The 72,089-nt window shown below is 32.8% G+C and overlaps 4 protein-coding genes across 5 annotated transcripts in view; 2 read left to right on the top strand and 2 right to left on the bottom strand.

Annotated features, from left to right (window-relative positions):
- Positions 1-17,086: 17,086 nt before the first annotated feature.
- On the bottom strand, positions 17,087-26,762 carry A12_4 (Tegument antigen). 2 transcript variants are annotated; one of them, XM_051209651.1, is made up of 4 exons: positions 25,654-25,850; positions 22,972-23,255; positions 20,965-21,053; positions 17,087-17,662 (listed from the first exon to the last, which is right to left on the bottom strand). In XM_051209651.1, exons 2-4 carry the CDS (start codon positions 23,089-23,091, stop codon positions 17,320-17,322), a joined length of 552 nt encoding a protein of 183 aa, XP_051075111.1. In that variant the 5' UTR covers positions 23,092-23,255; positions 25,654-25,850; the 3' UTR covers positions 17,087-17,319. The 2 variants fall into 2 exon arrangements, with proteins under 2 accessions (XP_051075111.1, XP_051075110.1); XM_051209650.1 differs by lacking the exon at positions 25,654-25,850 and adding an exon at positions 26,584-26,762 and having other exon boundaries at positions 20,965-23,255.
- A 1,668-nt stretch (positions 26,763-28,430) lies between these two features.
- On the top strand, positions 28,431-35,153 carry MS3_00000919 (uncharacterized protein). The gene is made up of 2 exons (XM_051208489.1): positions 28,431-29,137; positions 34,024-35,153. Exon 2 carries the CDS (start codon positions 34,239-34,241, stop codon positions 34,785-34,787), a length of 549 nt encoding a protein of 182 aa, XP_051075109.1. The 5' UTR covers positions 28,431-29,137; positions 34,024-34,238; the 3' UTR covers positions 34,788-35,153.
- A 30,812-nt stretch (positions 35,154-65,965) lies between these two features.
- On the top strand, positions 65,966-67,612 carry MS3_00000918 (uncharacterized protein). The gene has a single exon (XM_051208488.1). The coding sequence runs from the start codon at positions 65,996-65,998 to the stop codon at positions 66,347-66,349; it is 354 nt and encodes a 117-aa protein (XP_051075108.1). The 5' UTR covers positions 65,966-65,995; the 3' UTR covers positions 66,350-67,612.
- A 2,019-nt stretch (positions 67,613-69,631) lies between these two features.
- Positions 69,632-72,089, bottom strand: part of MS3_00002084 (uncharacterized protein) — a 12,361-nt gene continuing 9,903 nt past the window's right edge. The window contains exon 4 of the mRNA XM_051209649.1: positions 69,632-72,089. This exon is cut by the window's right edge and continues 3,685 nt beyond it. The gene's annotated coding sequence lies outside the window, so the exon portion shown is untranslated.

Below are 72,089 nucleotides of genomic sequence, written 5' to 3'. Positions count from 1 at the left end.
GTAACGCTTCGTAAGGAAAATTTTATGCTGTATATATAGGTTTGATTTGTGTCTGTTCTTATTGCTCGTGCTTCTGACTTCCCCTTTTCGAATTTGGACTTCTCTCTAGTTTAGCGGGGCTGGAAAACACCAGAATAGCTAGCTTATTGGTCTTTGGTCTTTTTTACGTTTTCAGATCAGGTGAACTCGTAATCGCTTCAAACAGCACTATTATCAATAAGAAACAGTGTAGATGTGAAATATTTGTTTCGTAAGTTTTAATATCACTATACATTAATTATAATTCCGTAAATCCAAGTTGGGCATTTTACTTTAATTTCAACGTTTTACGAAATATTTTATTTTTATACTAAACAATATGTAGCATAAAGAGGAAGAATGTATTTGTAAAATCTCAGCGAAGGAAATCGAAGTAAATTCAACGTTTCGCCTGACAATCTGGTCCAAACTTTTTCAAGGAAATAAGCTTAATGGACTTAATTGACTAGGTCAATCAGGTTACTAATGGACTATTTATATATTTAGCTCCCCAAAATTTACTTCGTAGCTTCAAAGTATGGATTCAACCAGACATTTTTACCTTAATATTTTAAACTACTCAAAAGTAGTAATATATCTACATATAAAATCACTTACGGCTTAGATTTCTCACTGATGACATTTGACGATGAAGACAGTAAACCGAACTAAGCAGTTTAGCTACTGAATAAAATGACCCTGATGAGAGCGCCAGTTTACCATTAAAGCAGCGAATGTCATTTGAAATAATCAAACCGTTTATTTTTACTCTTTCATTATTGTTTAAAGATCCCCGTCATATTAAAAGACTAGTATTTGAACGAAGAATATTCTTTTCGATAAATTCTCATCAGGTTCTACAATTATAAATTCAAATTAATAATCCGACAAAATGGGCAGGTTAAGGGCAAAGTACATCGTTTAGAGCATGTGAATTTAGGATTGTGATAAACAAAATACAATAAAATTGTTAATGTTAATATGACTCATATAGAGTGTAAACTTGAACAAGCTTATATGTTAAGTAAAATTTTAAGATCCATGATCAGAATAAATATGGGTCAAATAGGGTGAGAGAGAAATAATAGTGCAATTACAATTCGATCAAATAAGTAAGACGTAATACGGAGGGATGAATGCGAAGTGAATGAATCATGTATAGGGGAGATTAATGATGTTTAACCAATAATACGAATAATAATAATAATAATAATACGAACAATAATAATAATACGAATAATAATAATAATAATAGTAAGAATAAAAATACAAAGATTTATAAATAAAGATAACAGGGACAATTACAACTGACTACGAAAGGTCATAGTCAAATTAGTTCATTCAATAGTTAAGATTACGATTGATTAATTGGCCTTAATGTTGGCCAGGGGAGGAGGAGTGGTTGAATATATTTCTTCTGTACGTAAAGCTCCGGTTTCTTCATCCGGTTGGCTGTTGCTTCAGCCGTTTGAAGGACTTTCAGTCTGACCAGTTTTGGCAAAAAATTACTTACCTTATAAATAATTGAAAAAGATTGGTTTATACTGGCACTATGACCGGTTTGTGCTAGATGGGACAATATTGAGCTGTTCACCTTCTTCATCAAACCTTTGTTTAACCACGCTGGAAGGTGTTCACGAGCACGAAAATGTAAATTCCTAGAACTTCGACCAATATAACTCGCTCCACAGGAGCAGTTGAACTGATAAATACAAAATGAGGTGGTCATTCTAGGTAATTCATCTTTTAGCTTCGGTGTAACCATTGGGCGCGTAGAGAATACTAATCGTAGTTCTTCGGCGTTAAAAGACTTTTGTATTGTCCTACGTAATCTCTGAAATAGTATTTCGCTAACCGCATCCCCTCTGAATTGTAGACGCATGAACAGGGATTTTTTCTTCACTGTTTGTATTTCGCTACTTTCGCCTTCATGACCATATATTTAATTATAAACTTTCTAGGGTAGCCGTTCTCCTTGAGAGCATTATGCAAGGTGGTAAGCTCTTGTTCGACTATATCAGCAGAACATATAGTGCGAATACGGTAAATAAGGTTTTTGATCAAATTTCGTTTGTGCTGAAGAGGTACAAAGCTCAGGAAATTCGTATACTGCCCAGTCCATGTACTTTTTCTGTTTAAGTTCCTTTTTAACGATCCATCCACTCTCTTAGTCAAGAGAACGTCCAAAAACGCTATTCGGCCATCATTCTCTTCTTCAGATGTAAACTGAATGGCTGGATGCACTTCATTAAATCGCCTAAGAACCTCTTGCGGCGACGTATTACCTTTACAGAGGATGAACGTGTCATCCACGTATCTACAGTAAAATGTGAAGTTGCGAATAATCTTTTTTAGTGGACCATTTTCTAGTATGGCTAGAAAAATATCAGCTAGTATAGGGCCCAGTGGTGAACCGATTGCAACACCATCTGTTTGTCTATATATTTCACCGTTGAACTTGAAATTTACATTTATGGTGCATTTGAGTAATAACTCTTTCACGACACTAATGGGGACAGTAGTTTCAATTTCATTTTCTATCAGCTGTTTACCTATATATTCTACAGTCTCTATGAGTGGGACGTTTGTGAATAACGATGTTACATCCAACAACATCATCTTTAGTCCCAACGTATTTGCATTTTTGATTTTATCAACAAATTGGAATACATCCTTAACACCATATTTTACAAGCTTTTCGTGTAGAGGTTTCAATACAGTTACCAACCACTTAGCTACAGTATGGTAAGGAGAGTTATACATATCTAAAATAGGTCTTAATGGGACCCCCGGTTTGTGCACCTTTGGCAATCCATACAATCTCGGCAGATGGGTTCCCACTGGTTTAATCATTTCATATAAACCCGATGAGATAGCCTGTTGGTCCCTGAGCTTCTTCAAAGATCTGGTAAGCTCATTCTCTATCTTATTATTCAAATCCCTCCGGTCAGTTGTTTTTTGAAACTTTGATTTTTCAGTTAAGATTGTACTCATTTTTTCAATATAATCACTTTTATTAAGAAGAACGACACCTGAACCTTTGTCAGGTTTTGTAATCAGTAACGTCTCATCCTTAAGGAGTAGGTTGATAGCTTCCTTGTGCTTCTTCGTAAGAATGCTTTTGTAACTAAATTTATTGTTCTTATATTGGTAACAGCAGTCTACAAGAGTTGATTTAAAATGTTCGAATTGTTGATCAGAATTCACAACTAAATCACGTGTCTGACTATAAAGATTCTCGAACTGTATATATGTTATTCTTCAAATATAAGGAATTTTTCAGCTGAAGTCGAAGGAAACCTTCCAATGATTTTCATGATCAGTAGTTCTGTTCCTTCAAACTTTTGAAATTAAAAATAAAAATGTAAACTAAAATGTGGCTTAAGGAATAACGAAAAATTCAACAAAAACTTCATGCAGTCTATGTTTACTGTTTCTTATACTGAATTCTGTCGAACAATACCCGACCATCGGGTGATCCCAATAGCATTTTCTGCTAAATAAACACTTATGATAACATTACTATTATCAAGCGCATTAAGAAATTACATTCAGTAGAATTCAGTGTGGTATATATTTAGCATCAAATCAATAAATGTCGTAGTCCGCGCTGATTCAGAAATCAAGTGAGTCTGAAGAAAGTTGTCATTCTCAAGTCGTTAAGTAAAATATAAATGATCATCTAGAAGTTCATTTCTTATTTTATTATAAATTGAGCAATATATAACAATAATAATTTTAGGCTTAGCAGGAAGGTCCCAGTGTTCCAGATAATATTCCATTGTACAATGTAGTGACAAACAACCCTGCTAAACAACTTACATCATCCTCTGCTTACTTTATAATGCAGTAGTTATGCTACCTAATAATTGTAAGTAGTAATGAACCTTGTGTACAAACTTTTTCATTGAGTCCGTATGTGATATTATAAATACTCACGACTACAGACAAAAGTTAGCATCATATTAGAACTTAGCAGGTGCTTGGTAGTCCTCGTTTTTAAATAATACCTTCATGATTAAATCGATCTAATCTCCGCAAAACAACTTAATTTCAAACAATTTTTAATGTATAGGGAGCACTTTTCTTAAATGTAATTTTATTACTTAATCTCCATGATAATTTTATATTTCAGTGTTCGACAAAGTACCAGTCTGTTTATCCATTTTCGGTGTTTATATAACTAATACAGTACAAGATGAGATATATAAATTTCACCATTTTTCAAAATCTTTCTACAATAATAACAAGCATGTATAAGCAAATATGATTGATCTGGTTCTCTGTAGTGTGATGCAATGAGACCCATGCAGCCATATGTATGCATTTGTAGGGGAATACAGCACAACCTATAACCATTTTGCAGATTTCACATAAATTTGCAAATCCGTCACGATTCTCGTTCCTTTCTCCCAGTCAGTCAGTGATCTTGAGTGCTGTTAGAAGTATGAGGGTGGTTATCACATCCCGGTTACCTACAATGTGGAAGGGTTCTTCTAGAAGTACCTAAAAAGGAACTTGGGTTAAAGGTGGTCTTAGTAACTTGACAGCGTGACCGCAGTGCCCAAGAAACAACTGTTAGAGGCCGGTCACACACCACCATTTTGTGAATAATTCTAGTGTTATTGTAGTGAACAAGAACATCAGTGGGGACAATAAAATGTATTCAGCACAAAATTGTTAATACAAATTGTTAATAAAATCTAACAATCATAAAGTAAATGCTTAATTAACTTGCAAAATGTCCATTAATTGTCTCATAATGACTCAGACTTCATTGTTCTTGCATTTTCATACAAATTGTATTCTGTTCCCATTATTTACTGTTCCATCCTCATGTCTCTCTGCTGCTAGACCTTCTGTTCCTGACTAACATCATATACTACTTATGTCAATATAAGTAGCACACAGCACACTAGCTGCGTACTTGTTGGGACCTTACCACCGGAAACGGACGCCTGTGGGATAAGAAGAGCTGTACATTTTTAGTGTTGACCTTTTCTAACCCCACCCTCCCTTGTGGGAAGGCAGAATTTTTGTTATGCTGATTTTCTGAAGGAAATATCTTACTGCTTTCACATCTCTGTACAGCCAGAAGTACAACACTGCTCTCGTACCTTGGGTTTGCTGCTTTTAGTCTTACCGCTCTTCAACCGACCTATCTGGCGTGGTAGTCAGTCAGTCAGTGACAACGTAGAACTTCATAAGTACGTACATTAGTTCGAGTTGCCATACCACATTAGCACCGAAATACAATTGTCGATTCAAATCCCGTAGTGGTATAGGTAGTAAGAGTATAAGCAGTAATCGGAAAGATTGGGGTTTGAAGATGTTATTCAAGAAGTATAATTCAGTGAAACAAATTTGGAAATAGAAAAAAGAGACATGAAGAATTCAGAAGGTTAGAATTTGGGAGAACAAAAAGAGTGGATGCACCCTCTGGCATGGTAGAACTTTGAGGAACATTTGTTCCAGCCAGTATAGCTCGATCGGTTCATTACGATAAGCAAGCCCGACCACAACATCAAGGTTGGGTTTCTCCCAGTCAGTCCATGTCGCACCATGATATCTTCATATCTGATGTCGTCCATTCCGACTTTGGCGTTTAGGTCTCCAATCAGGATGGTCAGGTCGTTTCTTAAACACTACTCTATGATTGACTTCAGCCACTCACAAAACTAATCTTTGTCGTCTTCATTGCTATGATTGGTATAGGCATAACATACAATAACATTCGTTGTGATTCTCTCCTTCATTTTTGAATGATGCTTTGGTAATCCTTGGTCCTTGGGATTCATTTCCTATGAGTGCTTTTAGTGGTTCTTTGGACAAGGTCAGTGCAACTCCCAGCACGTGCGCAGCATTTTTGTTTTCATGACCAGAGTATAGTAGCATCTCTCCTGAATCTATCCTCTTCTGTCCAGCCGGGGTCCAATATGTTTCATATATTCTGAAAACCACCAAGATGTATCTTTTGACTTCCTCAGGTAGCTGACTGGTCCTACCTTTTTCCCCCATGGTCCAAACATTCCATTCACCTGTATAAATTATTACCATTTCATTAAACAAGAACGTTCCATGCTATAATTTTAAATCAGTAATATCAGGCTTACGTTTCTTATAATAAGATATGAATAGGACGGTCTGACAAAAATCATGCGATAATTTATGAATCAACGAAATTCAGGTAACCTACCGGAATTTTATACGGACACATAACCTTGAGCCCAAGGTTTAAGTGATATAACACTTAGCTAGTGTACTCGACAGTCGGAATAATCTGCCGATTTGGTCTCGCAAATAAGTTGATATAACACAGCAGTAGATATTGAGGTTCACTGAAAAAATAAATCTCTTATAAACGTCTGATTACCTTAGTTTCGAAAAAAGTCCAATTAAAACTTCACAACCAAGTTTAGCCTTTCTTACATCATCGTAACTTGGGTCTTGGGTCATCTTATTTGCTCAGAAAGTCACTAGACTAACTTTATCGTGTGAATTCTATTGGGACTGTAAATCACATTTATTGTTGAGTTTCTTATTCAACTACTTATTTCGTCTAGTAGTATAAACCCAGAAAGGTGAAAAAACCGTGGATTAAAATATCTTCATTTTACACATAAACATTAAAACAATCATTCTTTCATTTAAACATCCTAGTAAAAACTGTAACTTAAATTTAACTGCATAACAGGCTAAAAACAAAATCATAGAAATGTGAACTATTTTGAATTCTTTGATGTATTCATAGTTTCATATTTCACTTACATATAGAACTTTAAACTGTGATAAAAAAAAAACAATTTTCATCGACAGGTTATAGTCTATTTCATGTCGTGTACATTGTTAAACATTTGTATCTAATTCAAATGTTTGTTATTAAAATCTAAGATATTTCATTGATAATCTTATTTACTATCCACATACATACATATTGGTTGTAAATTATGAAAACAAATGCATAAAAACACATATGATATGAGTAAAGAAATTGAAAATTAATACTATAATTTGAGGTTTGATTTCTACACGTAATGCTGGTGAAAAAGGAGACAAATGATTTCGTTTAAAACTCTTGTTTATAAGGACTGAATAGTAGTATTCACCATCCGTACACATATGTTAACAGTCAGACTGACAGAGACGATGACATTTGGGTAACAACCATTGTCTAATACAATTACACTTGCATTTTATGTGAAAATTATATTTGAAATAATCTCATCGATTGAAATTTAAATAATTCCAATGTTTCATCCAGCTAACTTGTCTGGACTTCTTCAGGGTAATAATCAAAATCAAAATCATCAACCTAAATATACTGTAGTTACACCAATCAACTTTTGATGTTGATGTTTTGCAAAATAGGATGCGAATGTATGAACATGTATGCTTGAGTATTGCTTACTGCCTACGCATTTATTCACGCTGCTAGGCCTTACTACTAACCGCTCAATTGATTCGATGATTCATTCATTTCACTATGTATATATATATATATATATATATATATATATATATATATATATATATATATATATATATATGTCCATGTTATTCATGTTCATTGCTCTCTCTCGCTTAATTGTACTCGCTTACTCGTACTCATATTCGCTGACTCACCCACTCGCTCGCTTGCCAGCTTGCCTTTCGGCACAACTCTTTCATGCTTGTTTAACGCACCTGTAATTTTGGATATATGTGTGTGGTCCCATAATAAACATAATGAACACTTCGTATTCGCCTTCTGATTAATATACCGTTGGGGCGTTACCTAATGACGGTTATCAAGACGACCTGTATACGAAGTTTAAGGATTATATAGAATACCGACCACTAATGTCTAATGTAAATCAAACATTTCTTTCTATCTTGATTTATCACTTATACAAGAATTTTGACACATGTAAACATGATGGATAACTGACTATTTTGTTTACTTAATAATTATTTTTAATTCACTACTTACTGTGAGATAAGTAACTAATAGTCACATTAAATACTTTGTACATAAATAATGGTTTTGCTTCTGAAAGTAACTTCATTCATTTACCCAATGAATTTATCATTTAATATCTGTTCAGCTAAAGTTTTTCATTAAGTTCCTTTGTTAAAATACCAGATCACCTTTTCCTAATATTACACCATACTTTGTTATTAAACTCAATCTAATGATTCTGTAAATAACTCAAAATAATATATTAAAACAAACCATTCATTTTTTAGAAAATGTTGAGTTTTGAATTTTTTTTATTTACTACTTTCTATACAGCAAATTCACTCATCTCTCTTTTACTATTTTTTTATTACTACAATTATTGTTACTACTCAAGTTATTACTTAGGCATTTGTTATAGAAATTTCATCTATCATTGTTGATATAATCTGATAACTTAAACCTACTGGAAAAATGTGGAAATCTTACTTACTTAATTACTTACTTACGCCTGTTACTCCTCGTGAAGGAGCATAGGCCGCTCACCAGCATTCTCCATCCAACCCTGTAATGGGCAATCCTTTCTAGCTCCGTCCAGTTGTAATTCATCCTTTTCATATCTGCTTCTATTATCCGACGCAATGTGTTCTTTGGCCTTCCTCTTTTTCGCTTCCCTTCAGGATTCCAAGTTAGGGCTTGCCTCGTGATGCAGCTTGACGATTTGCGTAATGTATGTCCTATCCATTTCCATCGTCTTTTCCTAATTTCCTCTTCAGCTGGAAGTTGGTTCGTTCTCTCCCACAGAAGGCTATTGCTGATGGTATCTGGCCAATGGATGTTGAGTATCTTGCGTAGACAACTATTTATAAATACTTGTACTTTCTTGATTGTGGTTGTTGTAGTTCTCCAAGTTTCAGCTCCATACAGTAGAACTGTCTTGACGTCCGTATTGAAGATTCTCACTTTGATATTGGTTGACAGACAGTTGTTTTGAGTTCCATATCTTTTTCAATTGTAGGAATGCGACCCTTGCTTTGCCGATCCTCGCCTTTATGTCTGTATCTGCACTTCCTTGTTCATCGATGATGCTTCCTAGGTATGTGAAGGACTCTACATCTTCCAGAGTTTCGCCATCAAGAGTGATTGGATTACTGTTCTCTGTTTTGAATTTGAGGACTTTGGTTTTCCTTTTATGTATACTGAGGCCTACTGATGCAGAGACTGCTGCTACACTGGCTGTCTTCATCTGCATCTGTTCGTGTGTACGTGATAGGAGGGCTAGGTCATCTGCGAAGTCCAACTCGTCTAATTGATTCTGAGCTGTCCATTGTATTCCGTGTTTTCCTTCAGATGTCGAGGTCTTCATAATCTTGGACAGAGGAAATTCCAAAAACACTAGAGAATTTTTAGAAGCCTGGCATTCAGGTCAATCAGCAATCAACAAGCACATTGAAATCGATCCAATTTATCAACCAATCAGGAAAATTATGCACAAATATAGGAACAAAAATCAAACTAATGGGAGACACAACCAAAACAAAGGAGTAAACAATGACAAATTTAAGGTCAGTAAGAACCAATCAACATCGAAGTGTACAGTACAAGCTGTGAAACGCATATGAAGAAATTCGAACACCTCACTTCTATCTGAAGTTTGTGCTGATGATGTCGTTCAGAAGAACGATTAAAACTCCACGACCAAACCATCCAGCTCAGAGAACAAAAATCCATCACAAACCTATACACATTTATTCTAAGTTCTATATTTCTGATGACTGCTTGACTAACTGACTGATTAATTAATTGACTGACTGATAAATTAAAAGAAAACCTGAAGTACATTGGATACTAATAATATGTAGTAAAAGTACTTATATATATTCAACATTTAATATATGTCATTTTACAGTAAAGCAACTATTTGAATTGAACTAATCTTGTTTTTTTCTTTCTTTAATCATTAAATAAGTAATGTGTGTACTATTAATTATGATTTTGAGATGGTGGAGAAAATTTGTAGCTCAGATGGATGATTTTGATGGAGTTTTGTTCTCTGAGATGGATGGTTTGGTATACTTTAATTATATTGTAAATAACTAATGCATAATTTCATTATTATTATTATTATTGTTTTAATAATAATAATAATTAATTATCATTTTGTACTCATTTAATATGTACTTTTAAATATTAATAAATCTTTATGTAAAAAGAATAAACTTTACTATACAACTGTTGCTCTTTCCAATGGTCAGCTTAGGAATATAATGAGTTAAATAAAACACAAATGTCTTGAACATTTTTTTCCTTTGAAATTCTAATGAAATGTTAACTTGATACTGATGACTACAAAACTGAATTTCTTATTTTTATGATCATAGACTATCTGATTAAAGAAAAGGATATGGAAATTAATAATCTAATCCAAAGGAACATTTACTTAAGAGATCTAACTGAAAACTTTAATAGATATTAGAAGGTGAAAAACACTAGTTCATTATATGAATACTTGTTAATATTAGAACGAATAGCTTGATGAAAATTGAGCGTCGAGTATAAAGAAATTATTATATGTGAAAATTATATTTGAAATAATCTCAGCAATCAAAATATAAAATAACCCCAACGTTTCGTCTTGCAAACTTATCTGGACTTCTTCAGGGTAATAATCAAAATGTTGACGAAACGTTGGAATTACTTCAAAATTCAATTGATAAGGTGATTTCAAATATAATTTTCACGTAAAATCACTAGTCCATTAATTGAGAATGCGATTACATATTATGGAGAAATAAACTTTATCATTTCATATACAGAATATTCAACCAAACTAGTAGAAGTAAGAGTAACTATTTAATTAATCAGGAATCGAGTAAATAATTATCCAAATTTTATCAATACATTTTATTTTTAAACAATTAGGATTTCGGTTGAGATCATGAATGGATCAATATTAGACCATCATTGATTCATTCATAATCTCAATTAAAACTCAACAATCTCCACAACCCTATTCCGATAATTATCATGCGCTCACTAATGACTATCTTCAAGATAGATTTCCTGGAGTTCTAGTGAGAAGCCTTAAATAGAAGAGTTCAATCGTGTTTGGTGTGAGGCATTTACCTACTGAAGACAATGAAGGATGGTCGCGTAATTTTGTGCATTGGTTAGAATTAGACACTAACACCGTTGAATACCGGCTCAGTAGTCTAGAGATTAAGCGTCCGTATGCGAGACCGAAGGTTCTGGGTCGAAATCCCATGTGCGGGATCGTAGATATGGATTGCTAAGGAGTCTCAAACTAGGATGAAACGAGCGTCCAGTACTTCCAGGTTTTCAATGGTTTTCTAACACTGATCTGTTCATGGTCTCAATCAAAACTCAACCATCTCCACAACCCTATAATGATAATTAACATTTCTTTGGCAAACCGGATGTGTTATTTTTATCAATAAGGTGATAAATAGTACTTCATAATTCTTATCCGTATTCACAGCTCTTAATATAATACGTGACCATGGTACTAATATATTAAGGCAATTGACTATAATGCTCACAATTCAACAATAATAACATAACCGTTAACTTAATGGTAACGAGAGTATTAGTGGTAGAATCACTTGCAAGCAGTTGGTAATCCACAATACCAAACAGGCGGTCAGCGCAATCACCTACTTTTCCATAAAATATATTTAGTGAAATAATTCACCAGATTGAATTCCATTTGCTTTAATTAGTTGGTTAATCTTCATGTTTGGAATACTTAGATTGTACTGTGTAAAAGTGTAACGTCTTATAATCCTGATACAAAAAGTTATTGATAAGTAAAAAGCATCAAATAAATCTTTTACACAAACAAGCGTGAATATCTTTTGTCAGAAAAAGTGGTAATGTTCTTGATCTCTATCATACAACGGGAGATGAACTAGGTTAATGCAAAAAGAATTTTCTGGCTTTAAAAGAATATCCAGAAACGTTTTTCTTCAAAAACTTTAAAGTTAATCTAACAGGAAACAGTTGTTTATAAACTTAAAGATCTTCAAATATTTTTCATCCGAATTCCTTGAACAGACTGGTTTAAAATATAGAACTCCGAAAATATTTCTGTACTAAGAGTAGAGATCAGTACTGCTTCAAAGATAATTTATCTAGTAAGGTTACCTTAATCATGATTAATGTGTACCAGCTGTACTCGCAATTTCTTTGACTCAACCTGTAAGCATAATTTTCGGATGTTCTACAACCAATAGTCTCTTGGCTTTTACCATACCACTGTAATTACTGACTGATGATATCCCGAAAACACCCATTTTTTTATTTGATTTGATGTATGAAAGAATTATCAAATGAGTATATTTGAATGAGATTTCTAAGCTCCAATCAATATTAAGTGAAATTAGACATTGACTGAATAATCTGTTATTTGATTAGTAGTGCTACACTGCTTGATTTTATTTTAGAAAATATGAAAAAAATTCTTTGCAGGGTAATATTTTCTTAATATAAAACTATACTATAAAAGAATTATATGACAAAAAGGGTTAAAAAGTATTCAGCATAGCAAATTTTCTATTCGATTATATCATTTACGGAATCATATTTGTATTTTCAAAAGGGGTTAGTATCAGAAGGGGTTTTGTGGATATTATAGTAATTTTAATAGTTGAGATCATGAGTCAATTGAAGCTAGACCACCATGGAAAACCTGGAGGCACTGGGTGGGCGTTTTTTTTCTATTGTGGGACTTCTTAGTAGTGTGCATCCACGATCCCGCCTCGCAGGACTCGTTTATAATTAATAGAATGATATCAAATCAGAGTGATTGTAAATACTGAATATAAGAAAGTAAGTTGTGTAATAATCTAAAGATTGATTAAAAATGATACAATGAAAAATGTTTATAAGTGGGAGATAAAACCCTAATTGAAGAATATGAAAATATTGTATTAAAGAATGATACATTGTGATAAAAATAATTGGCAATTATAAAAAAAATTAGAGTAGTACAATAATAAACAATTAATGGATTTAAAAGCAAAGATGGATAATGGCTAGCAGTCGAATCCAGGACGCGAGTTTCGTCCCATGTGGGACTCGTCAGCTGGATGTACCTGCATCTCAGAGTTGATATTCACTCTGGGACTCAAACTCAGTACCACTCGCTTCGAACGCCATCACGTTATTCACTCAGCTACTGAGTCCTGATAGCCACCTCCTTGTGCAATCGGGTGAAGTTTAAATCCACTTGGTATTGTTTTACTTGTATCTGTAACGGTATTGGGTTCGAGTCTCGGAGTGGCCATCAACTCTGAGATGCAGGCACATCCAGCTGACGAGTGCTAAATAGAACGAAACCCACGTCCTGGATTCCACTGCTAGCCATTATCCATCTTCGCTTAAAATGCTTGTGACTTAATGCAATTCACACAGGATGCACATATGCCAACATGAGACTGATCAATTGCAGTCCTAAATAACAATGGGAAGATAAAAGTAAAACGAAAACATGTGTAATTACTGGATTTGTTAGATAATTATTTATACGACTGTAAGGTTTCAGTAAATGATACTGTTAGAAAGAGAATTTTCCTTAACGAAATGGTCTTTACTTTTTCATCAATGACTTAATGAATCTTTTTAATGGTTCAAAAAAAGTGAATGCTTGTTTGTGAAAAAGCATTGGGGTAACTTATAATGCTAATAATAATAATAATTATAATAATAATAATAATAATAATAATAATGACAATACTAATAGTTTTACAAATCAGTATAAATTTTATATTGGCAATGGCTTTTTAAGGGTCAATACCCGACAGTCATCTTTAATGATAAACTTTTTCTATCAGCTTGACTGCTACAACTACTGATTTTAATCCACCAAGAATTGAATATCAATTTTGAAAAATCCTCTTGTTTTTTTTCGAATGGTAGACAAAGAGTGGAATATGTCAACAGGCACTGTGTTTCATTCCGAGATCTCCAGTATTTCGCACCACAACAGGTGTTAAGCCGATTATAATTCTGTATGAGCAATCACATTAAAGATTCATAATAATTCAGTTTAAACAAATCTAAAACATGATGTATAGTCATATATTCGCCATTGGAAATTAGGTACCTCAAACGTTTGAGCAGACCATAATGAGTTATCTAATTCCATGATAAAAACATTCCTACTTTAACCAATAAACTGAAAAGTTCAAAACCACTTTTTATCTGAACAGTATGTTAGATTTAGCAACATTCATGTAAACAATACGGTTCGAATAAACCCTTAATTACCAAGTAGTTTACAATGAATAGTGATAGTTGAATCTATACCAAAGTAACATAAAAATTCATTTTAAAAAAATTATGATGAACATCAAATTCATACAAAAAAAGCATTTAGATAAAAAGAATTAGGTGCAACTTATCATCATATCAAACGTACTGAAACCAATAAAGTACATTTCAGTAACTTAACGAATTAAGCCTTGACAGAATAATAAAAGAATATAATTACTATCATTATTTGACAGTTTTCAATCATTTTTTGTTTCATCCAAACAATAAAAAGTGACACTTTTTCATAGCCAAATATATACACTACTAATAACACAATCCTATGCACAATCAAAAGATTATTATTATTATTATTATTATTATTATTAGTAGTAGTAGTAGTATTGTTAATTGTTTTTATCGTCTTTGTTTTTAGAAAAAGACAAACAATATTTAAAAAAGAAGCATCTTAAAAAGACAAGATTGTAATGAACTTATAAGGTCTACGTTTCTTATTTTTGTATATGTCTGGTGATAATTGTGTAACAATTAAATTAATTTCATTCATTGTTTCTATTCATAATTCGATAACAAAAAAGAATATAATTAAACAATCACTCTTTGATTGAGTTCATGAATAAACCAATGTTAGACCATTATTGAAAACCTGGAAGTAATGGACGGTCATTTAGTCCTATTATGGGTCTCCTCAGTAATGCATATCAACGATCACACACTCGGGATTCGAATCCAGAACCTTCGATCTCGCGCACGAACAATTGGCCCCTAGACTAGTGAGCCGGTATCCTATATCTAATTTCAATCAATCCACGAAATTACGCGACTATCTTCCATTGTCTGAAGTAGATATCTGTCTCATCACTGGGTGATAGCTTCTCACAGTTGAAAACATATAATAATCATAAACATACTCTTTTGTTTAAACAAAATTTCAAAACGGCTTGAATAAATAAATCGTTGTTTACAGAGAATCAAATGAATTTTGTTTAGTTATAGTTTATAAAGTTTAAAACTAAATTATACTATAGAAATTGAGTAACTCTTAAAATGAAGTTAAGTTTTTTTAGGACAAATAATGTAATGAATCTGAGAGATACTTGAAGTTTGTTTTTTATAACCAGTCAGAATAAGAATAGCGAGAGATAATAGTTTATGATTAAAGGAGAAAACAATTAATATAATGTATTCTTCACGAATAATCAATTTATCCAGTTTAATTCAAGGTTCTTCTGTCTTGAAATCGGAGTAAGGTCAGTAAAGACATTTATTCATATAGGTTCAATTGATTAACGTATATGAATCTTAATAAAAATGATGATAGTTACCATGTTCTTTTTGTCTTACAATTGTATGTTTTATCAATTCCTACAACTTTCTCTCAATCACTTATAGATGAAGGTGTTTTTATTATGTTTTCAAAGCGTACATCCTTGTATTATTTTAATCACTTCACTATTGCTACTTCATTTACTCCACTCAGTACAATTGCACAGGTCACATAGGTGTCTATCATTCAGTGCATAACTAGTAACGTTACACTTTCCTCGAAGAAGATGTAGTATTATAATCAATTTTTCTGTATAAATAAACATTAAGGTAATTTGAAAATGAACATACAGTGATTAATTACTGTTATCTGATTTCGGCATCGATGATTACACTTTTTCACATAACTCAAACCAACTAGTAATAATCTCATAAACTAATACCATATGTTTCTTGTTCAACGTGATCTCATTATCGTTTACACATCGTATCAAATTAAATATTGTCTAGGTATGCATATTGTATCCATCATACAGATTACAGTTAATAAGGCTAACTTTCTCTTCAGTAGATTTATCACAACTGCATAGTACTGTTTGCTCCCTGTTGGTACTATTTTTTTAGTTGGTTCAACTATGCTCATAACTAGTTATAGAGGTCGCGTTTCATGTCTTCGTATAAGCAAGGTATGGTGTCAGATACTGACAGCTCTGTTGATGGTTATTTTCTGCTTAAATAGCTCAATGTTCAGTAATATAGGTTTGAATCATGGGAAGTACTGTTCAACTCAAGAATGTAGTTATATATTTATAATATGTTCCATAGAGTTAATGGACGACAGTTTCCTACAGACTATCTTCAATCACCTAACACGTAAAATCATAATTTTCCATTTAGTCATTATTGTGCATCCTCAAGTAATATACTTAGAACTGTGAATGTAATACAAATTCTGTATTTGAAGCATTAATTACACTATACATACCTAACGTTAGCACTAACCATTGTTCAACAACCATTAGCGGACTTAACAAAAATCTTCTCTACACCATCTATTCTCTAAAATAAACAACCTTCATAATATGTTATATACATAACTAACTGATTACAGCTACATAATCATTGAAAATCAAAAAGCATTGAATATACATTACATTCCACTTGGAATGAGTTCACAAATTGAACAACATCCACAAACTCCCTATATCTATTCATCACTTCATAATTATTAATTTCTTTCTTTCCTTTTTTTGAAGTAACATCTTTACTAAGACTCTTATCATCAGGAGAGGTTTTGTGGAGATTTTAATAATTTCAATAGTTGAAACCATGAGTCAATTGAAGCTAGACCACCATCGAAAACCTAGAAGTACTGGATGGCCGTTTCGTCCTAGTATGGGACTCCTCAGCAGTGCGCATCCACTACCCCGACCCGCGAGATTCGAATCAAGGACCTATCAGTCTCGCGCGCGAGCGCTTAACCATTAGACCACTGAACCGGCATCCAACGTTAATGCCTAACTTCAATCAACTCTTATCAACAATCTCACTTGCAAATAATGAACAGTAATTTAATAAATTCCTTATTATTGAAAAAGTATTTAAATAAAAGTTTTAATTGTAATACATGTAATAGGTATATTTCTTTGCAATACAAAATTACATAACTCATAGTAACAAACATCAGAATTATTGAACATAGTAAATAACTAATTAACATTAAATACTAAGATCAATGTTTCAATCCATCTTTATGTTTATTTGTTTGTTTGTTTTTTTATGTTTAATTGTATATTTACTGGATTATTTTAACCTTTTGGTGTACGCCATAATAAAAAGATATTTGGTCCATATTTAAAATGTAAAGCTTTAAATGGTTCATGTGAAAAATTCATACAATATGATCCATTTAATATAATTACTTGCCATACACGATCATATGTTTCATCTAAATATTGTTTTAATTTATTAGATATTTCTTTAATTTCTGATTGTTTAAATTCTTTTAAATCACCCATAAGTTCACGTACATGTTCAGTTATATCATATTCAGCTTGTGGTGACATTTTTGATAGAATAATTTCAAAATCTTTTGAAGGTTTCGGTGTTGATGCAACATTTACTTTACTACGTTGAACTTTTTCTACACACCTATTTAAAAAAAGTAAGAAAATAATATAAGTAGTATATATAAATGAAATAAATTTTAAACAAACTATATATTACAACTTTTTAAATTATATAAATTTAATTAGAAATTGATATACAGAGATCCTTTCGTATATTGAAGATATTCAAATGTTCTTAGAGACAGGAGTTTTATGGTACACTTTCTAATCTTTGATGAATGTTTTTAACTGTACTCGAAATATATTCACATTAATGGCTACAATGAACATGTTTTTTAAAATAAACAATGATTAAGCAATATTTGTGCCTTATAAGCTAGGTATGATGTATTGTTTATCTATATATTAGTAAATTGATCCACACAATAAATGTGTGTTAATATTATCAATTTCTTAAAAGTCTAATTAGAACAGTAAAAAGTAATCAAAAGTACGTCATAATCAACATATCAAATATATTTATAACTACAATGTAAATAGATTTTTAAATTTCAATGATCATACAATGGTGGTATATACCTGCTACAATGATTAAGTAGTGCATTTATAAAAGAGGAAGGCCAAAGAACACATTATGTTGGGAAATAGAAGCAGATATGAAAAGAATGAATAACAACTGTAAAGAGCTGAAAAGGATTGCCCAGAACAGGGTTGGATGGCGAGTGCTGGTGGGCGCTCTATGCTCCTCCACGAGGAGTAACAAGCGTAAATAAGTTATGGGTAATGAATTGTAAGCTCGCAATAATAAAAAAGATAATGATAATTAATGAATTATAAGGAATTTACTAGTTGAATACATGAATCGATTAAAGCTAGACTACCATGGAAAACCTAGAAGCACTGGATGGCTATTTCGTCCTAGTATGGGATTCCCGTGAGCGGGATTGTGGGATTTTTATGAAATATACTAGAGATAATAGATCAGATTATTAAAAAATGACAACTAATAGCAAATTTATAAGCCAGTAAGTAATTCTTGGACAAATTTTAAGGATGTTTGAAAAATATAAAAGCTACATTGAAAGTCTTCTAATTAAGACTATATAATTGATACCGAGATGGTGGAGAAGATTTGTAGCTCAGGCGGAGTTTTGTTCTCTCTAGCTCAGAGAACAAAACTCCATCAAAATAACTGATACTTGTAGAATCAAATTAAACTTACATAAACTAGACTAAAACCTTATTCGTTTTTGTATCATTCCAAGACATAATATTATGGATATCAGATCATACACTTGTAATAATCGCTTAGTAGTCTTTATTAACTAGTTACAAGATACATATTTTTTTGTTGTCTCCATAAAATTATAAATCTGTTACTTAAATCATTATGTAACATGTTCATTATAATTGAATTTGTTACGTTGGAACTTAATAATTTGAAAATTAACTTTAATTAGTTTTATTAAGACGTTATTAAGTTGACTGTATGAAAAATACCATTTGAATTGATCAGTTCAATAGTTTTACATAGTACACAGTACTATTGTTCCGAATATTAAATAAACGATTCTCTCTCACAATTGACCCATTTGAACTCCACTGGTTACTGCTTCTTACTAGAACTCCAGGAAATACCTCTTGAAGCCAGTCACTAGTGAATATATGTTTAGGAGGTATATTCAAGAGGTATTTCCTGGAGTTCAATTGAGAAGCAGCAACCAGTGGAGTTCAACTGGGTCAGTTGTGAGATAGTAACTCACTGATGACAATGGTGGATGTGTCGCTCAATTTCGTGGATTAGTTGAAGTTAGATATTAACACCGTTGGATGCCGATTCAGTGGTTCAGTGGTTAAGCGTTCGCGCGCGGAACTGGTAGGTCCTGGATTCGAATCCCGCGAGGCGGGATCGTGGATGCGGATGAGGAGTCGCATAATAGGATGAAACGGCCATCCAGTGCTTCCAGGTTTACCATGGTGGTCTAGCTTCAACTGACTCATGATCTCAACGATTAAAATTATTATAATCTTCACAAAACTCCTGATACTAAAAAATTCTTTGTTTGAAACGAATTTGTAAACATGAAAAACAGTTCAATCGAACATTGTGTCTATCACTATACATATATATACTAATAGTTTAGAAATTAAAGAAAATAATGTGATCATAAAGTTAACTGTCAACACTTAGTGAACTAAATTGTTTTGTGATCGATATTTTGAGCGATCAGTCAATGGATAACAGTTGTTCTATTATTTTTACTTATCTATGTCTGTTTCACAGGAAGGTTACCTACAAAATCAAAGTAAAGCATACACCCTCAAACATCCAACCAGACACTAAGCGTTAATACAACCGAATATTGTACTATTAATCTACTCAGGTTACAGGTATTCTCTTCAAGGATTGCATAATGCTCACATCTAAAATCCATTTTATGATATGAATTTACTTCCAATTTAGAACTACCCATCAATCTTAACTACTACGTTAAATAATTTTCTATCTTCTCTAAATTTCTAATTTTTTTCTGTGTTGTTTGTAACTCAATTTCATTGATTAAAATATTAGTAACGTTCTTTACAATAACGATACTAGTTGTAACTCCAAGTAGTTTATAGCTAATCATAAACCTCAAAATACAATGAATTCACTTCATTCTATAAGTCATGTTATTCTTGTTTTGTTTAAATGTATCAATTAATCAGTCTGTCTGTATAATGTTGATGAAATGACAAGCATAAGACTTATCAATTCATAAATATCAAACATTGTTCCAAATACAGTCTACATTTTTAATTGATAGATTGATAATATAATATACAAATTTGTATATGTACAACATAATTGATGGTTTTAAGAAGTACACTAGTGAACATATCAAATGTTTTTAAGGTATGAAGAAATCTTAATTCATTTTGTATTATTTGTTTGAATTTTCCCATTGATATGTAGGGCTGTAATTGATCAGTCTCTTATTGGCATATGTGCGTCCTGTTCGGATTACATCGATATTGTCTTAATTCACAAGCATTGTAAGCGAAGATGGATATTGGCTATCAGGACTCAGTAGCTAAGTGGATAACGTGAATGCCTTTGAAGCGAACGGTACTAGGTTTGATTTCTGGAGTGAACATTTACAGGATGTTGTAGTTTCACATTAAGGAGTGACCTTTAATAGGACACCCATTGAAAGCCAGGAATCAATGAATAGCTGTTTCATCATCATATGAGATTACTCAGTAGTGTGAACTCATGCTAAATTCAGGATCTCTTACCTATACATACTCATAATAATGACAGCAACCATAGTTTGTTTGGAATAGATTTTTTCGAAATAAATATCAAATAAAAATATAACCAATGTTTTGTGAACGACTTACATTTCTGATTGATTTAGGCCTAATGCCCGACAAAATTCTTCGATTGTTATTTGATCATCTTTATCAACATCAAAACGATCGATCCATTGCTGTGGACCAAGAAATAAAATAAAGTGCTAATAGATACAGGTATGATAATAAGTACTGTGACCAAGTTCACAGACATCACTGCACACTAGTGAAAAAGCTGTCTAACTTAGGTCATCTGGTACCTTCAACAACATTCAAGAATGTCCACAAACCCCATATACTGATAGTTATTATATGTTCACGAACGACTAAATTCGAATGAAAATTTAGAGAGTCGCACTGACAAGCCAAGACTAGTGATGTTTAAACATATCGAATGTTAAAAAGTTGACCATCAAAGACAAAGGAAGATTGTTGCGCAATATCGCGAACTATAAATTTACTGTAGGTGTAAGGTGTAAGTGATTAAATTCTGAATCATAAGGTTTAAAGTTTGACAGCAAGTTTTCAAATAATTATAAATTGTTCCTTCAATGTTCAAAATGCAACTGATAATCAGTCTTACCGCTTTAACCTCAAAACTTTATCATTACTTATACATTTTGTGTTTGAATCTATTTTTTTCTTTATTTTAGAGAAACTGACTTGTAATGCAAGGATTATGAACTTAAAACATTTATAATAAGTAACCATGATAATTACTAAACACATTTCATCACTAATTACTTCCACTATTATGAATCATACATTTACTGATGATTGTCTCCAAGTAGGATTTCTTAGCATTCTGTTAGGAAGTAATGAGTTATAGAATTGTCTATGATGGAAGTCGAATAAAAATAGCAACTGATGATTAGACCACATCACGAGTAACGGAACTTGAAAAAACGTGAAAATTCGAGTCATTATATTACATTTACTTAATTTTGAAATATTAGACTTCTTATAAAAAAACATAAAGATCTTTTGAATCTATCCTTTATTACGTCGTAAGTGTACAGCGCTAGGGTATCTCAAATCATTGCGAAGCAACTGTCTACTATCAGATTTTAGTTTACATTTTTTCTCTAACTAATTTTACTATACGGTAATAACTGTTTTCATAATCTTTATACAAAACACCTTGACGAATAATAAATTTCTTGAATATTTGTTTGGTGTTTCCATACTGTTTATATACTTTTCTTGATGATAACTGTTTTCTTGAAAAAAAGCGTTTCAACTATTCGTTGATCTAATTAATCTACCCACAACACTTCGTTTTGTCAACAAACTTTAAGACTATTTAGTCGAAAATTTGATTTTGTAATTGATATTTCATTACTGTTGACTTCTCTACATTTCCGTCATATCAAGGTATACAAACCGTTGTAACCATTGTACTATCTTGATAAATAAAACTGATCAGTTATGATTATTATTCTATTACGAATGCCAGTAGTAACTGCAATTTTACTAATTTAATCATAATATTATTGACGGGTTAATCGATAATACGATGTGTATCTAACATTCGCTTGAGTTCTGAATGATATTTGATAATTTGACTTGGTACTGTTTGTTTGAATCTTTCCATTGATGTTTAAGACTGCAATTTATCAATCTCTTATAGGCATATGTGCATACTGTGCGTATTGGCTCGATTCTGCCTTAGGTCACAAGCATTATAAGCAAAGATAGATGATGGCTTGCAGTGAAATCCAGGACGCGTGTTTCGTCCTATTTGGGACCCGTCAGCTTGATATGCATGCATCTGAGTTGATGTTCACTCCGGGACCTTTTTATTTTTCTGCCTATAATTTGTAAATTTATATACTATCTAAAGGGATAGAATTAGCATCAGAAATTTGGTCTCCGGCGGTTATCAATATTATTACCTATCAAACAACATTTTGTTCATTCTACTAACATCCCATTGGTATTCGTAACCTGTAGAGGACTACAGTAAGGTGAAAGATTATCTATTAAACAGAAATTAATAACTTGGAGAAACTAACTGTTATGCAAATGAGTATATATATAAATTTTATAATTTACCTGGACCAAATTTTGATCAAGATTTTTCTTCTTACAATAATCAACTAATTCATGCCGTTCAGCAACTAGATCACCATCAGAACATATATGAAGATATGCTTTGATAAATTCTTCCAACATTCTGTTTGTTTCTCGAGAAAATATCGAATTTGAAACTTATAACTTCTTATATTCGAAAATACGTTCGCCTCAATGAAGTGCTATATATATATACCATATATTAATCACAATTTGCATATTGTGTAGGTTTTTTAGCGTTGGATAAAAGCGAATACCTAATAAGTCTATTTGAGGTCATTTTAAAACAGAAAATAAAGACAAATTTAGAATTTAATGTATAGGTGTTTATGTATAAGTGTATACGACGTAGTGCGTGTATGTAAATTCAATTGTTTTAGGTTTAGAAACTATGCTTTTGATAACAGAGTAACTTGGATAAACACATTTCATAAGTACACTCATTGCTTGTGCACCAATATATATAAACGTATGTGTACATTTATATACATTTCTCTGTTAGTGCAGTGTTTGATAGTATTATTTATATTTTATATTTGATCTGAACTTATACTTTGTAGTTATGCCTATTTGGGTGCTTGTGTGTGTGTGTGTGGTTGTTTATAAAACGAGACCGGCCATACACTGAAGATTAATTGATAATCAAGTTGTTAGTATTACTGATGGGGTAGTGCATCAACCTAACTGCTTACAAAACTGTACTAATCAATAAGTGGCAAAAAACACTCAGGCCACACGAAGAAAATGACTGATAGATATCAGAAACAAAAAAGTACAATTATTAGTATGGATTTATGGAGATTGTTAAATTTTTTGATTGTGATCATGAATCGATTGATGTTAGACTACTACTGGACGGCCGTATCGTTCTGGTTTGGTACTCCTCAGCAATGCGCATCCTCGATCCCATACGTGGGATTCGAATCCATCACGCAAGAATAATATTCTTGCTTTGCTTATTTGTACTATTTAAACTTGGACTAGTTTTGATTTGGTTACTTATTCTCTGAAGAAATGGCTTACATTGAGTCACGAAACACCAGAAAATCTAATTTTTCTACCCATTGGGATATTGCAAATATATTTATTTATTTACTGTATTAGAAATTTGTTCAGTAGAACAAATACAATCCCAAGCTTTAAATTTCTACTTAAGCTTTTTCACAAAGGACTGTGTATTATATGAACATAACAAAATCTTAGTTGATAAGTAATATCAAACTCCTTTTTTCAAGGCAAATAAGAAATTCTAACCTATTAATAGAATATCACGATACTAACTAATTTTTATAATGAATTCTTTTCATTCTTTTAATAAGAATTTATACCTTGTAGAGTTATACAGACATAGAATCAGATTGTAACATAATAAGTGGATTTGATGTATTACACCATTACTTAAATGAATTAACAAAAAGTCTAAAACTGGATATCCACTTACTTCCCGCTGGATATTATGCTCTCTATGAGACTTAACAGTCATTAGTTTAATGTCTGTAATGAAATTGTAGTTGTGCACTAATAAACTAGTGTAGAACAGCTAATTAGTGATCCTAAGAAGAGCTCGTGTTATCTAATTTCTTCCATTACATGTTAGCGTTTTCTTTAAAAGATAGCCACAATAACAGTTTTTTCTTATTCATATTTTCCTAATGATATTTGCCTGTATCCAACTGACTGTTGTCATTTTTACTTTACAAATTTTATGTGTTCGAATGTCATTAGATGTTATTGTATAAACAGAGTTGTTCCATGCTGATATTTGACTTTTGTTCAAAATATAAAGCTATCGTGAAAGTCCCTTTTTCTCTACCTTAAATTAACTCGTGGATTATTGACGTAGAGTACTGAAACGTTCTCATTCATTGTGTTCGTATTGAAAGAATTCTGATAATTGTATAATTAATAATTATTATACGATTTCAGAGATAGATTGAAAATCATATTAAATACCTGGGATGGGTTTAGTTTGAATTCATTAGATGAGGGAATATATAACAAAGAGGAAAGACAATATTAAATCTCATCATCAGTTACTATGATGGTATCTTTTACTGTGCTAAACAATTTAAGTTATCCTATTACATACTGAGTTTTCATGAATCAAAATATTTCGTTTTAACTACTATCACAATTATTTCTATTTATCTGAGAGATGGATTTTGTGTTCATTACAAGAAATATATCAACAGATATATAAATTTCAATAGTTGAGATCATGAGTCAATTGAAGCTAGACCACCATGGAAAATCTGGAAGTACTGGATGGCCGTTTCGTCTTATTGAGGCGGGGTCCTAGATGTACGCTGCTGAGGAGTCCCACAATAGGACAAGACGGCTATCCAGTGCTTTCAGGTTTTTCATGATGGTCTAGCTTCAATTGATTCATGATCTCAACTATTGTAATTACTACAATCTCCACCAAACCTATTCTGATACTAATTAGAAATATATCTAAATCGTTATCATTTAAATGAACTATATTTGGATAAGTCGACTGATAACTCTCCAATCTATATCATACACTTATTTCTATTATAGACATAACATCTTAACGTATTCCTACACTCCAACTTTGATGCTCATACTTTAAATGTTTGAAGTAATAGAGATTAAGTTTAACTTTTAGTATGGACAATAACATTGTAATATAAGTATACTTACATAATAACTTGCAATTATAAATGAAACATACATTATAGATTTGATACAATCCAAAATATAATCAATTATATTATCATAATTAGCAATATTGTTATTATTATTATATTCATCATTTAGAAAATTACTTTGTTTGAGTATTTTGTTTGAATGAATTAAAATACATGAAACAAATCTTTTAAATGAACTTTGTACCTTCCTCTATATACATGAAGATATAATAAATTACATTATTAAAATAGTTTAAATATTCATATTGCATTGAAAAAAATTTTATTAGTTAAATAAGAATTAAAAATATACTAAATTGAGATGCTGGGTAAATCATCATCATTATCACTATTATTATTATGATTATTAAACTTAATCAGAACAGTCGAAACACTGAAGAAGTACATTGTAGATAGATAGATAGATAGATAGATAGATAGATAGATAGATAGATAGATAGATAGATAGATAGATAGATAGATAGATAGATAGATAGATAGATAGATAGATAGATAGATAGATAGATAGATAGATAGATAGATAGATAGATAGATAGATAGATAGATAGATAGATAGATAGATAGATAGATAGATAGATAGATAGATAGAGATATCGATATGGTTTGAGTTATTCAATTATTTGACCTGTAGTGACCTACTTTTACCAAGAGAACGCGATTGATTTAGTGGAAACAATCATTATTATAACCAATTTACCAGTAATTGTTTTACTGTGCTCGTTTGTTTAACTGTGCCAAAGACAGCCATATTATTACTGATCCTATATCCTTCCACTGATTGTGACCTTGCACGGGTTCGGTTACGCTCTGTAACCACGCTTGTATTCCTTTGGCACGATCTCGGTATCCTTTCGATACCACGAGATCGCCAACAAATACATCTCGACTACATCCATCAACTGCCTTCTGATATTTGGCTTACGGGGGATTTTATCGGTTAACTGGCACATAGTCTTCTTGTAGTGGTGTTCATAGTCAAACGCTACTCGACACCACGCTACAGACCGATGATAAGAATAGTTAACTATACAATGCCCAATGTTACATGAATATTAATTGATACATTAAATATCGATCATGTTAATAATTATTTCTATAGTGATTACTTATCTAAAATGATAGTTCAATGTCTCAAATATCATTACATATAATAAATAATTACATAATTATTTACAATAATTCAAAGTTTATTATTCCATTATTATGTGCCATTTTACACATTTGTACATAATAAATAATTTCCATAACTAGAAACAATTAACCTAATATATTTAAATCATTGATAGCATGTTCAGTATTTTTGAAAAAAAGTCATATGTTATACCCTTAATTGTTTCGATCCAGACTAGATATACAAAGTCATAATTAATTTTGTGAACTATGATAGACCAAGGTTTAAATTAATAAAATCAACAACTCACATATATGATTAACTCTTTTCAATTGATTGAAGTAACAAAAGGTACAGAATTTACAGTTAGTAAGTGAATTTTGTGTGGATTAATTATTGTTTCCAATGTAGGAGGCTTATAAAAATTATACAATTTATATCACTGACTTAATTTACTTCAACAACTAAACAAATATCATTGAACTTCTCAGATATGTTCATCAATAATCTTGACAAGGCTTGAACTTAAAATCGTTAGGTAACATGAGGAGAGGATATGACAGTGATTTAGTCACTGGAAATCCACACTTCAATCACTACAACTTTCATGATAGTGATTATTATTATATAAAATGACACCCATACACTAACGTTCCTGACTACTTGTATGAGACGTTTTTAGACAAAATATAATGCAAACTACACGAAATTCTGTACAAATTATTTATTTTCCTAAATTTATATACCTGGTTCCCTCATGGTTAATTCTGTAAGCTTTAAATGAGAATGGAAATATTTCCTTTTGTCCCCTGAAAAAATGAAATTCGACAAGCCGAAATAAGCCCTCATTATCTAATACAATAAGGTAGAATATACATTTTAACCAAAAGGATTTATGGTTAACTAGTTCTTAATACCCTGACATTATACAGGGACTATACAAGTATTAACGCTGAAGCCTATGTAAAACATGTAACAACACGTGTTAAATCAAACACTAAGTAATACAAACCTTTTTTCGACTATTAATGCTTTTCTTAACTTTCATTGTATAATGATATCATTTTTAGCTGAATAAAGTTTCTTCTTAACAGTAAGTTTATTCTCACGATTCAGTAGTTCCCATGGTTTATTAAACATTATGTTTTATGTTTACCCTTTACTTAATGTTAATGTAAAAGCTCTATTTCACTAAGTTTTAGGTTTTTATCGTTACTCGGATATAATTAAGCTGTCGCAATGATAGTTAGAACATGGCATTCAATAATTTACGAGTATCCTGATTAAAAAGAGCCATATCTAAGTCCGGTTATGAAAAATAAACATAATTATCACCAGTTAACACTTGTATTTCTATCATCTAATTTCTGACTTCTTATTTATGACGTAATAACGAAATTTGGTGAGAAAAAGTGTACTACTTAGATACTATTAAAGCACTATGTTTAAAACTAAATAATTTCATAGCTTACCAAACAAATGTTATTTATTGCACATGAATTAATCTTTTGTTCAATTATTTATTAATTCTTATTAATAAATGTTACTGTTGATAAACAGTTTCATAGATGAAGTAATTTGACGGTATTTACATCATGTTGCACATCACAAAGGATAAACAGAAATATATACTATTTGATCAAAACCATATAGAAAACAAATACTCCAGTCGTAAGCATACATACAATTACAAGGGACTGAGAAGAACCATATACCCAATCAACGAATTGAAAACTCTCTCCATTTATCTGCAAGACACTACACTAATATTCAATACTTCTTCTGTTTCAATTTACTCACATATATAAATATTTTTGCATTCTAAATTACTGTGGTGTGAATTAGAATAACACATACACGCGAATAACTGAAAAATGCATTTTCTACACCTGAAATGCTATGATATTTTTGAGGAAGTAGCATATCCCGCATCAGATTTTGTTTTATGTACCACAATGAGTTATAACGCTGGATGCAAATAAGACATACATTACCGAAATCACCAAACTGCATCACGATGAAAGTAATAATTTGTAATCCTGAAGTTAATTGGAAGAGAAAAAGACCAAGGAACACACTGAATCGTGAACTGGAAGCAAATGTTGGAAGAATGAACAGCAACTAGAAGCAACTGGAGAAGATGGTCCAGGACAGAGATCGATAGAGAACTGTGGTAGGCGACCTACGCTCCTCCATGTAGGGTAACAGGAGTAAGTAAATGAGACTATGATAAACAAAATAAGTATAACATTTTGATGTATATTGTAGGATGCTTCTAAATAGGCTGAAACGCGAATATAACTGGCATATAATACGCACGATGGATGTCACACTGTTGTAGCAATTGCTTGATTTATCTATGCATGTAAGTATTTTTGCGCAGAAGTCTTTTAAATGCCTTTAGAAAACATTCTGTTTTCTGTTTGTCGTGAATAATTAAATGCTACTGTACATCAAAAAGCTATATATTTAAACCACATAATCTACTTACTTAGCCTCAAATGCCATAGTAGATAGTGGAAGCAAGTTAACGGAAAATGAATTATCAAGAACAAAGTTACATAATAGTTTTGGAAGTAATCAGAAGTGATGGTTTACAAAATAAATGCAAATGATAAATACTTGAAATCATTTAATAATCTTCATTACATTATACAGTGTCAATTCATTTTTGCTGACTTTTATACTGGATAATGGAATATATTTCACTATTTTTTGATAATTTTGTAAAACTTTATTTTGTGATAGACTACTACATATAATAGATTACTTATAAATGCTTGTAAATTAAGGTAATATCGAGGCAATACGTACAGTATACACATATGCCAATAAGAGACTGTTCAACTGCAGTCTTAAACCATCAGTGGGAAGATTCAAGTAAAACAATACCAAGTGAATTTAAACTTCACCCCATTGCACAAGAAAGTGGCTATCAGGACTCAGTAGCTAAGTCGATAACGCGATGGCGTTTGAAGCGAACGGTATTGAGTTCGAGTCCCAGAGTGAACACCAAATTTGAGATGCAGGCACATCCAGCTGACGAGTCCTAAATAGGACGAAACGCACGTCCTGGATTCCACTGCTAGCCATTATCCATCTTTGCTTATAAGTAGGATTGTCCAACTTTAGAAAAATGATATCTTCAAGAAGAACATTTGCTTCATTCAAAAACTTTACTTCCTTCTTTTAATGAATTCATTTTATATTCACTTGGTATTGTTTACTTGAATCTTCCGATTAATGTTTAGGACTGTAATTGATCAGTCTTATTGGCATCAACTCTGAGATGCAGGCACATCTAGCTTACTTATGTACTGACGTCTGTTACTCCTCGTGTAGAAACATAGGCCACCCAGCAGCAGGCACATCTAGCTGACGAGTTCTAAATGGGAAGAAACGCGCGTCTTGGATTCCACTGCTAGCCACTATCCGTCTTTTCTTAGAATTCATTTTATTTTGTAAATCTTATTGTTTTCACCTTATTTAGATACATATTAGTTCACAATATTGATGAAAATCTAATTTGGAAGTATTTATCTTCAGTTCTCTATTTGCAAACTTCTTCAAAACCCAAATATCTCTAATAATCATATTGTAAACCTGTTATTTAGTTACTTATCTTTGAATATAGATCTTCTCTTATAATATATTCTTATAATTATTTATTCTATAAATATTATTTCTTTTAAGGGAATTAGAAAGCCGCCCCAATACTAACGATATAACTGTTTAAATATGCCAATCTTTTTTAAAAAAAAGAAACCTTATTAAAAGACAAATTATTGTTATCATCAGAATGGATATAGGTATTTATTCATGATTTGAATTTCATTGATAGATTAAGATGAGTAATGAACAATTTCATTTAATAGGATAGTTTATAGAGCAGCTTTTTAGTTTGTGTTCAGGATCTACTCAAAACCTTATACAAAATTGTCATTTATTGAGGGAGGGCGGGTAAACACAGTCAACCAAGGTAACTAATATAGTTTATAGAGAAAAAAGATTTATATCTTGTTTCATAACTTGTTATTCATTTAAAACTTTCAGTGTTTCTAACAATTACATAAAGTTTAAACAATATGCTTTCTTTAATAAAAGTTGCAGATTCACTAGAAAGAAAAGATAGAATCTTCTTTTCTATAAGAAATAATAATCATTTATTCCTAATAGTAACTAATGGATTATATATTACATCCATATAGTTTTGCAAAAAAAACAAAACCAAACATAAAAAAACCCACTATTAACAATGATAGATGATATCAGAATGTAAATTGAGTATGAGATTAATGGCAATTTTATTCTATTTACAAATATTCAAGAATACAATACTTTATGGAGATTGATATATTCTGAAAAGATGAAGATTAAACATTCTCTCTTTCTTTCTCTCTCTCTCTGTATGTATTTTAAACGAAATACTTTCTGATTCGTATAAAACAGATTATTGTATAATTGTTAACAATGTTTCTAGCTTGACAGTATCGTCAGAAAATCTAAAGTGGATAAAGTCAGTAAATACTAGTAGCATATTTTATGTTAATAAACACTTTTCAATTTTATGTATTTAAAACTTAATCTTAGAAAAATCTTTTGCCATTATACATTATCAAATCCTGATAAGCAAGGAATTTCATAACTTACCTACTTACTTACTTACTTGCTTACTTACTTCCTTGCTTACTTACTTACTTACCTACTTACTTACCTACTTACTTGCACCCGTTATCCCAAGTGAAGGAGCATAGGCCGCTCGCCAGCATTCTCCATTCAACCCGGTCCTGAGCAAGGAATTTCATAAAGTGAAAATATTCTGACCTTTTATAAATTTTCTTTTTAAATAATATTTCTGTTGGGGACGTTAGATCCCCAGAACTCACTTGGGAAAGGACCTAGTTTTGCAATTTTATTTGGAAAATTTGAATTTCTTTGTTTTCGTGCCAAAGGAGCTCTTTTTGTGGTGTGTGTGCTACTTATATTGACATAAGTAGTATATGATGTTAGTCGTGAACAGAAGTTCTGGCAGCAGAGAAACAAGAGGATCGAACAGTAAAGAATGGGAACAGGATGTAATTTGTATGAAAATGCAAGAACAATGAAGTCTGGGTCATTTTGAGACAGTTGATGGACATTTTGGACATTACGTATTTACTATTTGATTGTTAGATTTTATTAACAAGTGTTGAATACGTTCGACTGGCCCCACTAGTGTTCTTGTTCACTACATTTTCACCTTCATGTCGTATTTCCCACATGTGAGAATCTTAAATGCGATTGGTCCGTTGTTTCTTTTAGTATGCTATTTTATAACTCTCCCCAACGACGGCTTTGTGCTGTATATATACGTTTTGATTTGTGTTTGTTGTTATCGCTCGTCTCTGGCTGTTTAGATGGTGGTTGGAGGTAGTCAAAAGGAAACCCTGGACCCGGGTTTCGTGCTACTTGGCACTCGTCAGCAAGGTGTACCTGTAATCTTGAGGGAACTAGTGCTCCCTGGCGGATTCGATCTCGTGTCACCCAGCTTCACGGTCAGAGACGTTACCACTGAGCTATCCGAGCCGTGACTAACCTCCTGTAGGACTGAGATGTAATCACAATTGATTGATCACTGGGTGTCGAGTCACCTAGACTGGTGGCCACATTGCAACATGATCGATAGCATTCGATCTGCACTAATAAGGACTAGACAAGCATGACATTGATCACCACCCAGTGATCAATCAATTGTGATGATCTCTGGCTGTTTGCAGAATATACTTCTTGATTCCAAGCTTGGACTTCTTCCTTTAGTTAGCGGGGCTGGGACGCATCAAATAGCTAGCCTATTGGTTTTGATCACCAAGTCTTTGTTTCAGTTCGCAGGCTAAGTGAACTCGTAACTGCTTCGAACTTAGCAATTTCATATGTGTTAGCTCATATATTCTCTTTGATATTTGTTCACTTTTCAATAGCATTCATTATAAATTCCCTTAGTGTAGATTAATAAATAAACATCTTTAAATCAGTATTCTTTATTGTATAGAAAACATAACAAATGAAATGTTAATTTGACATAACTTATTCACTTTGAGTAAATGTTCACATACTTTTAGTACACTTATTATTCATATTTATATCTACAAAGCGTCAAGGGATAATTATTAGTGAATATCACTATTCATATGTCTTCTTTCTTTCACTTAGAACTGATCAACTTTGTGTATATTTTGTAACATATAAACTCAAAATGAACATTCAGGAAGGTTTGTAGATATTTCTAAACTTGAATAAATGATAAAGTTCATTTAAATGTAACTTTTAAAATTTCATTAAACTAAAATCAATTTGCAGATATTAATAACAGTTTAGAATATTTCATTGTTGTTATCTACTATAGAGAATAATTAATCTTTGTTGTTATATGTGTGTTCTGAGCTGTTTAAACCGGTATAGTATACCGTTTACGTCTAGTAGACGAGTTAAAAATATTAAAAAAACATTCACTGCTAGTCACATATCAAATATACTAAAGCAGTTTACAGTTAGTTAGAAATCTGTCGTAGCTAACATGTATTTGTGTGTATGTTATAACTTGTGGCCTGTGTGGCCCTGTTTATGTATAACGTTATGATACCGCCAATTAGAGAACAATGATTTATCGACCGGAACAATGACGCATAAAACCCGTACGAGTAGTCTAGAGTCCTTATCGATCTTGCTTACCGCCTAGCCCAGCCTCTGCAATATTAATTATTTATTTCAAACATACTGGGTTTATACACCAACCAGACAGACCACATCGTACCATAAAATAGGAAACAACATTTGTACAAGATTTAGCCAAATGTGGTTGTGAATAAAGGAGATAATAATTGATAGACATGGTAAATCGTATAATATCAGTTCATAGGTCAAAATAAAGCTTATGATAAGAGAAACACGAATATGAATAGTTTAGTCATTTAACAATTATACGATAAAAATATACGCATAGTATTGGTCCATAAATGGGTCCCAAAAGTTACCATTCATTATTCACATCGGGATATAACTGTGTAAACCTGTCTTTTTAAATTTTAAAGTCCTTTAAAACTGGAGTCTTCACCAAAAAAAAGAACAACACAGCTGTTTACTTGAATATTTGGGCTACTCGCTTATAACACCTAGATATTTCAACAAGTTATCTTTTATTGTTTGTTTCAACACATTATTATGTCTATTAACCGCATAACCTATGAAAAATTTTGCGACCTATCGCTTCACAAGGTACAACAAAAAGTGCAATCAAAAACATCGTGGTGTTTGGCAATATTCATTGAAAAGAATGAACATTAATCAGATGTCGATTCTTGAACTGCTAACTTCTAACTGTAGATTAATGATTGACAAAGTGTGCTATTTTCATTTTCTACTAAGTCTAAATATATATCATTATTGGAGTGTAATCACAATTCAAGAATTCCGGTCAAATAATTTACAAAATGATTGCCAAGTGTCACTACAAGATTTCAATACGTATCGTCAGGATCGATCAAACAATAAGAAAAGGTGGTGGTGGTGTAGCTACGTTTGTAAACGTGAACTGGTATCGATCTGGTATCGACTGTTTAACTTTAGGATACTGTTCAGAAAACTTGAATAAATACAGTTATATTCACATTACCAACATCTCCGTGACTCCAAACCGCACATCGGCTGCACTATCTGTTTTCACTGACGAATCCACTAAATTTGCCGTTAATTCATTCAATGGTTCACTTTCAATTGTATGTGGTGATTTTAATTCACGTGACTGTAGCTTTCTTTCATCACTAGGCCACCAAAATGTGGTAGATTTTCCTACTCGTTTGGATGTCCATTTAGACTTAGTTTTCATTAATGATATGGGAATATATGTAACTTGTAAACGTGCTCAATTGTCTAGTCCTGATCAGTTCTACCTAAAATATATGGCAAGCTTGGAAAGAGTACACTGTTACATCAGACAAAGAAAATCAAATACAGGAATTACTCAGAAGAAAATATCGTAAGTCTGAAAACATATTTGGAATTACAAACTGGGGATTATTTACAGATGACTCATTGGGAAACATCATTTGTTATCTTAAATTGTGTTCTCATATTTGTTGTCCAAATGAAACCATTTTTGTAAGCTTTCATCGACTTATATCTCCACAACTAAAATGATTTCGAAGGCTAAAAGGAAGAATGTGCAAGGAGAAAAATTCCACTGAAGTTCGAAAGCTAAATGATCTGACAAACATAGAGATTAGACGTCTGAACTCGATGTTTACTCAGAAACCCCCATTTTTCAAAAACTCTTCAAGTTTGTGGAAACTATTTAGAGAGCTTACAAGTGAAAGACACATTACAAGCGATAACCAGCTAAATGTTTATGACCTAAATAAGTTTTTTATATGTCAGCCATCTGATGTTATGCTTCCTATAAACACAGGTTTGAAGAAGAGTTGTGTCCCAATTTTCGCTCAAACTGATGCCCAAAAATGTTCCCAGTCACTTAACTCGTCCCAGTGTCTAAAACCTCATATAATCCCAAACCTTTTTAAAAAGTCTGTTGACGTTTTGTGTTATTCACTCACGAGCATCTTTAAGAGATCCTTCTCAACTAATCTCATACCGAAAATGTGGAGAAAGATAAAGATAATCCTAATACCTAAGAAAGTATCTGGCGATAAGATTCTCAAAACAATGAAAAAATTACTGAAAATCCCACTTCAACCTGCACTAAAAGAGCACATTGATCCGTATGAGTTTGCTTACAAATGAGAAAGAAGCACCTTAGATGCTGTTGCTGTTCTGGATCACAATATAGTGTTCAACTTAGAAAAGGGTAAGAAGTATGTTTGATGAGCTTTTCTGGACTATACTTCAGCTTTTGATTCCATCCCAAGACAACGTTTACTTGACAAGTTAACCAGCGTCAACACTGACAGCCGGATAACCAACTGGCTATGTCCCTACCTCTCTGGAAGAGAACAATACACTGTGTTTGAATGAAAGTGTTCAGAGTCTCTACTGTCTCATGAAGGAGCTGTTCTTTCACCTCTTCTTTTCTCTTTTTTTCTTCATGATCTGCCATCTTCCAAAGAAAACACTTCTGTGAAATATGCGGATGATCTCACTGTATCTACGCCTATCTCTTCCTCTTTATATCCCAGTGAAATGAATGAGTTTTTGTCTTGTACTGAATGGTGGTCTGTTGGTAATGGTCTCATACTTAATCCGTCTAAATGTCAAGCTGTTAAATTTAGCCTGAGACATGATCAGCACCTAAACACCAATTTGGGATCCCATAATGCTTGTGCGATTGGATACTCATTGATAAACGCAGTATCGAAGGTCAATTATCTTGGCGTTACCTTTCCCTTGTCTTCCTATGTTTTACTGTTATCGAAAAAAGTTTCCTGATTGACTTCTTACACAAAGAGATTGTATGCTTTTGGCATTATTCGACATTTGCTTTTACGATCTATTAATCCTTGCATATTACCTGTTATTCTTTACTATTCTCGATTATTCTTCCTCGGGCTATTGAGAAAAGACTTCGCTGTATTACAGAGAGTGATTAAGGTAGTTAGCAGGGTGTGTGGTGAATCTTGTAAGATCGTTATTAATATGGTTGTGGATAGACATCTAAAATCTTGCAAACTACTGGAAGTTATTATCCTATCAGATACTAACTATCCACTTCATTCATATCTTTCTCCTTGTATATCTTCTAGCAAAACAAGAATTCAACACATCAGAATCCATGTACCCAAGCAAAGATACAAGAGCTCTACAATAAAATATCTAGCAAATATACTATGTGATGAACAGGTTACTAGAGACGGCCTAGTCAATAACTTATATTCTTTAAAAAAATGTGTTCAATTAAAAATATTTACAGATCCATATCTCCATTTTAAAAATATTTCATTTAATTCCAGGTAGTTTACCTACTTAATTTATGTGTATATGCATGCGGTCATCGTATTTTGTTTTGTAAAAGACACTTTTTGAAATACTTTGTGTTGAAAATTCTATATTGTACCAAACATATAATACTGAATAAAGCCATTAGTAATAATAATAATAATTATTATTATAATCTTTATCTGTTACAAACCCCTATTTACTCTGTAAAAATTGAAGAATTCAAAGATGCATATTTCCATCAAGTAGATATTCCCAACACACATCTAATCACATATCATGTCTTTTTTTATAACAGCTTAATTACCAGATGTCACCGGAATTAATCCATAAGAGTGATATTAAGTATGACTTCTATACATTTGGTTCCCTTTATCGTCTTCAAGATAGCAAGACCAAAGAATTGAGCAGAATAACATGAATTCATTTTATTTCATATGGTTCTCATCAGCTTCATACAACCTACAATATTTAAAATAAAAATTACTGTAAAGTTTATATATTTATAACAGTAAAAATGGATCTGTATCATCATGGTGGAGTAATGGGATTGAAGACATATAAAGAGCGTTGTAAATAGATCTAATAGATTTAAATATGTGAGAGAACATTCTGGATCATCAGAAATAGTAACAAGGAATTGTAGAGATTAAATAAGTAAATTGAACCTCAATTAATAACAAATAAGAATAATAACATGAGTTGACATCAGTCAGTTAAATAATATACAATGGGGTTATGAATTCAAAATAACTGGCGCAATTAAAATAGGAGAGAGAGAAGAAAATTGCATAACATAATGTAATAAACTGACGATAAAGTCATCATGGTAAAGAAAGATTTGCAACTGTTTCCTTTCATATACATAAGTCCGGCTTTAGTCAACTACTTCATTATATAATCAATTACTTATGTAAACTCTATAATTCCTTGTTACTATTTCTGATGATCCAGAATGTTCTCTCACATATTTAAATCTATTAGATCTATTTACAACGCTCTTTATATGTCTTCAATCCCATTACTCCACCATGATGATACAGATCCATTTTTACTGTTATAAATATATAAACTTTACAGTAATTTTTATTTTAAATATTGTAGGTTGTATGAAGCTGATGAGAACCATATGAAATAAAATGAATTCATGTTATTCTGCTCAATTCTTTAGTCTTGCTCTATCTAAGTATAACTTGTTTGGTGTACTGGGTCTTCACCGTGACACACAAATTATATTCTTATATCAGACAGACAGAACTAATTTCTTTACTTCAGATATAGCGTCTTATCTAGAGAAAATTCAACACTGTATAACTCATAAACTTCCAATTCAAGTTACACAAAAATATATTTCTCTTAAATGTTTAAAACATTCCCTTATCAGTTCATTTATAATACGTCTGTATTGTTACTAGTGACAACTAACTTTAGGACAAGTTTAGAATTATAAGGCGAGAAGCCATGAATTATGGACCCATGTACGTAGGAAGATAAACAGACCTCACAATAAGCGAACAGATGTATAGTACTTTCTGGTACTCAATGGTATCTCAATTAAGATTAATCCATGATGTATAACACTTAAAATCCCTGTTATTATTTTTTTTTAAAAACACAGCAGTATCTATGTATGTAATGCACGAACTTGGAAATTATTTTAACTCATTCATTTAATTTATTTACTTCAATCAAACTTAAAAATAAAAGACTTGTTTAATCAGTATCAGAAGGGGTTATTTGAATATTATAATAATTTTAATCGTTGAGATCATGAGTCAATTGTAGTTAGACCATCATGGAAAACCTAGAAGCACTGGGTGGTCGTTTCGTCCTATTGTGAGACTCCTCAGCAGTGGGCACCCACGATCCCGCCTCACGAGATTCGAACACAAGACCTATCAGTCTCGCACGCGAACGCTTAACCACTAGACCACTGAATCGGCATCCAACGGTGTTAATATTTAACTTCAACTAGTCCACGAAATTGAGCGACACATCCACCGTTGCCATCAGTGAGTTACTATCTCACAACTGACCCGGTTGAACTTCACTGGTTACTGCTTCTCACTAGAACTCCAGGATATATCTTTTGAAGTTAGTCACGAGTGAGCATATATTAATTAGTATCAGAAGGGGTTTTGTGGAGATTGTAGTAATTTCAATAGATGAGATCATGAGCCAATTTTCATGGTGATCTAACTTCAATTGACTCATGATCTCAACTATTGAAACTTATTTAATCAAAGATAACTACACATATTGTTTCTGTTCATTTTAAGTGTCCTGTTTACGTTCAGATGTATATTTCACTTTCTATAGAGTTTATAATTATTGGAGATTGTGTTATTATTCAATTACATGTAATAAATTAAATAGATTTAATTGAAAAGAAATTGATTAATCAAATAAATAATTAATAATCTTTAATGAAGTTAGTGAAATAAATTATACAATATTTAGAATATAAATATTATTTGTATATTTAAGTTAATTGGAGCACGTCACTGACCCTTTATATCGAGAATTTTATTTAATATTATTAGAAGGTATTCATTTTCATTTACATCTTGATTGACCGCTTGAATATTTATCCAAAATAAATATCCATTTGATTTATTCATATTCAAAATATGTAGAAAGAAAACACATTTATCAAATATGTTCAGTTATTATACTTTTGTTGCCTGGAATCTGACTTGAATTAGATTATATGCTGATTGTCATCGAAACACATATGTCGCCTATCCTCCTATATTTTTTCGACATAAATCGCGCTAGTGTATAACAGAATTAAATAAGTCAAATACGAGAATGAATTTCCAGTACGTATATTTTCTACACTCATTGATCTGGACAGACATTCAGAGGGATGAAGCGAAAAGAAAAGAGAGAAGTGAAATGACTCGCGACGGAGAAGGTATGTGAGCCAATTCTATTTAACTAAGCGTTAATCAATATTTATAGTCACATAAAACTAAGTTACAGACATGTGATGATTATAATAAGATGTACACACACACACATACTCTCAAATAAAAACAGTCAGGCTTTATAGGTGAATAATTAACAAGGTCAAAACGTGACTCGAGAAGAATGGATAAAGTGGCCTGTCCAGAAGCTAGAATAAGGTATACGTGCTTAACATAGCAACCGATACTACAATGCATTTTCATCCGCAAACTCATTTTAACCAATTTTTTCTGTTACATTATCTATTTTACAGTTCAACGGTTGCCATTTTCAACTTCTGTCAATTCATGTTATTGAGCGATTAAGTGTGGAAAAGAGAATTATGGACTGCTAATTCAGTTATCTAAATGTAACACACTTAAGAAACCTAATCTTGTTCTTGAGTGTTGTTAAATTCATGTGTTCTCACTGTAATAGTTTGTCCCATACTTCGATAAAACAACTTTACAGACACCTCTGCTTTTCAGTGGTTGTCTAATGAAAGTCAATTCATTATTGAAACGACATTTAGAATATTATCTTTAATATAGAGTAAGAAAGTTATTTCGCGTTTGGAATTCTTTGTCATAGAAATATACTACCAATAAGTATCGACATTACGATAACATGCAATAATAGTACATTATAGCAACTCTCCTACAATCAATCTCGATTATGGTTAATTTTAGTTAAACCCTTTTATTAACTTAACTGATAGTGTTATTCGAACAGTAATGTTTCGCATATTTCTTTGTACTATTATGACCACTATCATATCTAAATAAACGTGTACACTTGATCACATGACAGACTCTATCTAAAATGTTGACAGCTTAAATATCGCTCGGTGAATAATCCTCTTCCCCATGTATATATATGTATTCAAACCCTATTATTAGCCTTTACCTTGCCTAGCTGCGCCTTATTCGATTTGACTATAAATTTGCCTCTGTATTTGCTCATACACATATTGGTCTCTCTGCTTCAAATTCGCTTGATGTGCTTACAGCTTTGTTATCCGTGCTATCAGCTAATAAACTGTAGTTGCTGCTTCTTATTGACCTCTGATTTCAAACACCATTGAGAATTATGTAATAACGATTACAAAGGTGATTGATTAACGAAGCTAAGCCGCTACAACATATTTTAAAGATCATTTTTAGTAATATCATACATATTTATAATAAAATAACCGTTTCCCTTATAATTCATTTTGCATTGGTTGTTTGAATCTTCCTATTGATGTTTAGGACTGTAATTGATCAGTCTCCTATTGGAATATTTGCATCCTGTATAGATTGCCTTAATATTGCCTTAATTTACAAGCATTATCAGCAGAGATGGATAGTGACTAGCAGTGGAATCCAGGATGCGCGCTTCATTCTATTTGGGACTCGTTAGTTGGATGTTCCTGCATCCGGGTTGATGTTTACTCCGAGACTCGATGCCCAGTATCGCTTCAAACGCAATAGCGTCTTGATGAGACGCGTCCTGGATTTCCCTGCCAGCCACTACCCATCTTCATTTCCTTTATAGTTTCATACTATATTTATGATATAAAGATCATTTTCCATCAAAATGTTAAAACAACATAGTTTAAAACTGTGGTTTTGTACTTTAGTATAATAATTCAAATGAAAATGTACCTTTCAACACTTTCACAAAGAAACTCCACATACACTAATTCCTAAAACGTTATTTATACAATTTATTAATAAGTATTTATTTCACGGACCGTTCATGATAGAATCTAATCTTCATTAATAAACTCCAAATGCTGATGGTCTCATATTGTTATTCTCCAAGCTGCTCGACATGTAAAATGCCTAACACATTTCAGAAAGTCTTTAATCTTTTTCGTAAAAAAATTCGTTTAGTTAGTTGTCAAATAACTTTAAATTCTTTTTAATATTACATTGGTTGATACTCGAAGTCTGTAGAAAAATGCAGCAACCACGTCTTAGGCTCTACATTGATCAGTCACTAACTATTAACCAATGTCAGCATTATCCAGTCTTTAGTGCTGATCAAATTCTATTGATTTAATCCTAATGCTGCCATTAATCCATGACTTGACATACTGTGCACTATATCTTGATATCAGGTAGTTGAAGACAGTTGGAATTTTATGTTACCCATTGAAATAATTAAGTTAGTTTTATATGTATGTAAATCTACATTGTTATGATAATAACTGATCCTCAATCCCAAACAGAAAGTGAATATGCTTAAATCATTTTGTTGAATTAAAAATACTTTACAATTCAATTTGTTTCACCTCTTTTTTAATTTGAATGAACAAACACAAAAATGATTAATAAATTCGACATCTATTCCAAGACCCGAATATTATTTGTGGTCAAATAAATAGCTCTATGTTTGTGAACCAACACCAAGTAAAAACATAAAGACAACTCCGACAATACAGATCTTTCAATAGATGCTTTTCGACCCTCGTCATTCTGTCCAAAGTGGATACTCTAGGACGAAATCTTTCATGATCTTTACACAAACTAGGATTGATAGAGACAACTCATTTCCAAGATGAAATCACGACGCATCACTTTGATAACTATAAATAGAAAATCTAGTAACAGCAAGAAAATTTGATGGAATACCTGACTTCCTTCTGATGAATACCCAAAAGTAATATAAGAAAATAATATTCTATGAAAGATCACAATAGTCAAGAAAGTGAATGTACAAAAAGAACTCATAATTCAAGTGAACTACGCTTAACTTTTTCAAAACCTAGAGATGAAATTTTTAGTCGGGAATTGCCCTCAAGATTACAGGTACACCTTGCTGACGAGTGCCAAGTAGCACGAAACCCGGGTCCAGGGTTTCCTGTTGACTACCTCCAACCACCATCTAAATCTCAATACATAGTGCCCGCAGTGTCGAGTCACCTAGACTGGTGGCCACATTGCAACATGATCGATAGCATTCGATCTGCACTAATAAGGACTAGACAAGCATGACATTGATCACCACCCAGTGATCAATCAATTGTGATTACATCTCAGTCCTACAGGAGGTTAGTCACGGCTCGGATAGCTCAGTGGTAACGTCTCTGACTGTGAAGCTGGGTGACACGAGATCGAATCCGCCAGGGAGCACCAGTTCCCTCAAGATTACAGGTACACCTTGCTGACGAGTGCCAAGTAGCACGAAACCCGGGTCCAGGGTTTCCTGTTGACTACCTCCAACCACCATCTAAATCAAGTGAACTACGCTTAACTTTTTCAAAACCTAGAGATGAAATTTTTAGTCGGTAATTGCCATTTGAGTAAATTATGTTTAAAATAGAAACTGTCGTTTGAAAAAAATAACTAAACAGAAAATGTTGGGAACTGAAAAGTATTCGGATTTTATACTGGTTTCAGTACCAATGAAATATAATTCAATCATTGTTCACCCTTCAACATTTTTATTAGGAATGTGGCTTGAAACTATTTGTCACAAAGGAGTGCTTTGAGAAGTTAATAGGTACAATGAATGCTGTACAAAAAAATAGATCACAAAATATACTAAGCATCCATATACACAAGTTACCTAGAAGTGTACTGGTGACGAACATAAGAACATGCTGGAAGAATGCTACGGATTAACAGACCAGTATATGACATCAGTTAATATAGGCACTGGCTATTCGAGTCGCGTGAGAAACTATTTCCCTCCTGTTTCGAATGAACGTAATAATCTCCAATAATGCCTAAGGATATTGTGTCAAGTGACTAGAATTCCATTGCAGTAGTGCTGACGTTTTCATTCTTTACCAACTTCGTTATATCTTGAGTTTAAGTATAATTGCAAATTGTGTGCTAAACAGTCGCTAAATAGTCGATAACCAACATTAGATTATCTCTGAAGTTGAAGATACTTATCTCAATTATGTTTAAATAAGTCCACAAAATAAAACAACGGGGTTGGCTACTTTAAATTTATTACTCGACCTTTCACCTGATAGTAATGAAAAACTTATTTTCTAAACAAGCAACTTGAATGAAACTAATATAGCCATTCGCACGTGAAATCGATAGCTTTTGGGTTCCAATCTCGTGAGGCGGGATCGTGGATGCGCACTGCTAAGGAGTCCCACAATAGGACGAAATGGCCATCCAGTGCTATCAGGTTTTCCTATGATGATCTAGCTTCAATTGACTCATGATCTCAATTATTGAAAATGACTATAATATCCATAAAAACCCCTTCTAATATGGTCATGTCAGTGAATTATCTTTAGTCCTTGAGTATTCAGCGTTAACTCTATTATACGAACTGATCCTATGTAGCTTACTTTGGTGAAAAACTAAAATTCTCAATGAAGAGTATTACTTTAATAATAAGTACATATATAATTAGCTATCTGCTCTAGTACTGTTCGATAAATTGCTAAACTAGTAACCTTTATTTATTTATATTCAATCTTACTGAATATTAAACCAACTAATAACTTCATCTATCACTTTTCAATATGCATAACGTCTAGCTTTAAAATAAACTGTGTTAAACCATACATATTTACAGCCTGTCTGCACAAATCAGTCCAATGTACTACAATATCTCGGACCAACTAAACATCTCTCTTTTTTTTCTTAAGCAGATAGAAAGATAAATGTTAATTTTGATAGGTGAACAGAAAAGTAAAAATCAAATTTCTATTAGATTCTTATACTAGAATACTAGATTGGTAAACATTGAAGTGCCTGACACAAAGTGGCCTAGTGCTACAAAAGCAATTTCTATATTTTTTTCTTATAAGTGAATTTATTAGCCCTACAAAATATTTCATTTCATTGTCTATTCATTTATCGATTTACTGTAAAATCTATAGGGGGAATAAGGATTATTGTTAATGTTAGGCAGAAGAATGGAAGTTAGTGATATCAAATCAGATTACATAAAATTATTCTAATATTGATTACTATCACAAGTTATTTACTGTGTGTCTTTAATGTTCCTTCATTTGTGCATTTATACACAAATAATAGTGCAATATTACTTGCCCATGTACACATACCTACAAATTTTTAAACATATTAGTGCACAAACGTTTTTTTTGTACATCTATTTTATGGTGAAATTCCTTTGTATGTATGCACCCAATGTAGAAACTGGATTTCTGTTCAATAAATCAATATATGGACAAGTTACAGACAAAATCTTACTTATTAAATTCACTTGATGTTGTTTTACTTGTATTTTACCATTCATATTTAGGACTGCAATTGATCAGTCTCATGTTGGCATATGTGCATCCTGTACGGATGGCCTCGATATAGCATTAAGTCACAAGCATTTTAAGCAAAGATGGATAATGGCTAGCAGTGGAATCCAGGATGTGCGTCTCGTTTTATTTAGGACTCGTCAGATGGATGTGCCTGCATCCGAGTTGATATTCACTCTGGGACTCGAACCCAGTACCATTACAGATACAAGTAAAACAATACCAAGTGAATTTAAACTTCAACCCATTGCACAAGGAGGTGGCTATCAGCACTCAGTAGCTGAGTGAATAACGCGATGGCGTTTTAAGCAAACGGTACTGGGTTCGAGTCCCGGAGTAAAATCCTACTTATTGTTTTAATGAAAAATTGAAAAAAAGACATGTCGGGAAACGTGTCATTCATGATGGTGATAATGATAATTTAGATTCATTTTTATCATAGTTAAATATTATTTTTTGGGAATTGAATCCATCATCTAAAAAAATGAGGACCTTTTTGGTAAACAGAAAATTGGTCAGGGATTTATAGTCCTGTTGAATGAACTATAGTTGATGCAAACTGTGATGTATTAATTTTGATTCGGGTTAATACTAGTGATCTACCTATTAAAAAGTTGCATAACATAACATACAACAGAAATCAACAACTGAGTTATCGGTGTTTTGAGATTTATTATCTGATTAATAAATTTATATTGTCAAACAGTTTTTTTCTCTGAATTATTATAAAAGAAGGCTACACTATTTTGGCATTACTCGACAAGAACTTATACGGTTTGTAAATTCTTATAAATTACCTTTTAATACTTTCTGTTACTCATTATTCTTTTCTGAACTTTTTACAAAAAAATTTTATGTATTGCAAAGAGCATTGAAAGCAGTTAATAAGGTATATGGTAGATCTTTTGATACCGTCATGAATAAGGTTATGGATACTTACTTATTAACACCCGTTACCCCTCATGGGAGCATAGGTTGCTGACTAGAATATCAGAAACCCAGTAAACAACTCTCAAGTGTTGTTCCATGTTTCTCCCTGTACACCTTTCAGTACTCCAACGAGAGTACGAAAGCTCTATAATAACTCATCAAGCACGTATGCGGTCTGACAAACGGTTTTTACAGCTGAACTAACCAGAAACTTATATACTTGAACCCCCTTCTTATTCACTATTGTACAGACTTTTATAAGCATTTCACTGACCTTTAGATATTTTTATTTACGCACTTCAAGCACTTGCTTACACCTGTTACTCCTCGTGGAGGAGCATAGGCCGATCACCAGCACTCGCCATCCGACCCTGTTCTGGGAGATCTTTTCCAGCTATTTCCACTTGTTATTCATCCTTTTCACATCTGCCCCTGTTTCCCAACGCAATGTGTTCGTTGGTCTTCCTCTTTTCCGTTTCCCTTCAGCATTCCAAGTTAGGGCTTGCCTCGTGATGCAGTTTGGTGATTTGCGTAATGTATGTCCTATCCATTTCCATCGTCTTTTCCGAACTTCCTCTCCAGCTGGAAGCTGGTTTGTTCTCTCCCACAGAAGGCTGTTGCTGATGGTATCCGGCCAATGGATGTTGCGTATCTTGCGTAGACAGCTATTTACAAATACTTGTACCTTCTTGATGATGATTGTAGTAGTCCTCCAAGTTTCAGCTCCGTACAGTATAACTGCCTCGACGTTCGTATTGAAGATTGTGATTTTGATACTGGTTGATAGTTGTTTTGAATTCCATTTGTTCTGCATCTGAATCTCCTTGTTCATCAATGATGCTTCTCAGGTATGTGAAGGATTCTACATCTTCCAGAGTTTCGCCATCAAGAGTGATTGGATTGCTGTTCTCTGTTTTGAATTTGAGGACCTTGGTTTTCCCCTTGTGTATGTTAAGGCCTACTGATACAGAGACTGCTGCTACACTGGCTGTCTTTATCTGCATTTGTTCGTGTGTACGTGATAGGAGGGCTAGGTCATCTGCGAAGTCCAAATCGTCTAATTGCTTCGAAGCTGTCCATTGTATTCCGTGTTTTTCCTCAGATGTCGAGGTCTTCGTAATCCAGTCGACCACCAGAAGAAAGAGGAAGGGGGAGAGTAGACAGCCTTGTCTGACTCCGGTCCTTACTTGGAATGCATCTGTCAGCTGTAATCCGTAATATGAGTTCCGGATAATATTGACAATCTTCTCAGGAACTCCATAGTATCGAAGAAGTTTCCATAATGTTCTCCTATCTACACTGTCAAATACCTTTTCATAATCAATGAAGTTGATGTATAGTGACGAGTTCCACTCAAATGATTGTCGCAATTTGGTCTGTGCACGACCAATCTTTACCGAATCCAGCCTGTTGATCTCGAAGTACTTACTTTAAGTATATCAGTGTACAACTTTTTTGACACAAAAGAAGAGTAAAATGAACTGGTTGAAGCATTGTATTCCGAGAATTTTATATTGTATCTAACAAATATCGAATTAAGTCATTACTGTTATTATATTTAATTATATTATCTGGAATAAGTGAAACCCATCTCGGTGACTACCAGGTAGATGGTGATCTGAAGCTATGTCAGCTCATCTCTCTGTTCTCACGTCTTCCATTGGCCTTCTCAATGTTTTAGTGATGCAAATATGGTCGATCTGGTTTTCTGTAGAGTGAACTGGTCAGATCCATGTAGCTTTGTGTATGCATTTATTGGATAATATTGTGCCGCCTATAACCATTTTGTTGAATGTACATAAATTTGCAAATCTGTCAGTATTTTTGTTTCTTTCTCCTACTCAGTTTATGTTGTTCCATGATATCTTCAGATCCGATTTCGTCCATTCCGACTTTGTCGTTTATGTCTCCTATCAGGTTGATCAGGTCGTTTCCTGTGCACTTCGCTATAATTGATTGCAGCCTTTCGTAAACTGATCATTATCGTCATCGTTGCTATCATTGGTCTGTGCATGTCACTGTATAACCCCGGTTTAGGACCTGAAGTAACCCAAGTGGCATTTTTCTCCAATTTAGCGTGTGTAGAAAAAACAAGATCCTGAAACATAACACAGCAAGTACTAATCAAATCATACTGGATGAAAAAGCTGTGAAAGTCGTGGAGGCCCTTACGTACTTGATCAACATCATTGATAAACAAGCAAAATCCGACTTATATACAAAAGCACGACATGGCCTTATAAGTTCATTATTCCAACATTTAAAGAATATCTGTAGTTCAAAAAATCTGTCACACAAGACAAAAGTCAAAATTTTCAAACCAACGTTTATAGATCTGTTTTGTTCGGAGTCAAAGCTTCGAGATTCGCCATCACCACTACCATCAAAAATGTACAGGTACAATTGATTACTAGAGATAATCTAGATTCATTTGTTAGCGAGCATCAACAATAAATTACTCTGAGAGAGAACAAAGCAACTGTCAGTTTAAGAAGAAATTAAGAAAAGTCTTTGGAACCGGATAGAACACACTACGGAAATCATCAAAGTGAATCTTGTAGCTACCCCTGACTAGGATTGCTCAGTTTAGAATGAAAAAAGTCAAATATAAGAACACATGTTGTTGGGAATTGAAGCCAAACACTGAGAGAATAAATTACACTTTCCAACAAGCAGAAAAAATAGTCCAGGTCAGAGATGGTTGGAGACTGCTGTTCAGCGGCATACGACACAAGAGGGTTAACATGCTTAATTTAAGTAAGTCAATAAGTTTAGTGAAGATTGATTTGACTCATGGATTTTATTTATCGAAGATTAGTCTCATTAGGCGCCGATTCACTTGTCATGATGGTTAAGTCTTCTACCTCATACCTGAATGATTCCGGCTTTTATCCTGGTGAGGTCGTGTATATACATTCCTAAGGAGTCCTTTGCTAGGAATAAAGACTTAGGCCGTTCTCAATTAAAGAGGAAGAATGTATTTGTAAAATCTCAACGAATGAATTCCCGTTAATTTTCAATGGTGATGCCTGCTTCTTTCATATATTTATCACTGAAGCTGATACATATCGTTACACTACTCAGCTTAGTATTATTATGAAAGTGTAATTATTATTTCTTTGAGTAATATTTCATCTAAACTTATCATTTAATCTATCTTCCAATCATAATTGTTTTCATTGTTTTTGTTCTATGGAAATCAGAAATACATGATTGTAAAGAGCAACTATGACTGTCTTTATCAATCGACTGAATAAGTTGTAAATATACTTCTTACAAAATCCACTTTTTTATTTGTCCACTTAACCTTAAAATAAAATATTCATTACATATTCAATGATGTAATGAATTGACTGTACTGTAAAATGTTTATTATTTTGACTATATCGGACAGCAATGATGCATGTAGACGAATGGTAAAGCCACAAATTTTTAGATGTACTAAATAACCTTTTTAATTCATGTTTATAATTTATCAGTAGTTAGAATTAGCAAAGTTAAAATTGATGACACTTGATAAACGGATGACTGTCGTATGCTTTGGCGTTATGTATGACGTCACGTGTCTCTTGTGAGACTTGTAGTAAGTGGTGTTTCTACCACTCAAGCTTAGTGGTATACCTTTTATTCAAAATTCATAAATTTTGTATAAAGATGTTTCAGACAAAAAATGCAGTAAGATTTACAGTAAATTACCAAGCGCTAAATAGCTGTTTCCTCATTGTTTGAGTCTGCTAGGTCGATCATCACACATGCTATCACATGGACGCGAACTACCTTTAACTATGGTGACACGAACAACAACTTTAGATAAACTTAATCGGAATTCAGCAACTTATATCTTTATCTTAAGCTAATTTACGATGTTACGTGACCAGTGACCAATAAATGGGCAAATGTTTTAATATGAACTTTGTTGAACTTCAGTTAAGAATTCTCATCGGAAGATTCAGTATACATCTCCAAGTTAACTACCAGAATGTTATTATTATTAGCAGTAGTAGTAGTGTGGTGTATGCTACTTATGTCTGTCGACATTACTATGTAACACCACTCAGAAGTGGAATGGCTGGCAGCAGAAGCTTGTGAAGATCGAATTGAAGATAAGGCGAACATAAACAAAGTAATTGTAATGATAATGAAGGAACGATGAATTTCAAGACAATTGATGGAAGATTCACAAATGAAGTATTTAATTTATAATTTCCACATTTTACAATTGAACTCTGTAATTTTTTATAAAATAATAAATTGGTCATCTCCACCTAAGTATTCGTTCACGACAGTAATAATAACAGAAGTAGTATTCAGATATATGATTAGTGAAGACTATTTTCCATTTGAACAATAACTTAAAACCAGAAGGAATTTTCGTGAATATTATAGTAATTTTAATAATTGAAATCATGAGTCGATTGAAGCTAGACCATCATGGAGAAAACCTGGAAGTATTGGATAGCCTGAATTCGAATCTCGCGAGGTGGAGTCATGGATACACACTGCTGAAGATTCCCATAACAGGACGAAACAGCTATCCAATGCTTCCAGGTTCTCCATGATGATCTGGCTTCAATTGATTCATGATTTCAACTATTAGGATAATATAAAAATAAACTCAATAAATATTTTGTACAAAATTGCAAACCTCATCAATTCTAGAAAAAAAACTTTTTTCAATGGTTAGGATCATGAGTCGGTTGAAGCTAGGCCATCATGGAAAACCTGGAGGCACTAGGTGACCGTTTCGTTCCATTTTGGGACTCTTCAGCAGTGCGCATCCACGATCCCGCCTCACATGATTCAAACACAGGACCTATCAGTCTCGTACACGAACGCTTAACCACTGAACCACTGAGCCGGCATCCAACGGTGTTAATATCTAACTTCAACTAATCCAAGAAATTGAACGACACATCCATCATTGTCATCAGTGAGTTACTATCTCACAACAGACCTGGCTGAACTCCACTGGTCACTGCTTCTCACTAGGACTCCAGGATATATCTCATGAAGCCAGTCACTAGTGAGCATATGTTGATTAATATCAGATGGGTTCTATGAATATTATAGTAATTTCAATAGTTAAGATCATAAGTCCAATGCCTCCAGGTTTTCCATGGTGGTCTAGCTTCAACTGACTTATGATCTTAACCATTAAAATGACTATAATATCCACAAAATTTTTTTCTCATTTACTAGTTTTTCTTTCAGAAAATAAATTGATAGACATAATGAAAAATAAATTTTTAAAAAAACAAAAAATTCAAAAAGAGTTAAAATACTTGGTTCAGTTTTCTCTTCCAACTAATTATATTGCTCATTATTACTGTTAGTTGATTGGTCACATGAAATATAACCTATGTTTGTCTATCCATTTATTTTGGTTACCTATCTATTATTCAACCCCCCCCGGTCTGTCTATCTATCCATCTATTTATCAAAACATATCTTTTCATTTATTCATATTTATGAATACCAAATATTTCTTTTTTCAAAATAAATAAAAAAAAGTTGAAGCTAATTAACAGATAGTTATACTTTGAGTAAAGTATAGAAAAAGAAAAAGAAATGAGGGGGTACATATATAGAAATAATAATGATACAGTTCATTTTATTTAGGTAAATATTCTTTCTTAATTATCTTCATATATATATATATATATATATATATATATATATATATAAGTATTCATATTTCTTGTCCTTAGAATGACATCGATAATTTATCTACTATATTTTTTTATTTATCTAGCTTGTTCGACTGTGATTTGGTCAATACAAACCATTACTTATTACATATTATTAATAATAATAGTACTAATAGTAATAATAACTAAATCCCGAAATCACTTGGTATTGTTTACTTGAATAATAATAATAATAATAATAATAACTGTTCTCAAATTTACAATTTTCACAAAAATTCATGTAAAGAAAGATGAAATTAAGATTGAAATTTAGTTGTTATTATTACTATTATTCATTATATAAAATATATCAATTAATGGTAAGATTTGAATTTATCTCATTAAATAATATTCCTTATCTTTCTTTCTAAACACAAGATACACATATGCCAACATGAGACTAATCAATTGTAGTCCAAAATAACAATGGGAAGATACAAGTAAAACAATACCAAGTGAATTTAAACTTCACCCCATTGCACAAACAGGTGGTTATCAGGACTTAGTAGCTAAGTGAATAACGCGGTGGCGTTTGAAGTGAACGGTACTGGGTTCGAGTCCCAGAGTGAACATCAACTCTGAGATACAGGTACATCCAGCTGACGAGTGCTAAATAGAACGAACCGCGCATCCTGGATTTCACTGCTAGCCATTATCTATCTTTGCTTAAAAAGCTTGTGACTTAATGCTATATCGAGGCCATCCGTACAGGATGCACATATGCCAACATGAGACTGATCAATTGCAGTCTTAAATAACAATATGAAGATATAAGTAAAACAACACCAAGTGAATTTATCTTTCTTTCATTCAAAGTAAATATCACAATTCTTTGAACGTTTTTTATTGGATTGAATAATAGAATTCAGTATTTACAATCTTGATGATTATTAATCTTTTTCTTTTTGGAACGAAGAAACTTTGACTTATAGATTGGATAACTTCAATCTGTTAGTATTCAAAATATGATTTTTAATTAATGACATTGAAAGAAACAGAAAAAAGAATAAAAGTAACTAATAAATCATAGTGATCCAGTCAAATGAATTAGGTAACTTATCAGTATGAGGGTTGTGGAGATTATTAAGTTTCTGATTGAGATCATGAACTGATTTATGTTGGACCACCGCAAGCGGGATCATGGATGCGCACTGCCGAGGAGCCTCACGATAGGATGAAACGACCGTCCAGTGCTTCCAGGTTTCCAACGGTGGTCTAACATCAATCGGTTCATGATCTCAATCAAAAAGAATTAACGAAAGTTAGAAATGTAAACAAATGGTTATTAACTCAACGTCCTGAAGGTTAGACGCTTGTCATAAGGTCTGAATGTTCCAAGTTCGATCTCTGATGAAATTTATTGTCATCCAGAAGAATAATCCAAGACTACTCACTCATGATTAATATGGATGTATACAAGATTTCTTTATTTATATTATTATGATTAGTCTAAAATATATCATATTTATTAACGATACCTATACACCATAAGAGAAAATAAAGATAATTTAAGAATTCAGTAAATCATTTAATCATGGTTAATAATAATGACATAGATGGTTTGTGGCTAGCAGTAGAATCCAGGACAAACTTTTCTCCTTGTTTGGATGTGCCCGCATCCCAGATTCGATGTTCTCTCTAGGACTGGGACCCAGTACCTTTAGTTTTAAACGTAAATATGTTATCCATTCAGCTACTGAGTCCAGATAACCACTGGCTTGTATGTGAACATTTTTTTATTATGTTATAAATATTATTAAAATTTATTTAATAGTTACAACAACCGCATTAACTTCATTCAATTACTGTTATTTGATAAATATCGGTCGGGTGCCGACGGTATGCATGAAAATATTCCGCTACCAGAATCCATGCAATTGTAGAACTATACTAAGTATTGGGATTACTACTACTTTCATCCATTTTTTGAAGGTAGAACCTATGACATGTACATATTAATTCTTCAGGTGATAAGAATGCGAATAAATACTACTACATATAATATTGAGTCACTTAAGCCTAGTAGTCACATTGCGATTGGTCAATAGAACTCAATGTTAAAGGACTAAACAAATATGACATCAATAGTATAGGGTTGTGGAGATTGTTGAGTTTTAACTGAGATCGTGAACCGATCAACGACAGACCACGATTGAAAACCTGAAAGCACTGGACGGCCATTTCATCCTAGAATGGGAATCCTCAGTAATGCTCACCCACGATCCAGATGCCGGATCAGTGGTCTAAGGATTAAGCCCTCGAGCACGAGACGGAAGCTCCTAGATTCGAGTTTCGCGTGCGGGATAGTGGATACGTAATTCCTAGGAATTCTGTGTTAGGACGAAACGACCGTCCAGTGCTTTCAAGTTCTCAATGGCGATCTAACATTGACCGGTTCATGATCTTAATTAAGATACGACATCAATCATTTGTCATGAAACAAATATATAAATTAATCCTTAAACGTTTATCTTTCAGATTGTAATCAATGAAACAGCTAAATTAAAACTTGGGTTATATATATGATAAGGTAGATAGATAGATGAGACCCTATGTTCTAGACGAATAAAATGGTTAGTCCATGCCTCGAAATTGTGTATCGTTCACATGGTTCAAAGTGATCACTGATTTGTATCACTGACCGACATTAGCTAATTAAATACTGAGCGCCAAAATCGACGACATTTCTAACACTACATGTTAAAAGAAAGTCAGTCCGTTGCAAAAACTATGCACTCACCAACTTTCATAAATCAAATATAAAGAGAATTTATCGAGTCCAAATGGCTAGCTATAACTAAAATAATTGGTTTATATCGAGAGTGGGATAGTGATCAATGACGGAAATGGATGATAGTTCCGAATTTTAATTGTTTATTGTATGTGAAAAATGTCAATCATACGACATTGTCCTGCGAAGGCTTAATGGACTAAATTTGATCTGTGGCGAGATTATAGGTACCTTTCAGTGGTTATCTATGGAAATCAACTTCATAGTGTAACAATCTACACATATTACTCTTTGTTAATTGTCTGACAGTTTGACCAGACATATCAAAAGTGTATTAAATGTCCTGGTAAATCCAATATATATAAAGTGCATCTCAGTTTCCGAAGCTTTTCCATATGGAATTCCCGATATTTTCAGATTTTCACCAAAATAAATCTTAACTGCTTATAAGTCAATTACATTTTTAATGATGTTTGACACTCACTGTTGAATTCATTCATGTTTAAGTGTTAATATCAATATTGTGTTGCATTCAGTTGATAGTTCATGGGCTTCGTTGATAAGTATTATCGAAACCCGGGCGGTTTGCTTGAATATCTGGGCTACCTGTTCCTGTCATCTAGATGTTTTAACAACTTATCTGTTTCCTTGTTTGTTTTAACAGATCACTATGTCAATTAATTGCATAACCTATTCAGGTGCGTTTGAGAAAAGTTAATGACCTTTCATTGTACAAGTTACAAAAATTTACAATCGAAGACATCATGATGGCATTGAAAAGAGTGAATATTATTCAAATGTCGACTTCTGAAATGCTAATATCTAACTGGTGATCACTCAATATTTATCGTCAGTATTGATCAAGAAATAAGAAACGGAAACTCACTGAAATACTTTGTGTTGAGAACTCAAGATTGTAATAAAAAAATATAATATTGAATAAAGCTAATAATAATTATTATTTGAGGTAACTAGGGAAAATCGATTAATTCATCACATTGTATAGTTCAATTTCTTTATACATGATTAATTAACAATTTCTACTATGCCATATCATCCAGTTAGTTTTACATTAAAATAATTATCCTGACCATAGTACAATAATAATAATAATAATAATAGTAAAAATGACAATCTAGTTAGTAGATCACGGAAACTGACTATCAATCAAGTTACGTTTTTTCCTTCGGTACAGCATATTACAACAAAATCAAACGTAAGTGAACAAAACACATACAGTGAGAGAGAGACAGAAAGAAGGAAAGAGAGAAAAAATGTAGTTCCGTTCTATTATTTTTATTTATTTAAAACATTCTATATCTATTTGGATTAAATAGAAGAAAATAAATGAATTTGTTTTTACAAACGGAAACTCAATATCATCATCAACATTATCATTAATATTAACTTGATATAGAATTAGTTAGTGTATAAAGTTAAAGATGAATAAATTAATTTACAGTATTAGATTTCGGAAATATTAACTATGTCAGTTGTGAGATAGTAACTCATTGAATACAATAGTGGATGTGCCGCTTAATTTCATGGATTAGTTGAGATTAGATATTAAAACCGTTGGATGCCGGTTCAGTGGTTAAGCGTTCGCGTGCGAGACTGATAGGTCCTGTGTTTGAATCACGTGAGGTGGGATCGTGGATGCGCACTGCTGAAGAGTCCCGAAATCGAACGAAACGACCGTCCAGTGTTTCTGGGTTTTCCATGGTAGTCTAGCTTCAATTGACTCATTATCTGAGCTATCGAAATTATTAACTATGTAATGTAAACTTAGTGGTTTAGTTGATAATACATTAACTATCACTTACAAAGTTTCTGATTTTTGATTCCTGATAGAATCATAAGTTGGGATTACTAAAAAAGTTCCAAGCTAGAAGGAAATAGTTATTTCATAGTGTTTCTTAATTTCCGATGATATCACTAGTTAAGATCAATTTGTAATAAGTATCATTAATGAATATCGGGTCGGCAAAGCAAGAGCAGCATATTTACAACTGAGGAACATCTGGAACTCAAAGCAACTGTCAACCAACACCAAGGTCAGGATTTTCAATACAAATGTCAAGACAGTTCTACTGTATGGGGCAGAAACCTGGAGAACTACAAAAGCCATCATCCAGAAAATACAGGTGTTTATCAACAATTGTCTACGCAAAATACTTCAGATCCATTGGCCGGACACTATTAGCAACAACGTACTGTGGGAGAGAACAATCCAGATCCCAGCGGAGGAAGAAATCAGGAAGAAGCGCTGGAAGTGGATAGGACACACATTGAGGAAAGCACCCAACTGCGTCACAAGGCAAGCCCTCACATGGAATCCTCAAGGCCAAAGGAAAAGAGGAAGACCAAAGAACACATTACGCCGAGAGATGGAAATAGACATGAGAAAAATGAACAAGAATTGGAGGGAACTAGAAAAGAAGGCCCAGAACAGAGTGGGTTGGAGAATGCTGAATGGCGGCCTATGCTCGATTGGGAGTAACAGGAGTAAGTAAGTAAGTATTATTAATTAATATGATTATCTTTTAATTAAGTAAAAAAAGGTGAAAATTATTTGTAATTCTTGATAATGCAAATGTAATTATAATTTAGAAAGAAAACCATTTCAATTAGATTATTTGTGTACTAGCAAATGTCACTCATCAGCCTGTATAATTGAAATAAAACGGATGATATATTGGTAGTTTTTGTTTGATGAAAGGACAACTGAAACAAAATCATAATAAGACTTTGGTCAATTACTATTTAAGATCTGAATGAAACAAACTATCTTCATGTTGATCAATGAGGAAGTCTGATATTATGAAGTTGAAAACATTTCATTAATCATTCTAAAACGAATATTCGATTTCTACCAAGTGTTTACAATTAAAATGGAATAGGGCAAAGAGTTTTGTAAAATGTTGTGTTGTAATGGAGTTAAACAAAAGAATAGATAAATATATGAAAAATTATTTCTCATAAAAATTAAGATGAATAGTTAACACCTAATCAGCAAAATACTGAACTACAATCAGAGTAAATCCAATCGAGGAAATGTACTCTTAGTTTATGAAAGTATAAGCTCTTATAACTCAGTAGATTGACTGATTCAGAAGAATGGAAGAAAAATGGTCAACAACCAATGTATTGACATTATAATTACATGAATAATAAACTAATCTTACATGATAAGTATATAAATTATTTAAAATAATTGTATTGACAAACGAGCTGGAAATTATTTATATTGAAGAGTTCTGTATTAAGACGAAACAGTTATCCAGTGTTTTATGGTTTATCTAAGTTAGTTCATGCAATTACATCTTCAATAGGTTTTACCCGAATATATATTAGAAATTTCTACACATATTTGGAAAACATAAACTAACCAAAGCAATTTATGTATGTGATAATAACTAAATGGACTAAATAACTAATCACAACCAATTAAATAATATACAGATTGACAGTAGGATGACAGATGTAATAATAGTAGTTAAATAGTAAGATAAACTCCTTTCAGTATTTGAACATTACAAGTAGGTCAGTACTTGAGAAAATAAAATTATTAAAATAATGATCCTGAATGTTGAGTGATAAGAAGAGTAATCAATGTAAATATAAAACCGGCAAAAATAAAGAGAAATGAAACGGATGAAGCAAAACAAATAAACAAACAAAAGCTTTAAGGGATCAGTACAAATTGTTTATCAAATCTTATCAAGCCAAATAACAGTTAATGCTGCAACTAATTCCCCTCAAACACAAGTAATAGGGTTTTTGGTTCAAATCCCTTCAGTTGAAATAAGATCAAATCTTTCCGAGAAAACATGAAGATAAGCAGTAGATAACTCGCAGTAATTTGATTTTATTTTCCACATTACCACTATCGACCAAATATGATAAAGCACTTGATCATGATACACTTAATCATCAAAAATACCTCGAATGTATGAAAGTAATCTTAAAAATGCTCCTAATAAGGTTAAACAACAGTCAGTTTACTAAAACAATATACATCTGCAAGTGGAAAGATTCATATATGTCTTTTTAGTCTTATACTTACTGATCCCTAAAACCTTGACAATACCTTATGGCCATTTTTAACGTGTAACTAACCTGTGACATTATCTAATTTTAAGCACTGCTACCCAGTACATCAATAACATACTAATCCTCCTTATCTTAAAATACGTTTTTATCTGAGAATTATTCATGGAAATATCAAACGGGCTTGAGTGATAAGCTTGTTCTTATAAAAAAAATCCAACTACATAAGAGTTACTTTGAATACAATTTGTTCAGTTGAAACAGTAAATTTATTCACCGAACACAAGCTTAAATCTTACGAAGAATTTAATTTAGTCCGTAATTACAGCTAACCATCTTATAGGATTAACAAAAGACATAATAGATTTCGAAACATTGTTTAATTTATAACGCAATTGCATTCATTAAGGTAAAAGTGATTCACGTCATTTTAGACGTCTAATATAGCTGTAGGTGCTTTTTCCATAACATGAAATATCATTTTATTACATTTGAATTTTAATCTCTTTATGAAGATCGATAAGTAGTAAACAGTAAATATATAATATCACAAATTAGTTAAGGTTGATAATGTGAACAATTGAATTTTGAATTGATGATCTTATCGACTACCTTCAAGCGTTCAACATCAAAACACAGCACATGCGATATTGAACAACATAAATCAGTAGCTACAATGGAACTTGATTGATAGAACTCTACTTTACAACAATTAGTCCCTTTATCGGTATAGGGGTCGTGGAGATTATCAAGTTTTTGAATGAGATCATGAACCGATTGATGTTAGACCACCGTTGGAAACCTGGGAGCATTGGACGGCCGTTTCGTCCTATTATGGGACTCTTCGGCAGTGCGCATCCACGATCCCGCTCGCGTAATTCTCACTACTGAGGAGTCCCACAATAGGACGAAACGGCCGTCCAGTGCTTCCAGGTTTCCAACGGTGGTCTAACATCAATCGGTTCATGATCTCAATCAAAAATTAGTCCCTTTGATAAATTTCGATAATGCACCGAGAAGACGAAAGTTATCAGAATTATGTGATATATTTGCGCAATACATTTCGAATGATCTGATCACATATATGCCTGTTAAGACATTTTTATATGAAGACTAAAAGTTTAACTAGTCAGATTAAATGTAAGTTGTAACAAAGAAAAGTAAAAAAAATAATAAAGTACACAACGGCAATGCGATAACCAATCTGGATAATAAATCAGTATTACCAGAGTAGGTCAAGGGTAAAAACAAATTACGAGACTACTATCTGAACGAAGAGTATACTTTTCGATAAATTCTCTTCAGATTCTACAATGATATATCCAAATTAATAATCCGAAAACTGACCAGGTTAAGAGCAAAGTGCATCGTTTAAAGTTCAGAGTATGTGAATTTAGGATTGTTACACAAAATAGAATAAAATTATAAATGTTGATATTACTCATATTTTTCACACATTATAGTCTTCCACTAAATATTTGATTGAATTGTAATTGTATTATTATTTCTCTCACCCTATCTGACCCATATTTATTCTGATCATGGATCTTAAATTTTCACTTAACATATAAGCTGATTCAAAATAACTTTCCATTTGAGTCCTATTATTAATTTTATTTTATTTTGTGTGATAATCCTAAACGTTGTAAACATTAAACGATGCCCATCAATAGGAACTGGAAGGAGCTGGAAGGGATTGCCCAGGACAGGGTTGGATGGCGAATGCTGGTGAGCGGCCTATGTTCCTTCACGAGGAGTAACAGGCGTAAGTAAGTAGTTTTACCCTTAACCTGGTCAGTTTTCGGATTATTAATTTGGATATATCATTGTAGAATCTGAAGAGAATTTATTGAAAAGTATATTCTTCGTTCAGATATTAGTCTTTCAATATGATAGGGATCTTTAAACGTTAAGAAAAGACCGTTTTTGAATACATAAGTGGGGTTTCAGTTTTCGTATAACGAGGGCCTCAATAAACTTTAGTATACGCCCTTTTGTACAACATTACAAATGCTGACTTGATATCAACCTTATGACTAGTCTCAACCAAATGTTTCGCAATGGAGGAAGATGTCTGTCTATCCTGTGATTTTATTTGACCATGGGAATTAATTTGCTTCTGCAGCCAATTGGGTATGTGTTCCTCCATCCTTACTTGAAGATCACAATTGCTCCCCCCTATGTACGTGTTTCCGCATATACATGTAAACTGATAAACACAATGGGATATGGTACAATCGCTTACCTGCTGTTTGAGTTTTTGGCGAAACATAGACCTTGTCTTTTCAATAATGACAAGTTGGGCTGCATAAAATGTCCTGTTGATGGCTAATTTCAGTCTCTGTTTCAACATGAGACTATTTGAGTTGCCTCTAATTGATAACAAAAAGTAAACTCGCTTTTCGGGTGCCAGAAGTGTCATAGGTTTAATCGTATTGTAACCCTTCCAGCAGTTTATGAACGTCAATGAATAACCATTATTCATTAATGTTTCGGTCAAGAGCCTCGTTTCTACTTCAATGGTATCGCTAGTACAAACATGATTGATTCTATTGAATAAGAGGTTTATTAATCCATGTTTATAATGAATTGAGCAGTGACTATGGAGATAAAGATATTGCCCTGTTCAAGTCGACCTTCTATACACAGAACGTTTGATGGAGCCATCATCTCTACTACCAGTCAGTATGTCTAGAAAAGGAAGTTGGTTATTCTTCTCTCCTTCTCGTATAAGAGAAATATGCTTTTGACTTGTGTTGAGTTCTTTTAACAAGCAGTTCAAATCTTCACGTTTATCCCCTATGATTATGATGTCATCAACGTACCGTTTATACAGACACGTCTTTTGAATCGAGTCTTCAGCTAGATTTTCAACATATCCTATAAACACATCAGCTAGCAACGGTCCTAAAAGGATACCCATAGCTGCACCATAGATTTTTCGAAAGTGCTTTATTTTTCTTTGTTACAGCTTACGTTTAATCTGTCTAGTTAAACCTTTGGTCTTCATATAAAAATATCTTAACAAGCATATATGTGATCAGATTATTCGAAATTTATCACATAATTCTGTTAACTTACATGATAGTACTTCATCAAAATTAAGGTATTATCAAATAATCGATGGGATATTACATAGTACAGTTTCAAACTGTAAGTCTTAGTAATCCTGGTTCGAATCTCATAGGAAGTATATTCTTACTCTAAAATTTCAGACAAATCTTAAAGGTGAACTTCAACGAAACTTATGTTCACTGTTTGTTATCGATTACATTCAATTACTCATGACTCAGCTATCTATAGATAACAGCCTTATTAAAAGATACTAGTTTTAATCTCCTTTAAAGTCATATTTACCTGAGCGTTTGAAAAACTCATCATCATCATTGCTTGTTACTCCTCGTGGAGAAGCATAGGCCGCCTATCAGCACTCTCCATCCAACCCTGTCCTGGGCAATCCTTTCCAAAAACTAGTATAAAGTAACTGATCATTACAAGTTCATGAGTTTTTCTTTTCTATAGTTCTTTTGATGTTGTCCACTAACGAGTAGACTTTTAAATGAATTATTACTTCATATTGTGAAAATGAATCATTATAATTTTAAACATTTTCATAAATCCAATATCCATAGTCTTATTTTCTCAATTTTATTTTACAATATTCTAGTTGATGAATTTAATAACACAAATTATTTATTATTAGGACAAATTATTATATAAAACTGACCATTTATAGAAGTAAAATCAAAAGATATAAGGATCAAATTATTAAACCATTTAAAATCCTTTGAACAAAATCATTACCGTTAAGTTCAATTAAATCAGCACATAAAGTAAGGACAAAAAAGAGAAAGTAATGATTAGAAAGTGGGTTGAAGTAATAAGATATTCAAACTCCCATTAATAATAATAATAATAAATTAAGCATTACACATGTCGGATACGTTAATATTTGATTATATATTCACCAGCTTAGCGTGTAACCCGTTGGTGTTTGAAGTCAAAGAAAGTGCATTCAAGTTCAGTTGTGAATATTAACATTAGGACCCCAATGATGAGCACTACAACGACGAAAATGTAATCCAAACCAATTCAAAGCAATAAAAAGATGTATATGTACGCCATTTCTTCTCAATAAAGATATAATAAGATAATAATAATCATCACAATTCGGGGATTTTGATAATGAACAATCATTTCATTCAACTTTTCGTCTTCTCACTACTATATATATATATATATTAGGGGTAATTGATTTACTCTTGAAATGATCAACTCCACAGGTAATGAATTATTACCCTAAATTTACTAATCCATAGTAAACTAAACAATTGTTATTTAAGAAAAATAGTTAACACAGATTTACCGGGCTGTCAGAAATAATTTTAATCATGAAATTAAATAATCTTTAAATTAAGGGTATCTTCACATATCATCTATCTAAAGAGATAGAGAAAGAGCTAAGCAGGTCTTTGAAGAAGCTCGGGGACCAAGAGATTATTTCTTCGGGTTTATACGAAATGATTAAACCAATGGGAACCTATCTGCCCAGATTGTATGGATTGCTAAATGTACACAAATTAGGGATACCACTAAGGTCAGTTTTAGATATCTATAACTCTCCTTATCATACAATAGCTAAGTGGTTGGTAACTATATTGAAATCTCTCCATGAAAAAACTCGCAAACCATATTGTTAAGGATGTATTCCAATTTGTTGGCAAGAGCAAAAATGTGAATACTCTGGGACTAAAGATGATGTCTTTGGATGTAACATCATTATTCACAAATGTTCCACTCATAGGGACCGTAGAATATATGTGAACAACTGAGTGAAAATAAAATTGAAGCTACAGGTCCTATCAATGTCGTAAAAGAGTTATTAGTGAAATGCAACATGAATATGAATTTCAAGTTCAACGGAGAAATACATAGACAAGCAGATGGTGTTGCAATGAACTCACCAATGGGCCCTATACTACTTGACATTTTTCTAGCCAAACCAGAAAATGGTCAACTCAAATAGATTATTCAAAAATTAACAATTTACTGTCGATATATGGATGATACGTTCATCCTACGTAAAGATAATACATCACAGCAAGGGGTTCTTAGGCAGTTTAATGAAGTACATTCACTCACTGAGTTTGCATCTGAGGAAGACAGTGATGGTAGAATAACCTTTTTGGACGTCCTCTTAACTGAGAGAGTAGATCGATCACTATAAAGGAATTTAAACAGAAAAAAATACCTGAACAGGACACTACATACGTCTTCTTGACTTTGTACCTCTACAGCACAAAAGGAACCTAATCAAAACTCTTAGTTACCGAATGCGCACTATATGTTCTACGGATACAGTTGAAGAAGAGCTAAACACTTTGCATAATACTGTTAGGGAGAACGGCTACCCTAGAAAGTTTATAAATAAATATATGAGAATAGGCGAAATACACATGGTGAATAAAAAAAATCCCTGTTTATGCGCCTACAATTCAGAGGGGATGTGACTCGCGAAATATTACGCAGATCACGCAGAACAATTCAAAAATCTTTCAACGCCGGAGAACTACGATTAGTGTTTTCCACAAGCCGAATGGCGACACCGAGGCTAAAAGATGAATTACCTAGAATGACCACCTCATTTTATATTTATCAGTTCGACTGCTCCTGTGCAGCAAGTTATATTGGTCGAAGTTTTAGGAAATTACATCTTCGTGCTCACGAACACCTCCCAGCATGGCTAAGCAAAGGCCTGGTGAAGAAAGTGAACAGCTCGATATTGGCCCGTTTAGTGCGAACTGGTTATAGTGCCAGTATAAATCAATCTTTTTTAATTATTTATCGGATCAGTAATTTTTTGCAAAAGCTTGTCAGATTTAAGGTCCTTCAAACAGTTGAAGCAGTAGTCATTAGGATCAAGAAACCGGAGCTATGCGTACAAAAAATATCTTCAGCTTCTCCTCTACTGGCCAATGAATTAATAGTAATCTTAGCTATTGAATGACCTAATTTGACCATTGTACTTACGACCTTTCGTAGTCAAATGTAATTGTCTCTGTTATCCTTATTAACAAATCTTTGTACCATTATTATTATTGCTATTGGTTAAACATCATTATTAATCTCCTCAATACATGATTCATTTACTTCTCATTCATCCCACCTTATTATGTCTTTTACACAATATAGTCTTCCACTAAATATTTGATTGAATTGTAATTGTATTATTATTTCTCTCACCCTATCTGACCCATATTTATTCTGATCATGGATCTTAAATTTTCACTTAACATATAAGATGATTCAAGTTAACATTCTACATGAGTCATATTAACGTTAATGATTTTATTCCATTTTGTTTGACAATCTTAAATTCACATACTCTGAACTTTAAACGATGCACTTTGCCCGTAACCTGGTCAGTTTTCGGATTATTAATTTGGATATATCATTGTGGAACCTGAAGAGAATTTATTGATAAGTATATTTTTCGTCCAAATATTAGTCTTTTAATATTTCAAAAGGTCCAATGGTGGTGAATTTGTACTCTTCACGAGTCCCGTTTCAATAAAAAATAGCTATACAATGAGTTTTTAATAGACGAGTACCAATATAAAATAGCTCAATAAATTATCAATTTTCCTTAAAACCAAAAGCGTTCATGATTGTTTAAGCCTTATCTAATAAACATCAGTTTTTGGTTTTGCATGCCAAAATAAATTTCTCCAACCAATCACTAAAATCCACAATGCAAATTTGTAAGTTCATTGAAGTTATAAATGTAAAACAATGGATATCAACCCAGAATATAGAGTTTAACCACTTACTCAGAGGCCTTAAGTTCCTGCGTTCAGCTCCTAGTAGGGCTTTGGATGTCCACTACTGAGACGTCTCGTACTAAGATGAAACAAATATCCAGTGGTTCATGCTTTTCATTGATAGTCTAAATATGATCAATCTTTGATATAAAACACCAAAAGTCAGAAGTTTATTCAATCCTTAGACCAATAAACACTAATTTATTCAGAAAAAAGTCACTGAACTAGCTTGAAATCATGAAGTAGCTCTATGTTGATACTAACCTATAATTCATGACCAATATGAGATAATTTGTGATACAGCATGATTTATAAATATTTGGTATAGGTGAAATGAAATAAATCAAAGTTTGAACCTATGGCCTAGCAATTAGAAATTGAATACCCCAACACATGGAATCATGACTACTTCTTTTGAATTAGTAGTACAATATATGAACACCACAGTATTAGTAATTAATGGAATAGATCATTCAGATATGGCATGCTTAATCAATGGTGTAAAAAATTTTATAATTGTCGACAATGAAGACAGAGTTACGCCGTTCTATTTACTCTTGTTATTGAAAGTAATAATTACGTCAATGTAAATATTTGCTCAAATATAATTTCTTCAGGTTATGTCAGAAAGTATGCCTTGTGTAACGATACAATTCATTTTTCTGAGGAAACTGATGCTTTGTCAGATGTTGGAATGAAAATCAGTCAAAGAGGTTACTATTAAGCTATTACATTTGTAAGTTGGCCTCCCTTAGAATTAGTCTTATTTTAAGTAAGTACTTATTCATACTTCATTTTAGCCAACCGAGATTCTATAGAAATCACGAGTCCTTCTCTCCTTCTGACATCCAGAGCAACAATTAGTATAAGTACATGAAGTGTCCGTACAAAGTGGGAGACAGAGATGTCCAATCGAAAGGCTGCGGAAATCAGAAGATACAACTTGGCGGTGCTCGGAATAGCTGAAACCCATTGGACCCAAGCTAGACAGAAAAGGATAGATTCAGAAGAGATGCTACTGTACTCTGGTCACGAAGAAGAAAATGCTCCACACACTCAGGGACTTCATATGATGCTGTCCGAAGAGGGACGTAAAACACTCATAAAATTGGAATCTCATGAATCCAGAATAATCAAAGCACCATTTAAAACAAAGAAGGAGGGCATCACAATGAATGTTATCCAATGTTATGCACCCACCAATCATAGCAACGATGACGATAATGATCAGTTTACGAAAGGCTGCAATCAATTATAGCGAAGTGCGCAGGAAACGACCTGATCATCTTGATGGGAGACATAAACGATAAAGTCGGAATGAACGAAATCGGATCTGAAGATATCATGGAACAACATAAACTGAGTAGGAGAAAGAAACAAAAATACTGACAGATTTGCAAATTTATGTACATTCAACAAAATGGTTATAGGCGGCACAATATTATCCAATAAATGCATACACAAAGCTACATGGATCTGACCAGTTCACTCTACAGAAAACCAGATCGACCATATTTGCATCACTAAAACATTGAGAAGGCCAATGGAAGACGTGAGAACAGAGAGATGAGCTGACATAGCTTCAGATCACCATCTACCTGATAGTTGCCGAGATGAAACCGAAGCTGAAGAAGCACTGGACAACTGGAGTAAGAAGATTGTCAAGTTTCAATACAGCCCACATTGCACATATTGACAAACTCAACGAATTCAAGACAACTCTCGACAACATGTTCTAAGGCTTACGAGATCTACTCAAAGAAAAAGAAACCGCTATAGAGACCAACTGGAAAGGAATCAAAGAAGCACTAACTTCAACGAATCAGGAGGTTCTGGACCACGAGAAGCATCACCATAATGAATGGATGTGCATCGGAACCCTGGTTAGGATTGGCGAAGGGAAGAACAGAAAGACAACAATTGATAGCAGCCGAACAAGAACAAAGAAATTCAAGGCATAAGCTGGACACTCATAGGTAAACACGTGAAGAAGTGAAGAAGAGCATTCTAGCTGACAAGCTGAAACTAGTGGAAGATCTAGCAATGAGAATGGAAAGGCGTAAGCTGGGAAAACATGTGACAACCATATGACACGATGAAGAAACTAGTGGAGAAATAAGCTGGAGTGACCGGATTGTGACAATGTAGTCAAGCCAATCACTGAGATCCAAGGACAGAGCAACAGATGATTGGAACAATTCGAGGAACTCCTAAATTGATCAGCTCCATTGAATCCACTGGACATTAAAGCAGCACACACAGACCCGCCTATAGATATCACGCAACCAACGATCGAAGTAATCATCATAGCCATCAGACAAATGAAGTGTGGGGAAACAACAGTACCCGACAATATACTAGCTGATTTACTGAAATCAGACGCAGAAGCAACTGCAAACATACTCCACATCCAATTGGGAAGATCTGGGAGGAAGAACAGGTGCCGACAAACATACTGGAGAGAAGGATATCTCACCAAGATATCGAAGTAGGGAGATCTGAGTAAGTGTGAGATGCACACAGGCATCACACTACTATCAGCATCAGGAACAGTCTTCCACAGAGTATTGCTAAACCAGATGAAAAATTCAGTAGACAACCAACTTCGGGATCATCAGACCTGATTCCTCAAAGATCGGTCATGCACAGACTAAATCGCGACTCTACGGTTCATCATTGAGCAATAATTTGGACGGAATTCGTCACTATACATCAACTTTCTTGACTCTGGGAAAGCGTTTGACAGCATGGGTAGGAGAATCTTATGGGACCTTCTTCGACACTACGGAGTGAGTAGCTGAGCAGATCGTCAACATCACACGGAATTCATACGACGGACTACAGTGCAAAGTGGTGCATGGAGGACAGATGACAGGTACATTCGAATTGAAGACGTATCAGACTAGGCTGTTTACTACGGCCCTTTCTCGTTGTTCTGGAGGTCGATTGGATTATGAAGACCTTGACATCTGAGGTGGAGCACGGATTACAATAAACATTTTTAATGCAACTAGACGATTTGTACATCTCTGACGACTCCACTCTTCTATCCCATACACACCAACAAATTCAGATGAAGATAGTCAGTGAAGCAGCTGTCTCTGACGTAGTGGGTTTCAACATACACAAGAAAACCAACATTCTAAAATTCCACATAGATATAGCAAACCAAGTTACAATTGATGGAGAAGATCTGGACGAGCTGGAATGTTTAATGTACTTGAGTAACATCATCGATAAACAAGGAGGATCTGATGCAGATGTAAATGCAAGGAATGGCAATGCAAATGCAACATTCCTACAATTGGAGAATATTTAGAATTCAAAACAACTGACAACCAATAGCAAAATCAGAATCTTCAATACGAACATTAAAACAGTTATGTTGTATGGATAGTGGCTAGCAGTGGAATCCAGGACGCTCGTTTCGTCCTGTTTGGGACTCGTCAGCTGGATGTACCTGCATCTCGGAGTTGATGTTCACTCTGGGACTCGAACTCAGTACCACTCGCTTCAAACGCAATCGCGTTATCCACTTAGCTACTAAGTTCTGATAGCTACTTGTTTGTGCATTGGGGTAAAGTTTAAATTGCTAACCACTATCCATCTTTGCTTATAATGATTGTGAATTACGGCAATATCGAGGCAATACACACAGTATGCACATATGTCAATGAGAGGCTGATCAATTCCAGTCTTAAAACATCAATGGGAAGATTCAAGTAAAACAATACCAAGTGAGTTATGTTGTATGTCTGTATTTTGATCATATGTTTAGAACTTATGCAATAACATATACAAAATGACAAACTGTTGTGCAGCACTGATGATCAATGAATGATATGAATCAAAATTAACGTTTAAAATTCTAAATGAATCTATCATAAAACAACGACTTAGGTTTAACTATAAATTTGGTAATGTATATCTGACTCGCAGATTATAATTATACTACTAGTGAGTTATAATAATAATAATAATAATAATAATAATAATAATCTAATATACTGAATATTCAAGCAAAATGTATAGAAGAAGGAAATAAACTTTAATCGTTTACATTCATTATAATTAAAACACAGAAATATAAAAAAGAACATCGGTTTCAAATGAGTCACAGCATTATAAACTGGTTTATGAATGATTTCTCGTTTCTTATACACAAAGTGAAAATTCTTTCTATTTTCTGGGAATCGATCTAATATCTTTACTTCAATCAATAAATAAATAGTTGAAAAAAAAGTGGGGGCGGTTAGAAACAAGGAGCATTTTGGTTAACTTTGCATATATATATATTGATTGTCTTGCAATAATAATAACAACAAAATAAATGCATATAAATTAACATATTGATGATACCGTTTTGTTTTCACTAGGAATTATAAATTAATGCAATGTCAACCTTGATGAAGAACTGTGATTGGTTTATTACAATCCGAATTTTCGGTCATTAACAGCATTGCATATATATATATATATATATATATATATATATATATATATATATATATATATATATATATATGCCTCTATGCATCAGCGTGAGTACTTGAGAACTTTATTACTTCTTCTGAGGGAAGAATGATGAGTTTGTGTTTTTTGATTAAATAAATTGAAACAAAAAGTCGAGAAAATAAACCACAATTTGTATAAAACATGATATTTCGCTGACATTTTAAACAGGAAACCAAATTCATATCATCCCTATAATTTGTTTTAATCCAGAAGAGAGTTAAAGAATAGTGCAGAGAAAAAGAGACCGATTAATGTATGACAGATGGTTTATGACAGTTATGTTATTTATGTCAACAAAGTTAATTTATAACCAATAAATAAGTAAACAGAACTTATGTATAATCATAGTGAGTATATAACCGAAAATTGTACAATCCGAAAACTTATACCATTCTTATCAGGGAATTAAACAACATTAGTGAACTATGAAGATAAAATACAACGATAAAATGATCAATCATAATTAGTCAAAAAACAATATCAACTCGCACATTTCCTTATATATTATAAAAAGTTAAATGGTTTAAGTGATTTCTTATGGTTAGCGCTTTTTATGAAAGTTGTTTCCCATGGGATGAGGTTCCTGACCACATGTCCAGACCTCCTCCTTTGTCCGAGTTTGGGACTGGCAGTAATCCTGATAGGGCTACAGGTGGAGCACAAACTGAATCACACTTGATGGAAAAGATCTGGAAGATGTGGAATCATCCACTTACATAGGCAGGATTATTGATGAACAAGGAGGATCTGATGCAGATATAAATCCAAGGATTGGAGATGCAAATATAACATTCCTACAATTGAAGAATATATGGAATTCAAAACAACTGACAACCAATACCAAAGTCACAATCTTCAATACGAACATCAAGACAGTTCTGTTGTATGGAGCTGAAATGTGGAGAACTACTATAACTATCATCGAAAATGTACAAGTATTTATAACCAATTGTTTACACAAGATACTCCAAATCCATTGACTGGATACCATGAGCACCAACCTGTAATAGGAGAGAACAAACCAACTTGCAACTGAAGAGAGAATTCGAAAAACACACTGTAGGTGGGTGGGACATACACTATGGACATCATCAAGCTACATCACGAAGCAAGTCCTGACTTGCCAACCTGAAAGTAGAAGGAAAGGAGGAAGCTCAAAGAACACATTTTATTGGAGACATGTAACAGAAGAATAAATACCAATTGAGACAAACTGGAAATGAAAGAGGAGAGAGATGAAAGGAGAATGCTGGTGAGTGATTTGTGCTCCTACACTAGTGATGGGTAACAGGAATAAGTGAATACGTAAGTAGCATTATGATAATTAGTTACGAGAACATTTTGGTCAATGATTTTGATGTAACAAGAATGTATACGTAATAGTTACGTCAAATTAGAAAGAAATAACTTATACATCAATTTTTTATGTTTAAATGGTTTTCAATAAATATTAATTCACTACAAGACGTTATTTCAAAACTAATTGATACTTGCCAAATTATCAAAGTTGAATAATTATTGAACTATTAAATAATTAAGTGGCCCTATTCTTTGATAAGTATTTGTGTTATTACATTTAAGTCACTGTTATGTACCTTTAATCTTGTGAGGGCTAATATTTTCTCTTCGTTTCAAATATATCTATCAATGTTACAGTCAATTTAGTTATTACTGAATTATTCAAAACTCGGACGTTTCTTAATAATATAAACTAACTCTAAATATTTTTCCTAACTGCTTCTAACAATAATTAAATATTCACACTTAGACCATTATAATCAATTGAATTCAATCAACCAAGGAAATATAAAAACACTATTATCTTACTCAATGAATGGTCATTGTAAATATCAATTTAATTTGTCATAGTTAAAATAATAGTATTCTCGCGGGGGGCGAGATCGTGGATGCGCACTACTGAGGAGTCCCACAATAGTATGAAACGGCCATTCAGTGCTTCCAGGTTTTCCATGGTGGTCTAGTTTCAACTGACTCATTATCTTAGCTATTGAAATGATAATAATGCGTTTTATGATAATATTACTAACAATAATTGCAGGTCAAATCTTAGATGAATCAATTAAGTATGTAACGAGGATTGGTGAAACATTATTGTTTATCTTTAGTATATGGTATTCGTTGAAGCTTATTAAAAGGACATCATTGAAACGATGATGAGACATGTACCTTCTCTTGTATCTCATCTCAATTATTTATCATCAAATAGTAAATTAGGAAATCAATATGCAGAGAACAATCATTATTCTAGCTTATATAACATGTTAAAATATTACGATTAGTAGATGCATACTGTGTTGAATTCAGACTGTTTCTTACCTATCATCAACCTTTTATAATGCAATAAAGTCAAATTATCCAGTAGGAAATCTCATATTTAAACATTCTAGAACTGGTTATTGATTTTGTTTGAGGGATTCATTGTTTAAGTGTTAAATTTCAACTTGAAATTCAGTTTCAAATAT

The sequence above is a fragment of the Schistosoma haematobium genome, chromosome 1 (genome assembly GCF_000699445.3).
Source record: "Schistosoma haematobium chromosome 1, whole genome shotgun sequence".
Taxonomy (NCBI): Eukaryota; Metazoa; Platyhelminthes; class Trematoda; order Strigeidida; family Schistosomatidae; genus Schistosoma; species Schistosoma haematobium.
The sequence above is the reverse complement of the archived record's forward strand: the minus strand, read 5'-3'. Positions and strand labels throughout refer to the sequence as shown.

Bases quoted from the DNA above. Each gene is read 5' to 3' on its own strand.
- A12_4 (XM_051209651.1), bottom strand. From the start codon at position 23,091: ATGTTGGAAGAATTTATCAAAGCATATCTTCATATATGTTCTGATGGT. The intron at 21,054-22,971 runs GTAAATTATAAA...CTTGGTCCACAG, and splicing joins TTGATCAAAATTTGGTCCAG to CAATGGATCGATCGTTTTGA. The intron at 17,663-20,964 runs GTAAGTCGTTCA...TTTTTTAAATAG, and splicing joins GGCCTAAATCAATCAGAAAT to GTGTGTAGAAAAAGTTCAAC.
- MS3_00000919 (XM_051208489.1), top strand. From the start codon at position 34,239: ATGATTGCCAAGTGTCACTACAAGATTTCAATACGTATCGTCAGGATC.
- MS3_00000918 (XM_051208488.1), top strand. From the start codon at position 65,996: ATGTCCAATCGAAAGGCTGCGGAAATCAGAAGATACAACTTGGCGGTG.